General features: G+C 40.9%; 1 protein-coding gene and 1 pseudogene across 1 annotated transcript; both read left to right on the forward strand.

The window, feature by feature from the left end:
- Positions 1-10,893: 10,893 nt before the first annotated feature.
- Positions 10,894-37,905, forward strand: LOC127672119 (methyl-CpG-binding domain protein 3-like 2B). Its single transcript, XM_052167320.1, has 3 exons — positions 10,894-10,969; positions 16,623-16,772; positions 37,151-37,905. Exons 1-3 carry the CDS (start codon positions 10,894-10,896, stop codon positions 37,903-37,905), a joined length of 981 nt encoding a protein of 326 aa, XP_052023280.1.
- A 25,980-nt stretch (positions 37,906-63,885) lies between these two features.
- Positions 63,886-65,889, forward strand: LOC127672120 (methyl-CpG-binding domain protein 3-like 2B; annotated as a pseudogene).
- Positions 65,890-72,089: the final 6,200 nt, after the last annotated feature.

Consider the following 72,089-nt stretch of genomic DNA (forward strand, 5'->3'; position numbering starts at 1 on the left):
TAGCCTTACCTTATGTGAGAAAAAAATGTTTTGTCTCTACTTCAACACAAAAAGCTAGGATTTTAAATCTTTCAGTATATATTATTCACAGAAATTTATTACAAGCCTTTGTTCTTAACAATGGGCTTTAAAATTTTTTAAGCTTACCACAGGAGGACTTAAACCTCTGTTCTCAAGGTGGATGCAAATTAACTAGTGAAAGACAACTAACTTTACAGATAGTAGAGAAGGCTACTGTGATCAGTTGTTTATGTTATGTGTTCACAACAATTCCTTGGTAAAGAGAGCATTAATGTAGAGTCACCCTTTATCATCTCCAAATAAAGGTTTAACATAAAGCTATTGCTATGTTAATAAAATATTATAAGATAAAATCATAAAAGCTTTTTTTTTTTTTTGGTTTTTTGGATTTTGGGTTTATTCAAGACAGGGTTTCTCTGTGTAGACCAGGCCAGCCTCTAACTCAGAGATCCGCCTGCCTCTGCCTCCCAAAGTGCTGGGACTACAGGCATGCACCACCACCGCCCGGCTCATAAAATCATTTTAAAAAGAATGTATTAAGAACCTGATGAAACATTTGTTCCTTATTTAAAATGGCAATCAAATTGGTCATTGCCGAGTGTTGATACTTGGCCTATTGCATGGCAATCCTTGTAGGCAAAATTGATAATTATTATCCAAAAGATAATTGTTAAAATTTGCTTCTATGCATGCCTTTGTATTTTCCTATAGATTTATCCATGCATCCCATAAAGAATGCATCTACTGTACTTATGAACAGCTCTTCTATGGGAGAGAAGCACATGTAATTGGATCACATGTTTATTCTTTTGAGTTTCCCCCTGCTTCAGCACAGATATTTGAATTGGATGCTGTAGCCGCTATTTTTAAAATGGTAAAAATCAAGCTTTTAATTTGTATACTGATAACCTATATATATATATATATATATATATATATATATATATATATATATATATATATATATATATATATATATATATCATGGCTTACAATTGCTTGAAATTGCTCCTTTTTAGATACTGATAATTCATAAATTTTACAATTATTTATGCAAATACAAATCAAGTTTTAAATAAAAGGTACTGTTCTTTTAAATGACTGTCCTCTGGACACTTAAGAGTTCATCCAGGTGCTAGAGAGATAACTCAATAGTCATCAGAAAGAGTGTTGACTGCTCTTTCTAATGTCATGAGTTCAAATTCCAGCACCAACATGGTGGCTCACAACCATCTATAATTGTGGGAAGCCATACTGGACCCTCTCTAACAGCCCAGAGGGCTGGCAGGGCAAAGGTCCTAAAGAAAACAAAGAAGAGCCTCTCCCCATGAACTGCCAGTTGAAGGGAAGTTCTGAGATAACCACAGGATGCTCCAGACTCTGCAAACATCAGATGTCTCCGCCAGAGGGCCCTTATCTCTTCCTGCTGAAACTGCCAAGAATGCCCCTCCCTCCTTTGTTCTTGCCTCGAGGTGAGCTCTTCCTCTGAAAGCTTAAAACCGGTGTACCCCAGAAAATTTAATTAGACCTTGACAATTGAACCCCCCTTTGCCTGGTCTCCTTTCTCTCCCCCACCTTTGACCCTCAGGTAGCACCCCTTCGGAACCCTGAATAACTGGGCGTGATGGACAGGTCATAGTGGCGCCTGAACAGGGACCCAAAGTATGTCAACTACCGGACAACAGAGAAACCCCGGAAAAAGGAAGACCCCGCAGACTGCATCGCTCCTGCGTTGCTGGAGGGGCAGGTAAGTGGCCAAACATTGTCGTCCGATTGTCATAGGGAAACAATTATTAAACGAGGCTAAAGAGGCATGTTTCATAGGAGGAATCAAGCATTAATTCAGGGAGAGAGGACTAAGAGTTAAGAACAAAGGGTTTAATTAAGTTCTTTTGTTTTGTCGATGATAAATGTCATTGGTTAATTTTAAGTGGACCTGATATTCACCCGCTAACTTGAGATAAGGGTGGTAAGGAAATTAATAAGATTCTGAAAACCGGTAAACCGGTGTCTGATACATTCTTTAGTTACTGGGGGCTCATTCAGAGTGCGAACGAGGACCTTAAAGGAGCTACAAGGAACAAATGGTCACTCTAACTTCAAGATTTATTTCAAAGACAAATGCCTAGAAAAAGCCAGAGCCAAAACAAGCCCCTTGATTTTAACATTTTAGAAGAATTAAAGTTCACAGTCACAGCCTATGGGTGGACTGCTCCCTTCACTTTGGCACTTAGAATCTTCTCCTGAGGGCTGGCTGACACCTGAGGAATTTATCCAGCTGGCCCAAGCTGAGCTTTCTCTGAGAGAGAAATTTTTCTTTGGAAGTCAGAGGCTGCTGAGAGAGATCAAAAGCAAAAACCACTCACGGGCAGCATGTAAGATCTGGACTGCAGAGAAATTCCTGGGCTCTCCTCCCCTCCCACCTCTCTCCACAGGTATGTGTGTTCAGTTAGGCATCCCTCTTCCCCCTTGTTAAATCTTAAACAAGAGAAAAAGCAGGTTTCAGAAAAGCAGTTTTCCTATGTGTAGGACACAGTATCAAAAAAAAAAAAATCGTTGGAAAACAGGAGATGGTTTTGTTTTCTCTCTGAAACCTACTGGAGATCTCCTTAGTTCGGGTTAAGATATTTGGATCTCTTTGGGACATCAAGTTCCCTTGCTATCTGTTGTTTGTCTTTGGTGCACCAAAACTTGTTCATATGTGTGTCAATTTGTGTTGTCCATTGTTTTGTTTGGCTGAATGATTGGTTGTTTTTATGTTTTATGTAAAAAAAGTGGTAAAAAGGTGTTATCTTGCTGGCAGTCCTGCCAATTGCAGTTTACACAGAGGAGGCTAATTTGAGGTGCCTCACATTCTAAGGTAGGAGTCAAACACAGCTGGAGAAAAAGCTGCTTCTTTAAGAGCCAGCAGCTGGACAAGTGGAAATGGTTAATTCTCCTAGAAAATTTTCTATCATGATGATGATTGGGTTCAAAATGCTTTATTCCCCTGAAGTTACAGCTAGAAAAAAAAAATATATATATATGGTTTAAATTTATTTATGAGATTTGTATGATCGCTTCATTTTTATTTTGGTCTTAATGGTATAAGGTTTTACATATCTTGACTATAGAGTTATAAATTCATTGGTTATGATTTAAAAGGTATAGGGTTATTAAGAAAAGGTTAGTTTAAAACTGGTGATTCAGTGTCAGAGCCATCTTAACTAGCTACATGTGGCATGATGCAACACAGGAAATGCAGGCCTCTAAGATGCTTCTAAATTGGCATGGTGTTTTGTGTGAATCTTGGCCTGGAGATTGGACTTATAAAAAATAAGATTTAAAATAATGTCTCTTCAATAAGTTACACTGTCATACATTCAAACACAAGATAATGGACAAACTTTGCAATATGAAAATAATGTGTTTGCCATTAATTTTAAGGAGAAAAGATTGTTTAAAACTGGGTTTTGCTTTCAAAAAGTTGTAGTTATACTTTGATATTACAGGTCCCTTTTGTTATTTGACCTCCATACAATGGGGTCTGGTTACAGGCTACTCCTTGCAGGACCAGTGGGTGTAGGTCTGGCCTTAGAGATAACAAACTCAGATCAGGAGATTTACATCTGAGTTAATACAAAGCTCAAAGCTGCTCAAAGCTGCAGAGGCTTGAGAGATGCAGTTTTGTCTTGCAGGCCTCACTTAGAGAGATTCTGGCCAAAAGAACATTTTTAATAGATTCATACAGATGTGGTCCAAAATAAAGTTCAAACTTAGATCTGTAAAAGGTAATAAAGCTATGTAAAAATTATGAAGGCATTAAAATTTGGCCTGCCTACTACATACAAAACTATTATAGATTTTAAAAGATGTTTTTTGCTTTGTGAATATTGATAATTATAAAAGCATTTACTTCTAACTTTAAAGGAGCATAAGCTAACTTTAAAAAACCAATAAAAGATTTTCATTAGAAAGTTATTCCTCAAGAAATGGCTTGCTCTTAACAATGGGCTTTTAAATTTTTTAAGAAAATGATTTTCAAAAGGTGTTAAGGTAAATTTTTTGGCTAAGACACTGCTTTAAGTTTGTCATTTAAGCCTCTGATGTTCTCAAGATAGATGCAAAATAAATACTGAGAGACATAACGTAGAGAAAGCTACCATAAGTATTTGTCAACAGTTTATGATATATGCTCACTTCCATTCCTTCACAAAGAGAACATTAATATAAAATCTCTCCAAATAAGGTTTTGACAACCTCCAATAAAGATCTGATGTAATAATAAAGTGTTACAAAATAAAATCATAAAAATATTTTTAAAAGAAATGTTTTAAGAGCATGATGAAATGTTTCTTCCTTATTTTAAACAGAAATCAAATTATTATTAATTGTTAATCTATTACATGACAAGCCTTTTTGACAAAATTAATAATTGTTATCTAAAAGAGAAATTGTTAAAAATTTGCCTCTATAAATGTTTTTATATTGTTATAGATTTATACATGCATCCTATAAAAATTCATCTACTATGGGAGTAAAGCTCATATAATTCGATCACATGTTTATTCTTTTGAGTGTTCCCTTGCTTCAGCACAGATAATTGAATTGGGTGCTGTAGCTGTTCTTTTTAAAATGTTAAAAATCAAACTTTTATTTATATATTAATAATATACATATATAGCTCATGGCTTACAATTGCTTGAAATTGTTTCTTTTTAATGCTACTAATTCTTAACTTTTACAATTATTTATACAAATACAATTCAAAAAATTAATCAAAAAATATACATACGACTATTGACAGTTTTTCAAGCTTTCTAGTTATAACTGTTTTAACATAAAAAACAAAATATAAAATAAAATTAGTCATTACATATGTTATTTTTAATACTAAAAGTTCTAAATCAGATAAAAACAAATATTATAACTGATTATTATAGTCAGTCATTGAGATGTCTTATTAACAATTTGATATTAGTCATATTACTGAGATTCCTCATAATTTGCAAAGACAAGATAGTATAGAACAAGCCCATAGAACTTTACAAGAATATTTTTATAATAAAAGAAGGGAGAATCACATCTCTATATACCACAAAGAAAAATTTAAAATTTTAATGCTAGGGATCTCTCTGAGTGTAGAGAGGAGGGCATGCTTGTGTTTTTTCTGCAGGATGCCGAAGGAACATGCTAGCTGCCAGAGTATGCTAATGCTGAGACAAAGAATGATGCTGATTATAATCATTGAAAATGGCCACAGCCCTCAACACCTTTGGATGCTTCTTACTAATGCTGATACCACAGATAACTATGGACTCAACATCCCTCTTTGCATGGCAATTTTATTTAGCTGAAGATTAAACAAATTATAAACAGATCAAAGGGGAGATATTGGCTACTGCTGATTACCCCCCTTCAGGGTGTCAAAAGGCCATATATTTAAATTTTACAGATTTCAAGTGTAGACCAGATAGAATGTGGCCTGCCATTTATTTTCTTTAAGACATCCACAGGCATTGCCTCCCTTGTTACCTCGCAACAGAATCGACAACAATATTATTTACTTAGTGCTGCCATTGATAAGGACCTGGCCGAACTCAGAGATGGTTTAGCCAATTTAAAAGATTCTGTTGCCTCCTTATCAGAAGTAGTATTACAAAATAGGAAAGGACTTGATCTGCTCTTCCTACAATAGGGAGGACTTTGCGCAGCCTTAAGGGAAGAATGCTGTGTTTATGTGGACAAGACAGGACTGGTAGATGACAGTCTGAGGAGAGGAAAAGAGAGTATAGAGAAACACAAAAGAGAATGAGAACAGCAGGAGTCTTGGTATAAAAATTGGTTCTCCACGACCCCATGGCTTTCCACCCTACTACCTTCTATTCTAGGACCCCTCATAGGGTTATTACTGTTAATCTCCTTTGGTCCCTGGGCTTTTCAATGATTAACCCGCTTCATCTAATCACAAATAGATTCCACCCTACCCAAGAATTATGTCTCAGTACAGTATCATCCACTGGACACCGGAAATGATGGACCCCGAGAGACAAGACAGCTCAGCAGAAACAACCGCAGTGCCCGCCAAGCAGAGGCTCAATTTCAATAAGCTCCTTTAATGAGGCTCTGTTTGGCTTCCACTTATTCATCCCTGGGCTTATCTGGAGGGGGAGCTGACCCAAGGTAGCCATCTTAAGGAAGGGCAACATCCTCTATCCCCTGACCAACCTAAGACACGGGACTTTGAGGATGACAAGGTAACTCTACGACGGGTAAGGCTGGGGATAGGGAGGTCGATCCTAAGACAGAGACGGCTACACAGTCTGGCCCCCTTGGCCAGTATTTCTGCCCAGACCTTACCACTTCTAATATAAGGAAAGGGAGGAAATGTGGGAAGCCATAATGGACCCTCACTAACAGCCCGGAGGGCTGGCAGGGCAAAGGTCCTGAGTAAAACAAAGAAGAGCCTCTCCCCATGAACTGCCAGTTGAAGGGAAGTTCTGAGATAACCACTGGATGCTCCAGACTGCAAACATCAGATGTCTCCACCAGACGGCCCTTATCTCTTCCTGCTGAAACTGCCAAGAATGCCCCTCCCTCCTTTGTTCTTGCCTCGAAGTGAGCTCTTCCTCTGAAAGCTTAAAACCTGTGTACCCTGGAAAATTAAACAAGACCTCGACAATTGAACCCCCCTTTGACTGGTCTCCTTTCTCTCTCTCCCCCCTTTGACCCTCAGGTACCACCCCTTCAGAACCCTGAATAACTGGACCTACTGGACGGGTCATATAATGAGATCTGACACCCTCTTCTGCTGTGTCTGAAGACAGCCACATTATACTTATATGTAATAAATTAATAAATCTTTTAAAAGGAGCTCATCCTAGTATGCCTGGACAAGACCCCTTAAGGCAAGGCCACAAGATATTTCTATCCAAGACAGACTATAGGCCTTACATAGGAACAATTGGCCATATAATCATATTCTTTACATCATCAAAATAGTAATGGCTTGAGAATAATTTTATTTTTTTTAGAAAATGTGCACATCAAATTGTAAAGACTTGCTCTAGGGGTCCTCGATTTCTACCTGTACCACATAATGGTGTTAATTCTAGAGGATTATTTGTTAATAAATTAGTACAAATAAATGGTAACTCATATTTCTGATTTTAGAATGTTAAAATATGTGCATGTGACTAATGATACATTTTCAGGCTTTCTAGTTGCATCTGCTCTAACAGGAAAAGCAACTAAAAATGCTACGTTTATTTTCTATGCTTGCACAGATATTGCCTACATTATTGTCTATCCTTGGTGTTCCAGCTTAGATTAAAACAGATAGTGGAAACCAGGCAGTGGTGGCGCACGCCTTTAATCCCAGCACTTGGTAAGGGAACCACGGGAAAGTACTACAAACCAGAAAGCAGGCTTCATCTACTAAACTTCCCACATCTGGAAGCTGTTTTTCTGTGCATCTGAAGGATCCCCAGGAAGCTTGAGTGTTCTAAGGCGAGGCTTTTGGGAGATAATTAAACCCTGAAGGGTAGGGTCTAGTCAGAAGTGGCAGCATGCCCGGGAAGGATATGTTCTGCTCCTAATCCTGTGTCTCCACTCCTTCCTCCCACCCATCCTCCCCTTCCCTCCTCTCCTCTTCCTTCTCCTCCCCCCACCCTCATGGCATTATGAAGCATCTTTGCTGCACCATGACCATAATGTTCTGCCTCACTGCAGATCAACAGAGCTGACTGACCAGGCAATGGGATTGAAGCCACACTCCAAATCAAATCTTCTCTCCCCTACACTGTTTTTCTCAAGTATTTTGTCACAGAAACTGGAAACTAGTACACTGACCCAGTCTATGATTATTTGTTACAGTACCCCAGTAAAATTAAAGAAATGGGAAAATATTTGAACAAAAGTCTCACTGCGCACATGCAAGTCAAAGCCAAGGCTTGGTACTGCTACCCTTCTATTGCTACATCTATATAGGAAAGAGAAAGTAATAAAATCAGAGTGTCTGAGACCCTAAAACCCCTCTACTGATGATGGACACACAAAATGCCACTGGGATTTGAGCATGCAATTTAATAGTTTCTTATCATTTTAATGAAGTACCTTCGAGTGATATAATACCAACTTATAGGTGTTTACCCAAATAAAACAAAAGCCTGTGTTCACACAAAAGCAATCACAAAAAAAAAAATGTGTGCAACAGCTTCTATCATCTTGCCCAAAACTGGAAAGAACCCCCAATAGCCCTCAACTAGAAAGAGCTAAGCAAATGAGGTCATTTTAATGAACTCTTGTACTTTAAAATGGGTCGATCAATTGAGTAATAACAAGGTTTGATTCCTGAAGGAGCTCTCAGCTGTTCTTACATCTGGAACACAACCTCCACATCTGGAAGGATGTCCTAAGAATGCTGACAACCATAGAAAGGACAAAAGGCTGAGCAGTGGTGGCACACACCTTTAATCTGAGAACTGGGGAGGCAGAGGCAGGCAGATTTCTGAGTTCAAGGCCATTCTGGTCTACAGAGTGAGTTCCAGGACAGCTATACAGGAAAATCCTGTCTCAAACATACCAAAAAAAAAAGAAAGAAAGAAAGAAAGAAAGAAAGAAAGAAAGAAAGAAAGAAAGAAAGAAAGAAAGAAAAAAGAGGGGAGGGGAGGGGAGGCGAGGAGAGGAGAGGAGAGGAGAGGAGAGGGGAGGGGAGAGGAGAGGAGAGGAGAGGAAAGGAAAGGAAAGAAAAAGAAAGAAAAGGAAAGAAAGTTCAGGAATGTGCTTTGTAGACCAGTATCATGAGGAAGGAAGGAAAGAAAGAAGGAGAGAGAGAGAGAGAGAGAGAGAGAGAGAGAGAGAGAGAGAGAGAGGAGAAGAAAGAAAGAAAGAAAGAAAGAAAGAAAGAAAGAAAGAAAGAAAGAAAGAAAGAAAGAAAGAAAGAAAGAAAGAAAGATCCAAAAAGAGATTTGGTTTGTTGAAAAAAAGTTGACCACAGGTGGCCAGAAGGAATCTCTGAGATTCTGTCTAATGCAGTTTCAGAAAAAATGATGTGCATAGGGTGGTGGTTTAAAGAAGTAAATTTTAGTCCCTTGTTGTACTTGCAGTGTCCTGTGAGCATTGATATGAAGTGAATGGCCTGACAAGATGGTGAAGTTCATAGCTATGAGGTATCAGGAAGAGAAGCAACAAGCCAGGAATGCTGCTATGAAGCCCATGCCCGTGCTGGGAGACAAGGATCAGATTTATCTTCGCTGAGTATTCCCCTGTTAATGCCAACTCTGAAATGGGTCTCACCACTACTCTTCCGAACTTGCTCCAGAAAGATTTTCTCATAGTCTTTTTGGGGGGTGGATAGGGGGTGGGTTCAAGACAGTGTTTCTCTGTATAGCCTTGGCTGAACTGAAACTCATTCTGTAGATCAAGCTGGTCTTGAACTCAGAGATCCATCTGCCCCTGCCTCCCAAGTGCTGGGATTACAGGCGGTCAACACCATGACCTGGATTGTTTTGTTTTGATTTGTATTGTTTGAGAAAGTGTCTCGGTCGGGCGGTGGTGGTACACACCTGTAATCCCAGCACTCTGGGAGGCAGAGGCAAGCAGATCTCTGAGTTCGAGGCCAGCCTGGTCTACAGAGGGAGTTCCAGGACAGCCAAGGCTATACAGAGAAACCCTGTCTCAAAAAAAAACAAAAACAAAAACAAAAAAAACAAAAACAAAAAAAAAAACAAATCTAGAAAAACCCTGTCTCAAAAAAAAAAAAAAAACAGAGGAGGGGGAGCGGGAGAGGGAAAGGAAGAGAGGGAGAGGGAGAGACGGAGAGAGGGAGAGAGGGAGAGAGGGAGAGAGAAAAAATGTCTCAATACATAGCTAGGGATGTTCAGGAATGTGCTATGTAGACCAGTCTGATCTCTCATAACCTTAATGGTAGAGAAATTTAAGTCTTGTTGTTACAAACCTTTTGGAGCTGGGACAGAAGAGGGTTAAGATGTAGCTGCTAGAGTTTCCCGGCATCATGGCAGATGCAGAAGGGGTTTGATTTTAGTAAGGCTTACAAGATTAGGTGTTAGTTGTTGCACCCAGAAATTGAGTTACCATTGTTTCTGAATTAAGTTTGTGTTGTTCTCCTTCATGGCTGCTCATCTCGGGATAAGAGAGAAAGGTCAGAAGGGATAAGTTACCATGAGGAAAGATAGCCACCTTCCTGACTCCCCAAACCAGAGTCTGCTTATTATACATCAAGTAAACCAGTAGGATGGGGCCAGAGAGAGTATAAGTAACAAACCAACAGATCACCTGTACAAACCAGCGCTATTGGGCAACATCTAAACCATGACAGCTTTCCCATACCAAAATGCATCTTAACTGCACTAACAGCCAAGAGACAAAACCCAGCACAAGTACAGACTCCAAACTCTGCTGCAGCAGTGATGAGCCCTGAAGTGCCTGCCAGCTTTCTTCCTTTCCACTGGAGAGCAAATCACAAAAGAGTTGGAAGCTTTGTTGTCTACTGTCAAAAGACAGAGTGAATGTGAAAGCTCTTAGGCTTTGCTGGGTTAGTCATATTCAGTGAACTTTAAACATCATACTAAATTTGTTTTATGTGAATTCATATCCAGACCAGGAATCTATGTATTGTAATTATGGTGTTAAGCAAGACATATGCCTGCTCAGCTGACACTTAGCAAGGTCTTATGAGACAAATCCATCCCTCTTTCTCATTCCCTCAGTTATTTTGATAGACACCATGACTATTTTGTGTTATTTTGCTATCCAATGTGTCAGAGAAATATTTGTCCAAGAACTATTTAAGATAGCTTTTCTTGGTTGTAATCATTTTATTAGTTCAAAATAAAAATACTGACTTATAAAAAAAATCTTGTTCTTCCAAACATGTACGATTCCATGAATTCACTTATCATTCATTTCCAAGCAAAGAGAGCCTTACTTTCTCTCGACAATGCCTGCGGTAGGTTCTAATCACTATATTCCCAACGTCTCCCCTTGGGTTTCCTGAAATCCTCCTGATGTTTTTCACGTGTGTACCTACTACTTTGAAGTCAAGGGATTGAGTCTCTGTGTGTGTGGCCTTTCCTTCAGTCTCTGCTCTATACTTTGTCTCCACGTTTGTTCCAGTGAGTATTTTGTTCCCCTTTCTGGGAGGGTCCAAAGTGCCCACACTTTGGTCTTCCTTCTTCTTGAGCTTCGTATGGTATCTTCCAATTGTATCTTAGGTATTCGGGAGTTTGGGACTAATATCCACTTATCACGGAGTGCATATCATGTGTGATTGGGTTGTGATGGTGCACAACGGTAGGATTTGCTGAAGTCCGCAGAGGCACGAGGATCATGAGTTTGAGGCCAGCCTGGGACTATCGATGCTGGTTAGCTGGATCTAAGAAATTAGCAGTGATTAAGAAGAGACCAGCATCATTGAGGCGAAATCTTCTGGGAAGTGTTTTCTGAGAGCACAGAGGCTGTGTTCCAGAGATAGCCAAGGTTGTACCTTTTGCGGTGGCTGAACTTAGTAATGTGTAAGAGTCACTTAGGTGGTACTGGCTTTGAAGGCATGAAGGAGTCATGAAGAGCACCTGAGGTTCGGCACTGTGAGAGGCCATGGAAGGCTGTTGGTGAAGATACAGCTTCACTTGCAGTTGAAAGCCCAGGACGGTCATGCAGAGAAGTTGAGGCTTGACACCATGAAGAGAGCCTGTGAGAAGCTATTGGTGAAGCCTAGTTACAGCAGAAGATAGCAGTGTTTTGGAGATGCCAGTGCCATAAGATGACCACCAAGAGCAGCAGCAGAAGTGGAGTACAGGCAGCTGGAGCCTAGAAGACAAGGTGTGTGCTACAAAGGGCAGAGCTGGAGAAGTGACCCAAGCCCTTGGAGGAGCCCAGAAGATCGTGAGTGGATCCCAGACATTGGACAGTTGGAGTGACTTTGCTTTTGATTGTGACTGTGCCCTGATATTTTTCCCTCTTGAAGTAAGAAGTATTTTAGTGGAACCCACAATTAAGAGACTTTGAATTTCTAAAAGGCTTTGAATTTAAAAAAAAATTATTGGATATTTTAAAGGGATTGAACTTTTAATATGTAAAGACTGTGGGACTTTTAACATTATTTAGATCTTGAGGATTGTATTATTCAGGGTTTCTATTCCTGTACAAACATCATGACCAAGAAGCAAGTTGTGAAGGAAAGGGGTTTATTGAGCTTACACTTCCACACTGCTGTTCATCACTAAAGAAAGTCAGGACTGGAACTCAAGCAGGTCAGGAAGCAGGAGATGATGCAGAGGCCACAGAGGGATGTTTCTTACTGGCTTGCTTCCTCTGGCTTACTCAGCCTGCTCTCTTATAGACCCCAAGAACCCCAGCCCAGGGATGGCAGCACCCACAAGGGGGCCTCCCGCCTTGATCACTAATCGAGAAAATGTCCCACAGCTGGATCTCATGAAGGCACTTGCCCAACTGAAGCTCCTTTTTCTGTAGTAACTCCAGCCTGTGTCAAGTTGACACACAAAGTCAGCCAGTACACTGATGAATAAGAAAGTAAGGGTTAAGGCTTAATAGTGATGTGTTTGTCTGTCAAGTAGACAAGGGGCCAATTGTACTGGCTGGTTTTGTGTGTCAACTTGACACAGGCTGGAATTATTACAGAAAAAGGAGCCACAACAAACATTGCATTGAACTGGAAGCCTAGACTTTCCCCTGATTATTTTGGGCTTCTAAAACCTTAAACCAACAGGCTAGAGAGGAATAACAATGTTAGGATCCAGATTACCATGAGAAATTTGACTGTCTCTCCACAATGGAGGTGAGCAGGATTATGTCTGGAGTACAGGAGATCCCTTAGGGCATCTCTTAGTACTACCAAGTCCTGGGATTAAAGTCCATGGGAAACTACAACACCCTGATCCAAGCAGGATGGCAAAGGGCACAGACCCTTCAAGAATGAAGGTATGGGTCAATTCTCCAGGAAAAGAGCCAAGACCTACTAAGTTGTTTGCCTAAAGTGAAGGAAATACAGAAAGGGTAGTAAAGGAAGGTAGTTATAAATTCCAGCTAAGGACATGTAACTAGTTGCAGAAATGAGGATTATAAAGTAATATGAATGCTTCTGTGTTACTTTGTTAAGAATACATTTGTCGGGGCTGGAGAGATGGCTCAGCGGTTAAGAGCACTGACTGCTCTGCCAGAGGTTCTGAGTTCAATTCCCAGCAACCACATGGTGGCTCACAACCATCTATAATGGGGTCCGATGCACTCTTCTATGTGTGTCTCAAGATAGCTGCAGTGTGTAAAAATGGGTTTTGCTTTCCAAAGTTGTAGTTATGCTCTAATATTGCAAGAGAAAGTTAAAAATTACAGTTAACAACTGCCAGTGTACCATTGACTGCAGTTTGCAGTCTGATTGAAGGTTCACAATTCTTTTTTCTTTTTTTTTTTTTTTTTTTTTTTTTTTTGATTTGGTTTTTTCAAGACAGGTTTTCTCTGTATAGCCCTGGCTGTCCTGGAACTCACTCTAGACCAGGCTGGCCTCAAACTCAGAAATCCGCCAGTGTGTCTGCCTCCTAGAGTGCTGGGATTAGAGGCGTGTGCCACCACCGCCCGGCTGAAGGTTCACAATTCTTAACTCACCCATATTTTGTTATTAAGGTAATTTCAAGAGTGATAAAAGTTAAAAACAGCTGTGGCCAGTATAGGCCTGTTGCTACTTTTTCACAAGTTTACTGGATACAGTGGTAGAAGCAAAATTTAACACCCCCCCAAGATTAAAAAGGAGATATCAGTGGGAATTTGTTTGATATCAAACAGGCTCCTTTAGAAATGTTTCAAATATTTGTAGATAAGACTACTAAAAACAGCTAGTAAAATTTTTCCAGGAACCCTCAAATTACACGTTCCTTTTGTTATTTGACCCTCATACAATGGGGTCTGGTAGTAGGCTGCTGCCCTGCAGGACAAACAGGTGTTGGGCCTGGCCTTGGACAATAGGCTCAGATTAGAAAATATTTACATTCGAGTCAATGCAAAGCTCAGAGCTGCCTCCTTGGAAGCTTGTGAGGTACTGCTTTTGACTTGCAAACCCTACCTAGAGAGTTTCAGGCCAAAACAACATTCTTGACAGATCTATCCAGGTGTGGTTCAAAACATAGTTCAAACTTAAGATCTATGAAAAGTTAATAAGGCTATGTAGAACTTATGAAGGCATTGAAATCTGGCCTGCCTACATGTGACCTCCTTTTGGGGAGACCCCCACTCCATTCTCAGGATAGCGTACACCCAAGGAAACAAGAGAGACCGACTTGATGCAAGCGCATGGGGTAGTTTATTATCAGAGCTCTGGGCCGACACGTATCTCACACAGGAGACAGAGGAGTCGACCCTGAGGCTCAAAGGTTAGGGGTTTATATAGGAGAAGTCAGGGGGGTTGGTTAGGGAGGTTGTCAGGGGGGGTTGGCACAGTTACACATGATTTGCTGATTCAAACATTGGCGGGGGATTCTGGCAGGGAAGGTGGGGGTTTTTTGTTTGTTTGTTTCTTTGTTTGTTTGTTTTTTCACATACGTGCATATCCGGCCATCAGCAATGTAGGAGGGTAGTTTATTTTTTTTAGCAGGAAGGTCACTTTGACATTAGTAAACTGCATCCAAGGGACAGGAGACAGGAGACTCCAGTCCAGATGGTATATGACCTATAGGAGATTGCCCAGGATGCCCCTTATCTTTTATGGCTGGTCTGTTTGTGGAATGACTCAACCACAACCTTGCTTCAAGGCTCTAAGTCTGCTTACTGCCTCAACTATAGATTCTGAAGAGTCCCAACTCCCTTCACCTACTCCATACAAAATTATTATGGATTTAAGAGGTTGTTTTTTTCTTTGCATCCTGATAATTGTAAAAAGCATTTGCTTCTAATGAGCTAATTTTAAAGAACCAATAGAGCAATTTCATTAGAAAGTTTTTCCTCAAAGAATGGCTGATAGCCTTACCTTATGTGAGAAAAAATGTTTTGTCTCTACTTCAACACAAAAAGCTAGGATTTTAAATCTTTCAGTATATATTATTCACAGAAATTTATTACAAGCCTTTGTTCTTAACAATGGGCTTTAAAATTTTTTAAGCTTACCACAGGAGGACTTAAACCTCTGTTCTCAAGGTGGATGCAAATTAACTAGTGAAAGACAAATAACTTTACAGATAGTAGAGAAGGCTACTGTGATCAGTTGTTTATGTTATGTGTTCACAACAATTCCTTGGTAAAGAGAGCATTAATGTAGAGTCACCCTTTATCATCTCCAAATAAAGTTTCAACATAAAGCTATTGATATGTTAATAAAATATTATAAGATAAAATCATAAAAGCTTTTTTTTTTTTTTTTGGTTTTTTGGATTTTGGGTTTTTTCAAGACAGGGTTTCTCTGTGTAGCCCGGGCTGCCCTGGAACTCACTCTGTAGACCAGGCTGGCCTCAAACTCAGAAGTCTGCCTGCCTCTGCCTCCCAAAGTGCTGGGATTACAGGCATGCACCATCACCCGCCCCGCTCATAAAAACATTTTAAAAAGAATGTATTAAGAACCTGATGAAACATTTGTTCCTTATTTAAAATGGCAATAAAATTAGTCATTGCAGAGTGTTGATATTTGGCCTATTGCATGGCAATCCTTGTAGCCAAAATTGATAACTATTATCCAAAAGATAATTGTTAAAATTTACTTCTATGCATGCCTTTATATTTTCCTATAGATTTATGCATGCATCCCATAAAGAATGCATCTACTGTACTTATAAACAGCTCTTCTATGGGAGAGAAGCACCTGTAATTGGATCACATCTTTATTCTTTTGAGTTTCCCCCTGCTTCAGCACAGATATTTCAATTGGATGCTGTAGCCGCTATTTTTAAAATGGTAAAAATCAAGCTTTTAATTTGTATACTGATAGCCTATATATATATATATATATATATATATATATATATATATATATATATATATATATATATATATATATATCATGGCTTACAATTGCTTGAAATTGCTCCTTTTTAGATACTGATAATTCATAAATTTTACAATTATTTATGCAAATACAAATCAAGTTTTAAATAAAAGGTACTGTTCTTTTAAATGACTGTCCTCTGGAAACTTAAGAGTTCATGCAGGTGCTAGAGAGATAACTCAATAGTCATCAGAAAGAGTGTTGACTGCTCTTTCTAAGGTCATGAGTTCAAATTCCAGCACCAACACGGTAGCTCACAAACATCTATAATTGTGTGAAGCCATACCGGACCCTCTCTAACAGCCCAGAGGGCTGGCAGGGCAAAGGTCCTAAATAAAACAAAGAAGAGCGTCTCCCCATGAACTGCCAGTTGAAGGGAAGTTCTGAGATAACCATGGGATGCTCCAGACTCTGCAAACATCAGATGTCTCCACCAGACGGCCCTTATCTCTTCCTGCTGAAACTGCCAAGAATGCCCCTCTCTCCTTTGTTCTTGCCTCGAGGTGAGCTCGTCCTCTGAAAGCTTAAAACCTGTGTACCCCTGAAAATTAAATGAGACCTCGACAATTAAACCCCCCTTTGCCTGGTCTCCTTTCTCTCCCCCACCTTTGACCCTCAGGTAGCACCAGTTGGGAACCCTCAATAACTGGACCTGCTGGACGGGTCATAGTGGCGCCTGAACAGGGACCCAAAGAATGTCAACTACCGGAAACCCTGGAAAAAGGAGGACCCCGCAGACTGCATCGCTCGTGTGTTGCTGGAGGGGCAGGTAAGTGGCCAAACATTGTCTTCCGATTGTCATAGGGAAACAATTATTAAACGAGGCTAAAGAGGCTTGTTTCGTAGGAGGAATCAAGCATTAATTCAGGGAGAGAGGACTAAGAGTTAAGAAAAAAGGATTTAATCAAGTTCTTTTATTTTGTCGATGATAAATGTCATTGGTTAATTTTAAGTGGACCTGATATTCACCCACTAACTTGAGATAAGGGTGGTAAGGAAATTAATAAGATTCTGAAAACCGGTAAACCAGTGTCTGATACATTCTTTAGTTAGTGGGGGCTCATTCAGAGTGCGAACGAGGACCCTGACTACAACAGCTTTTGTTGGTCGCTGAATATTGCCTCCACCCTTTGTCTCCGGCAGCTTCAATGACCTCGCTTTACCCTAAAAAAGAATTCTCCAAAACCTTCCTCAGCTGTTCCCTCGGCTTCTCTTTATTCTCCTCTCCGAAAGGGACCATCCACTGCTGATATGCCATTAAGTTAAGAGACCCCCAGGGAGAAAGCCAACATGGAGTAGAAAAGCTGCAGAGAGCAAGTAGCCCTCTGAAAGGAGCTACGAGGAACAAATGGTCACTCTAACTTCAAGATTTATTTCAAAGACAAATGCCTAGAAAAAGCCAGAGCCAAAACAAGCCCCTTGATTTTAACATTTTAGAAGAATTAAAGTCCGCAGTCACAGCCTATGGGTGGACTGCTCCCTTCACTTTGGCACTTAGAATCTTCTGCTGAGGGGTGGCTGACACCTGAGGAATTTATCCAGCTGGCCCAAGCTGAGCTTTCTCTGAGAGAGAAATTTTTCTTTGGAAGTCAGAGGCTGCTGAGAGAGAACAAAAGCAAAAACCGCTCACGGGCAGCATGTAAGACCTGGACTGCAGAGAAATTCCTGGGCTCTCCTCCCCTCCCACCTCTCTCCACAGCTGTGTGTGTTCACTTAGGCATCCCTCTTCCCCCTTGTTAAATCTTAAACAAGAGAAAAAGCAGGTTTCAGAAAAGCAGTTTTCCTATGTGTAGGACACAGTATCAAAAAAAAAAAAATGGTTGGAAGCTATTTCAAAACTCTCCTGGTGAGTACAGGAAAACGGCAGATGGTTTTGTTTTCTCTCTGAAACCTACTGGAGATCTCCTTAGTTCGGGTTAAGATATTTGGATCTGTTTGTGACATCAAGTTCCCTTGTTGTCTGTCGTTTGTCTTTGGTGCACCAAAACTTGTTCATGTGTGTCAATTTGTGTTGTCCATTGTTTTGTTTGGCTGAATGATTGGTTGTTTTTATGTTTTATGTAAAAAAAAAAAGTGGTAAAAAGGTGTTATCTTGCTGGCAGTCCTGCCAATTGCAGTTTACACAGAGGAGGCTAATTTGAGGTGCCTCACATTTTAAGGTAGGAGTCAAACACAGCTGGAGAAAAAGCTGCTTCTTTAAGAGCCAGCAGCCAGACAAGTGGAAATGGTTAATTCTCCTAGAAAAATTTCTATCATGATGATGATTGGGTTCAAAGTGCTTTATTCCCCTGAAGTTACAGCTAGAAAAAAAAAAAATATATATATATATATATATATATATATATATATATATATATATATATATATATATATATTTGGTTTAAATTTATTTATGAGATTTGTATGATCGCTTCATTTTTATTTTTAATTGGTCTTAATGGTATAAGGTTTTACATATCTTGACTATAGAGTTATAAATTAATTGGTTATGATTAAAAAGGTATAGGGTTATTAAGAAAAGGTTAGTTTAAAACTGGTGATTCAGTGTCAGAGCCATCTTAACTAGCTACATGTGGCATGATGCAACACAGGAAATACAGGCCTCTAAGATGCTTCTAAATTGGCATGGTGTTTTGTGTGAATCTTGGCCTGGAGATTGGACTTATAAAAAATAAGATTTAAAATAATGTCTCTTCAATAAGTTACACTGTCATACATTCAAACACAAGATAATGGACAAACTTTGCAATATGAAAATAATGTGTTTGCCATTAATTTTAAGGAGAAAAGATTGTTTAAAACTGGGTTTTGCTTTCAAAAAGTTGTAGTTATACTTTGATATTACAGGTCCCTTTTGTAATTTGACCTCCATACAATGGGGTCTGGTTACAGGCTACTCCTTGCAGGACCGGTGGGTGTAGGTCTGGCCTTAGAGATAACAAACTCAGATCAGGAGGTTTACATTTGAGTTATACAAAGCTCAGAGCTGCCTCAAAGCTGCTCAAAGCTGCAGAGGCTTGAGAGATGCAGTTTTGTCTTGCAGGCCTCACTTAGAGAGATTCTGGCCAAAAGAACATTTTTAATAGATTCATACAGATGTGGTCCAAAATAAAGTTCAAACTTAGATCTGTAAAAGGTAATAAAGCTATGTAAAAATTATGAAGGCATTAAAATTTGGCCTGCCTACTACATACAAAACTATTATAGATTTTAAAAGATGTTTTTTGCTTTGTGGATATTGATAATTATAAAAGCATTTACTTCTAACTTTAAAGGAGCATAAGCTAACTTTAAAAAACCAATAAAAGATTTTCATTAGAAAGTTATTCCTCAAGAAATGGCTTGCTCTTAACAATGGGCTTTTAAATTTTTTAAGAAAATGATTTTCAAAAGGTGTTAAGGTAAATTTTTTGGCTAAGACACTGCTTTAAGTTTGCCATTTAAGCCTCTGATGTTCTCAAGATAGATGCAAATTAAATACTGAGAGACATAACTTAGAGAAAGCTACCGTAAGTATTTGTCAACAGTTTATGATATATGCTCACTTCCATTCCTTCACAAAGAGAACATTAATATAAAATCTCTCCAAATAAGGTTTTGACATCCTCCAATAAAGATCTGATGTAATAATAAAGTGTTACAAAATAAAATCATAAAAATATTTTTAAAAGAAATGTTTTAAGAGCATGATGAAATGTTTGTTCCTTATTTTAAACAGCAATCAAATTATTATTAATTGTTAATCTATTACATGACAAGCCTTTTTGACAAAATTAATAATTATTATCTAAAAGATAAATTGTTAAAAGTTTGCCTCTATAAATGTTTTTATATTGTTATAGATTTTACATGCATCCTATAAAAATGCATCTACTATGGGAGTAAAGCTCATATAATTAGATCACATGTTTATTCTTTTGAGTGTCCCCTTGCTTCAGCACAGATAATTGAATTGGGTGCTGTAGCTGTTCTTTTCAAAATGTTAAAAATCAAACTTTTGATTTATATATTAATAATATACATATATAGCTCATGGCTTAAAATTCCTTAAAATTGTTTCTTTTTAATGCTACTAATTCTTAACTTTTACAATTATTTATACAAATACAATTCAAAAAATTAATCAAAAAATATACATACGACTATTGACAGCTTTTCAAGCTTTCTAGTTATAACTGTTTTAACATAAGAAACAAAATATAAAATAAAATTAGTCATTACATATGTTATTTTTTAATACTAAATGTTCTAAATCAGATTAAAACAAATATTATAACTGATTATTATAGTCAGTCATTGAGATGTCTTATTAACAATTTAATATTAGTCATATTACTGAGATTCCTCATAATTTGCAAAGACAAGATATTATAGAACAAGCCCATAGAACTTTACAAGAATATTTTTATAATAAAAGAGGGGAGAATCACATCTCTATATACCCTCAAAAAAAAAATTAAAATTTTAATGCTAGGGATCACTCTGAGTGTAGAGAGGAGGGCATGCTTGTGTTTTTTCTGCAGGATGCCAAAGGAACATGCTAGCTGCCAGAGTATGCTAATGCTGAGACAAAGAGTGATGCTGATTATAATCATTGAAAATGGCCACAGCCCTCAACACCTTTGGATGCTTCTTACTAATGCTGATACCACAGATAACTATGGACTCAACATCCCTCTTTGCATGGCAATTTTATTTAGCTGAAGATTAAACAAATTATAAACAGATCAAAGGGGAGATATTGGCTACTGCTGATTACCCCCCTTCAGGGTGTCAAAAGGCCATATATTTAAATTTTACAGATTTCAAGTGTAGAGCAGATAGAATGTGGCCTGCCATTTATTTTCTTTAAGACATCCACAGGCATTGCCTCCCTTGTTACCTCGCAACAGAATCGACAACAATATTATTTACTTAGTGCTGCCATTGATAAGGACCTGGCCGAACTCAGAGATGGTTTAGCCAATTTAAAAGATTCTGTTGCCTCCTTATCAGAAGTAGTATTACAAAATAGGAAAGGACTTGATCTGCTCTTCCTACAATAGGGAGGACTTTGCGCAGCCTTAAGGGAAGAATGCTGTGTTTATGTGGACAAGACAGGACTGGTAGATGACAGTCTGAGGAGAGTAAAAGAGAGTTTAGAGAAACACAAAAGAGAACGAGAACAGCAGGAGTCTTGGTATAAAAATTGGTTCTCCTCGTCCCCATGGCTTTCCACCCTACTACCTTCTATTCTAGGACCCTTCATAGGGTTATTACTGTTAATCTCCTTTGGTCCCTGGGCTTTTCAATGATTAACCTGCTTCATTAAATCACAAATAGATTCCACCCTACCCAAGAATTATGTCTCAGTACAGTATCATCCACTGGACACCGGAAATGATGGACCCCGAGAGACAAGACAGCTCAGCAGAAACAACCGCAGTACCCACCACGGAGAGGCTCAATTTCAATAAGCACCTTTAATGAGGCTCTGTTTGGCTTCCACTTATTCATCCCTGGGCTCTTCTGGAGGGGGAGCTAACCCAAGGTAGCCATCTTAAGGAAGGGCAACTTCCTCTATTCCCTGACCAACCTAAGACACGGGGCTTTGAGGATGACAAGGTAACCCTATGACGGGTAAGGCTGGGGATAGGGAGGTCGATCCTAAGACAGAGACGGCTACACAGTCTGGCCCCCTTGCCCAGTATTTCTGCCCAGACCTTACCACTTCTAATATAAGGAAAGGGAGGAAATGTGGGAAGCCATAATGGACCCTCACTAACAGCCCAGAGGGCTGGCAGGGCAAAGGTCCTGAGTAAAACAAAGAAGAGCCCCCCCCCCCCCTGAACTGCCAGGTGAAGGGAAGTTCTGAGATAACCACAGGATGCTCCAGACTCTGCAAACATCAGATGTCTTCACCAGATGGCCCTTATCTCTTCCTGCTGAAACTGCCAAGAATACCCCTCCCTCCTTTGTTCTTTCCTCGAGGTAAGCTCTTCCTCTGAAAGCTTAAAACCTGTGTACCCTGGAAAATTAAACGAGACCTCGACAATTGAACCCCCCTTTGACTGGTCTCCTTTCTCTCTCCCCCTTTTGACCCTCAGGTAGCACCCCTTCGGAACCCTGAATAACTGGACCTACTGGACGGGTCATGTAATGAGATCTGACACCCTCTTCTGGTGTGTCTGAAGACAGCCACAGTATACTTATATGTAATAAATTAATAAATCTTTTAAAAGGAGCTCATCCTAGATTGCCTGGACAAGACCCCTTAAGGCAAGGCCACAAGATATTTCTATCCAAGACAGACTATAGGCCTTACATAGAAACAATTGGCCATATAATCATATTCTTTACATCATCAAAATAGTAATGGCTTGAGAATAATTTTATTTTTTTTAGAAAATGTGCACATCAAATTGTAAAGACTTGCTTTAGGCGTCCTCGATTTCTACCTGTACCACATAATGGTGTTAATTCTAGAGGATTATTTGTTAATAAATTAGTACAAATAAATGGTAACTCATATTTCTGATTTTAGAAAGTTAAAATATGTGCATGTGACTAATGATACATTTTCAGGCTTTCTGGTTGCATGTGCTCTAACAGGAAAAGCAACTAAAAATGCTACGTTTATTTTCTATGCTTGCACAGATATTGCCTACATTATTGTCTATCCTTGGTGTTCCAGCTTAGATTAAAACAGATAGTGGAAACCAGGCAGTGGGGGCGCATGCCTTTAATCCCAGCACTTGGTAAGGGAACCACGGGAAAGTACTACAAACCAGAAAGCAGGTTTCATCTACTAAACTTCCCACATCTGGAAGCTGTTTTTCTGTGCATCTGAAGGATCCCCAGGAAGCTGGAGTGTTCTAAGGCGAGGCTTTTGGGAGATAACTAAACCCTGAAGGCTCTGACTTCATGAATGGTTAAATCCATTGATGGGATTGATGGGGGCGGCGGCGGCGGCGGCAGTGCAGCAGTGGCTGGTCCTGCTGAAGGGCCATCAGCAGTGGAACCAAGGTGACACAGGGTCCAGTTAGGCCCTGCGCCCACGACCACTAACCTTCGCTGACCAGCCGGGTGGCAAGCAGCTGCGGTTTAAGGCGCCTTTCACTGCACGGAAGCCACTTCAGAACTCGGCTTCCCACCAGTCAGGAGAGGCTCATCTCCATCTTGGTATCGGACTCCAGAGATCGGACAGACTGAGGTACACAAACATAATCCAAGGCCAGGACCTCGGGGGTCTGAGCCCAACGGGCGTTGGCCTGCACCCAGGCCTGGTCTGTTCGGGGGGCCATCGGGGTGCCAACCCAGCCAGGAGGTTTTTTGCCCGGGCCTGCGCGCGCCGCCATTTTGCCTTCAGGAGGACAGAGAGCTCTGGCGGGCAGACTCGTAACAGGCATAGCCTGAGGCTAACAAAGCGGGGGTCTAGGCCCCAAAAGGCACAGGACTGACCCCAAGAACTGGGCGGCTTGCTGGGCCATCTGTGAGTCAACCCGCCAAGGAGGTTGTTAGCACAGCAGACTCTCCCTGCGCTTTCAGTGAGCACGGGCGCGCACGCCCGCCATCCGGGTCACCTGGCGGACCCAATTAACAGTCATAGCCCTAGGGGAACTTTGCTGGGACCTTGGCCTCCCAGGCTTTTGCCTGGACTCAGGGCCTGGGCGGCCATGCTAACCTTGTGTGTGCCAGCCCGGTTGGGGGAACGGCTGCCCAGCGGAGTGAGCAGAACACAGGGGAGGTCACAGCAGCATACACCGTTGGCGCTGCCTGGGGGTGCACACGGGCTCCATCTGGTCCACAGACACAATCTGGGGCAAGGCCTCAGGCGGAAGCCCTCAGCTCAACTCTCTCCGCTTCCGGATCCAGATCAGCCTGGGTGGCCGCACCACGTCTCCAGGTCCGTCAAGAGGCTAGCAGGGCTTCCGGGCGGCTAGCTGGGAGAAGTCAGTGTGCTCCAGTGAATCCAGCGGGCCCCGGCGTCTGATCAGCCTGGGCAGTAGCACCCTGTCTACAGGCAGTGCAGGGGGTAAGCTGTGCACCAGAGGCCAACCGGGAAGGGGCAGCTTGCACAGGTGAGTCCAGCACTGACAAGACAAACTTAACACCAGTGAGAACTAGATGGCAAAAGGTAAACGCAGGAACGTCACTAACAGAAATCAAGGCAATATGGCAACATCTGAACCCAATTCTCCTCTACCAGCACGTCCTGGATACCCCATCACACCAGTAAAACAAGATTTGGATTTAAAATCACTGGTCATGATGCTGGTACAGGAACACATGAAGGACATACTTAAAGAAATTCAGGAGAAAATGGATCAAAAGTTAGAAGCCCTTGCAAGGGAAACACAAAAATCATTGAAAGAAATCCAGGAGAATACAAAAGCCAACAAGGAGGAAACGCAAAAAACAGTTAAAGAAATACAGGAGAACTTTGGTCAACAGGCTGTGGTCATGAAAGAGGAAGCACAAAAATCTCTTAAAGAATTACAGGAAAGCACAAACAAGCAAGTGAAGGAGCTAAGCAAAACCATCCAGGATCTAAAATCAGAAGTAGAAACAACTAAGAAAACTCAAATGGAGACAACTTTGGAGATAGAAAGCCTTGGGAAGAAATCAGGGGACAGAGATGCAAATATCAACAACAGAATACAAGAGATAGAAGAAAGAATCTCAGATGCTGAAGATTCCATAGAAACCATGGACTCAAAAGTTAAAGAAAACGCAAAATGCAAAAAGCTTGTAACCCAAAATATCCAGGAAATCCAGGACACAATGAGAAGACCAAACCTAAGGATTATAGGCATAGATGAGAGTGAAGATTTACAACTTAAAGGGCCAGCAAATATCTTCAATAAAATTATGGAAGAAAACTTCCCTAACCTAAACAGAGAGATGCCCATGAATATACAAGAAGCCTACAGAACTCCAAACAGACTGGACCAGAACAGAAATACTTCCCGTCACATAATAATCAAAACACCAAATGTTCTAAACAAACAAAGAATATTAAAGGCAGTAAGAGAAAAAGGCCAAGTAACATATAAAGGAAGACCTATCAGAATCACAGCAGACTTTTCACCTGAGACTATGAAGGCTAGAAGGTCCTGGGCAGATCTCATGCAGACTCTAAGAGAACACAAATGCCAACCAAAACTACTATATCCAGCAAAACTCTCAATCACCATAGATGGAGAAACTAAGATATTTCATGACAAAACCAAGTTTACCCAATATCTATCCACAAACCCAGCCCTAAAAAGGATAATAGGAGGACAACACCAATACAAGGAGGGAAACTTCACCCTGGAAAAAGCAAGATAGTAACCTTTCATCAAACCCAAAAGAAGTTAAGCAATCAAATTTAAAAAATAACGTCAAAAATGATAGGAAGTAACAATCACTATTCCTTAATATCTCTTAACATCAATGGACTTAATGACCCAATAAAAAGACACAGACTAACTGACTGGATACGTAAACAGGACCCTACATTTTGCTGCTTACAGGAAACACACCTCAGGGTCAAAGACAAACACTACCTTAGAGTAAAAGGCTGGAAGACAATTTTACAAGCAAATGGTCTCAGGAAACAAGCTGGAGTAGCCATTTGAATATCAGATAAAATTGACTTTCAACCCAAAGTCATCAAAAGAGACTCTGAGGGACACTTCTTGCTGGTCAAAGGAAAAATACAACAAGAAGAACTCTCAATCCTGAACATCTATGCTCCAAATGCAAGGGCACCCTCTTTCGTAAAAGAAACTTTATTAAAACTCAAAGCACACATTGCACCTAACACAATAATTGTGGGTGACTTCAACACTGCACTTTCCTCAATGGACCGATCAGGAAAACAGAAACTAAACAGGGACACAATGAAACTAATTGAAGCTTTGGACCAATTAGAGTTAACAGAGATATATATAGAACATTCTATCCTAAAACAAAAGAATATACCTTTTTCTCAGCACCTCATGGTACCTTCTCCAAAATCGACCATATAATTCGTCACAAGACAGACCTCAACAAATATAAGAAGATCGAACTAATCCCATGCCTCCTATCTGATCACTATGGAGTAAAAGTGGTCTTCAATAGCAACAGACACAACAGAAAACCCACATACACGTGGAAACTGAACAATACTCTACTCAATGATACCTTGGTCAAGGAAGAAATAAAGAAAGAAATTAAAGACTTTTTAGAACACAATGAAAATGAAAACACAACATACCCAAATCTAGGGGACACAATGAAAGCAGTGCTAAGAGGAAAACTCATAGCCCTGAGTGCCTCCAAAAAGAAAATGGAGAGAGCATACATTACCAGCTTAATGACACACCTGAAAGCCCTAGAACAAAAAGAAGCTATTTCACCCAGGAGGAGTAGAAGGCAGGAAATCATCAAACTCAGGGCCGAAATCAATCAAGTAGAAACAAAGAGAACCATACAAAAAATGAACAAAACCAGGAGCTGGTTCTTTGAGAAAATCAACAAGATAGATAAACCCTTAGCCAGACTGACCAAAGGGCACAGAGAAAGTATCCAAATTAACAAACTTAGAAATGAAAAGGGAGATATAACAATGGAAACTGAGGAAATCCAAAAAATCATCAGATCCTACTACAAGAGCCTGTACTCAACACAACTGGAGAATCTGGAGGAAATGGACAATTTCCTTGACAGATACCAAATACCAAAATTAAATCAGGACCAACTAGACCATCTAAACAGTCCCATAATGCCTAAAGAAATAGAAGGAGTCATAGAAAGTCTTCCAACCAAAAAAAGCACAGGACCAGATGGTTTCAGTGCAGAATTCTACCAGACCTTCAAAGAAGAGTTAACACCAATACTCTTCAAACTATTCCACAAAATAGAAACAGAAGGAGCACTACCCAATTCCTTCTAGAAAGCCACAATTGCGCTGATACCAAAGCCACACAAAGATCCAACAAAGAAAGAGAACTTCAGACCAATTTCCCTTATGAACATCGATGCAAAAATACTCAATAAAATTCTTGCCAACTGAATCCAAGAACACATCAAAACGATCATCCACCATGATCAAGTAGGCTTTATCCCGGGAATGCAGGGTTGGTTCAATATACAGAAATCCATCAATACAATCCACTACATAAACAAACTCAAAGAACAAAACCACATGGTCATTTCATTGGATGCTGAAAAAGCATTTGACAAAATTCAGCATCCTTTTATGCTTAAAGTCTTGGAGAGAACAGGAATTCAAGGCCCATACCTAAACATAGTAAAAGCAATATACAGCAAACCGGTAGCCAGCATCAAACTAAATGGAGAGAAACTTGAAGCAATCCCACTGAAATCAGGGACCAGACAAGGCTGCCCACTTTCTTCTTATCGTTTCAATATTGTACTTGAGGTACTAGCTCAGGCAATTCGACAACATAAGGAGGTCAAAGGGATACAAATCGGAAAGGAAGAAGTCAAACTATCATTATTTGCAGACGACATGATAGTCTACCTAAGTGACCCAAAAAACTCCACTAGAGAGCTCCTACAGCTGATAAACAACTTCAGCAAAGTGGCAGGTTATAAAATCAACTCAAGCAAATCAGTGGCCTTCCTATACTCAAAGGATAAGCAGGCTGAGAAAGAAATTAGGGAAATGACCCCCTTCACAATAGCCACAAACAGTATAAAGTATCTTGGGGTGACTCTTACCAAACATGTGAAAGATCTGTATGACAAGAACTTCAAGACTCTGAAAAAGGAAATGGAAGAAGACCTCAAAAAATGGGAAAACCTCCCAGGCTCATGGATCGGTAGAAACAATATAGATAAAATGGCCATTTTGCCAAAAGCAATATACAGATTCAATGCAATACCCATCAAAATCCCAACTCAATTCTTCACAGAGTTAGAAAGAGCAATTATCAAATTCATCTGGAACAACAAAAATCCCAGGATAGCTAAAACTATTCTCAGCAACAAAAGAAAATCTGGGGGAATCAGTATCCCTGACCTCAAGCAATACTACAGAGCAATAGTGTTAAAAACTGCATGGTATTGGTACAGTGACAGGCAGGAGGATCAATGGAACAGGATTGAAGATCCAGAAATGAACCCACACACCTATGGCCACTTGATCCTCGACGAAGAGGCTGAAAACATCCAATGGAAAAAAGATAGCCTTTTCAACAAATGGTGCTGGTTCAACTGGAGGTCAGCATGCAGAAGAATGCGAATTGATCCATCCTTGTCTCCTTGTACTAAGCTCAAATCCAAATGGATCAAGGACCTCCACATAAAGCCAGACACTCTGAAGCTAATAGAAAAGAAACTGGGGAAGACCCTTGAGGACATCGGTACAGGGAGAAAGTTTCTGAACAGAACACTAATAGCGTATGCTCTAAGAGCAAGAATTGACAAATGGGACCGCATAAAATTACAAAGTTTCTGTAAGGCAAAGGATACCATCAAGAGTACAAATCGGCAACCAACAAATTGGGAAAAGATCTTCACCAATCCTACATCAGATAGAGGGCTAATATCCAATATATATAAAGAACTCAAGAAGTTAGACTCCAGAAAACTGAACAACCCTATTAAAAAATGGGGTACAGAGTTAAACAAAGAATTCTCACCCGAAGAACTTCAGATGGCGGAGAAGCATCTTTAAAAATGCTCAACTTCATTAGTCATTAGGGAAATGCAAATCAAAACAACACTGAGATTTCATCTTACACCAGTCAGAATGGCCAAGATTAAAAATTCAGGAGACAGCAGGTGTTGGAGAGGGTGTGGAGAAAGAGGAACACTCCTCCACTGCTGGTGGGGTTGCAAATTGGTACAACCACTCTGGAAAGCAGTCTGGCGGTTCCTCAGAAAACTGGGCACCTCACTTCCAGAAGATCCTGCTATACCACTCCTGGGCATATACCCAGAGGACTCCCCACCATGTAATAAGGATACATGCTCTACTATGTTCATAGCAGCCCTATTTATAACTGCCAGATGCTGGAAAGAACCCAGGTATCCCTCAACAGAAGAGTGGATGCAAAAAATGTGGTATATCTACACAATGGAGTACTATTCAGCCATTAGAAACAATGAATTCATGACATTCTTAGGCAAATGGATGGAGCTAGAGAACATCATACTAAGTGAGGTAACCCAGACTCAAAAGGTGAATCATGGTATGCACTCACTAATAAGTGGTTATTAACCTAGAAAACTGGAATACCCAAAACATAATCCACACATCAAATGAGGTACAAGAAGAAAGGAGGAGTGGCCCCTGGTTCGGGAAAGACTCAGTGAAACAGTAATCGGCAAAACCAGAACGGGGAAGTGGGAAGGGGTGGGTGGGAGGACAGGGAGAGAAGGGGGCTTACGGGACTTTCGGGGAGTGGGGGGGGCTAGAAAAGGGGAAATCATTTGAAATGTAAATAAATTATATCGAATTAAAAAAATCCATTGATGGATTCCAGACTTAAAAACCCATTAGAAGAGGCAGAAACTTTGGGAGGTAGGGTCCAGTCAGAAGTGGCAGCATGTCCGGGAAGGATATGTTCTGCTCCTAATCCTGTATCCCCACTCCTTCCTCCCACCCATCCCCCCTTCCCTCCTCTCCTCTCCCTTCTCCTCCCCCACCCTCATGGCACTATGAAGCATCTTTGCTGCACCATGACCATAATGTTCTGCCCCACTGCAGATCAACAGAGCTGACTGACCAGGCAATGGGATTGAAGCCACACTCCAAATCAAATCTTCTCTCCCCTACACGGTTTTTCTCAGTATTTTGTCACAGAAACTGGAAACTAGTACACTGACCCAGTCTATGATTATTTGTTACAGTACCCCAGTAAAATTAAAGAAATGGGAAAATATTTGAACAAAAGTCTCACTGCGCACATGCAAGTCAAAGCCAAGGCTTGGTACTGCTTCCCTTCTATTGCTACATCTATATAGGAAAGAGAAAGTAATAAAATCAAAGTGTCTGAGACCCTAAAAACCCCTCTACTGATGATGGACACACAAAATGCCACTGGGATTTGAGCATGCAATTTAATAGTTTCTTATCATTTTAATGAAGTACCTTCAAGTGATATAAGACCAACTTATAGGTGGTATTATTTACCCAAATAAAACAAAAGCCTGTGTTCACACAAAAGCAAGCACAAAAAAAAAATGTGTGCAACAGCTTCTATCATCTCGCCCAAAACTGGAAAGAACCCCCAATAGCCCTCAACTAGAAAGAGCTAAGCAAATGAGGTCATTTTAATGTACTCTTGTACTTTAAAATGGGTCGATCAATTGAGTAATAGCAAGGTTTGATTCCTGAAGGAGCTCTCAGATGTTCTTACATCTGGAACACAACCTCCACATCTGGAAGGATGTCCTAAGAATGCTGACAACCATAGAAAGGACCAAAACGCTGAGCAGTGGTGGCACACACCTTTAATCCGAGAACTGGGGAGGCAGAGGCTGGCGGATTTGTGAGTTCAAGGCCATTCTGGTTTACATTGTGAGTTCCAGGACAGCTATACAGGAAAACCCTGTCTCAAACATACCAAAAAAAGAAAGAAAGAAAGAAAGAAAGAAAGAAAGAAAGAAAGAAAGAAAGAAAGAAAGAAAGAAAGAAAGAAACAAAGAAAGAAAGAAAGAAAAGAAAACAAAAGAAAAGAAAAGAAAGAAAGTTCAGGAATGTGCTATGTAGACTAGTATAATGAGGAAGGAAGGAAAGAAAGAAAGAAAGAAAGAAAGAAAGAAAGAAAGAAAGAAAGAAAGAAAGAAAGAAAGAAAGAAAGAAAGAAAGGAAGGAAGGAAGGAAGGAAGGAAGGAAGGAAGGAAGAAAGAAAGAAAGAAAGAAAGAAAGAAAGAAAGAAAGAAAGAAAGAAAGAAAGAAAGAAAGAAAGAAAGAAAGAAAGAAAGAAAGAAAGATCCAAAAAGAGATTTGGTTTGTTGAAAAGAAGTTGACCACAGGTGGCCAGAAGGAATCTCTGAGATTCTGTCTAATGCAGTTTCAGAAAAGATGATGTCCATGGGGTGTTGGTTTAAGGAAGTCAATTTTAGTCCCTTGTTGTACTTGCAGTGTCCCGTGAGCATTGATATGAAGTGAATGGCCTGACAAGATGGTGAAGTTCATAGCTATGAGGTATCAGGAAGAGAAGCAACAAGCCAGGAATACTGCTATGAAGCCCATGCCCGTGCTGGGAGACAAGGATCAGATTTATCTTCACTGAGTATTCCCCCGTTAATGTCAACTCGGAAATGGGTCTCACCACTACTCTTCCGAACTTGCTCCAGAAAGATTTTCTCATAGTCTTTTTGGGGGGTAGATAGGGGGTGGGGTTCAAGACAGTGTTTCTCTGTATAGCCCTGGCTGTCCTGAAACTCATTCTGTAGATAAAGCTGGTCTTGAACTCAGAGATCCATCTGCCTCTGCCTCCCAAGTGCTGGGATTACAGGCGGTCACCACCATGACCCAGCTTGTTTTGTTTTGATTTGTATTGTTTGAGAAAGTGTCTCGGCTTGGTGGTGGTGGCACACACCTGTAATCCCAGCACTCTGGGAGGCAGAGGCAAGCAGATCTCTGAGTTCGAGGCCAGCCTGGTCTACAGAGGGAGTTCCAGGACAGCCAAGGCTATACAGAGAAACCCTGTCTCAAAAAAAAAAAAAAAAAAAAAAACAGAGAGGGGGGAGTGGGAGAGGGAGAGAGGGAGAGAGAAAGTGTCTCAATACATAGCTAGGGATGTTCAGGAATGTTGCTATGTAGACCAGTCTGACCTCTCATAATCTTTTTTTTTTAATATTTTTATTTTCTATATTCTTTGTTTACATTCCAAATGATTTCCCCTTTCCCGGATCCCCCCCTCCCCATATGTCCCATAAACTTTCTTCTCTCCATTCATTCTCCAATGATTTAGATTTCTTTCTTTTTTTTTTTTTTTGGATCATATTTGTGTTTCTTTTTTTTTTCCCGATATATTTTTTATTTACATTTCAAATGATTTCCCCTTTTCTAGCCCCCTACTCCGCGAAAGTCCCGCAAACCCCGTTCTCTCCCCCCGTCCTCCCATCCACCCCTTCCCACTTCCCCGTTCTGGTTTTGCCAAATACTGCTTCACTGAGTCTTTCCAGAACAGGGGGCCACTCTTCCTTTCTTCTTATACCTCATTTGATGTGTGGATTATGTTTTGGGTATTCCAGTTTTCTAGGTTAATAACCACTTATTACTGAGTGCATACCATGATTCACCTTTTGAGACTGGGTTACCTCACTTAGTATGATGTTCTCTAGCTCCATCCATTTGCCTAAGAATTTCATGAATTCATTGTTTCTTTTTTTTTATTCGATATAATTTATTTACATTTCAAATGATTTCCCTTTTCTAGCCCCCCCCACTCCCCGAAAGTCCCGTAAGCCCCCTTCTCTTCCCCTGTCCTCCCACCCACCCCTTCCCACTTCCCCGTTCTGGTTTTGCCGAACACTGTTTCACTGAGTCTTTCCAGAACCAGGGGCCACTCCTCCTTTCTTCTTGTACCTCATTTGATGTGTGGATTATGTTTTGGGTATTCCAGTTTTCTAGGTTAATATCCACTTATTAGTGAGTGCATACCATGATTCACCTTTTGAGTCTGGGTTACCTCACTTAGTATGATGTTCTCTAGCTCCATCCATTTGCCTAAGAATGTCATGAATTCATTGTTTCTAATGGCTGAATAGTACTCCATTGTGTAGATATACCACATTTTTTGCATCCACTCTTCTGTTGAGGGATACCTGGCTTCTTTCCAGCATCTGGCAATTATAAATAGGGCTGCTATGAACATAGTGAAGCATGTATCCTTATTACATGGTGGGGAATCCTCTGGGTATATGCCCAGGAGTGGTATAGCAGGATCTTCTGATAATCTTATTGGTAGAGAAATTTAAATCTTGTTCTTCCAAACCTTTTGGAGATGGGACAGCAGAGGGTTAAGATATAGCTGCTAGAGTTTCCCGGTATCATGGCAGATGCGCAAGGGATCTGATTTTAGTAAGGCTTACAAGATTAGGTTTTAGTTGTTGCACCCAGAAATTGAGTTACCATTGTTTCTGAATTAAGTTTGTGTTGTTTTCCTTCATGGCTGCTCATCTCGGAATAAGAGAGAAAGGTCAGAAGGGATAAGTTACCATGAAGAAAGATAGCCATCACCCTGACTCCCCAAACCAGAGTCTGCATATTATACATCAAGTAAACCAGTAGGATGAGGCCAGAGAGAGTGCAAGTAACAAACCAACAGATCACCTGTACAAGCCAGTGCTATTGGGCAACATCTAAACCATGACAGCTTTCCCATACCAAAATGCATCTTAACTGCACTGACAGCCAAAAGACAAAACCCAGCACAAGTACAGACTCCAAACTCTGCTGCAGCAGTGATGAGCCCTGAAGTGCCTGCCAGCTTTCTTCCTTTCCACTGGAGAGCAAATCACAAAAGAGTTGGAAGCTTTGTTGTCTACTGTCAAAAGACAGAGTGAATGTGAAAGCTCTTAGGCTTTGCTGGGTTAGTCATATTGAGTGAACTTTAAACATCATACTAAATTTGTTTTATGTGAATTCATATCCAGACCAGGAATCTATATACTGTAATTATGGTGTTAAACAAGACATATGCCTGCTCAGCTGCCACTTAGGGAGGTCTTATGAGACAAATCCATCCCTCTTTCTCATTCCCTCAGTTATTTTGATAGACACCATGACTATTTTGTGTTATATTGCTATCCAATGTGTCAGAGAAATATTTGTCCAAGAACTATTTAAGAGAGCTTTTCTTGGTTGTAATCATTTTATTAGTTCACAAATAAAAATACTGACTTATAAAAAAAATCTTGTTCTTCCAAACATGTACGATTCCATGAATTCACTTATCATTCATTTCCAAGCAAAGAGAGCCTTACTTTCTCTCGACAATGCCTGCGGTAGGTTCTAATCACTATATTCCCAACGTCTCCCCTTGGGTTTCCTGAAATCCTCCTGATGTTTTTCACGTGTGTACCTACTACTTTGAAGTCAAGGGATTGAGTCTCTGTGTGTGTGGCCTTTCCTTCAGTCTCTGCTCTATACTTTGTCTCCACGTTTGTTCCAGTGAGTATTTTGTTCCCCTTTCTGGGAGGGTCCAAAGTGCCCACACTTTGGTCTTCCTTCTTCTTGAGCTTCGTATGGTATCTTCCAATTGTATCTTAGGTATTCGGGAGTTTGGGACTAATATCCACTTATCAGGGAGTGCATATCATGTGTGATTGGGTTGTGATGATGCACAACAGTAGGATTTGCTGAAGTCCTCAGAGGCACGAGGATCATGAGTTTGAGGCCAGCCTGGGACTATCGATGCTGGTTAGCTGGAGCTAAGAAATTAGCAGTGATTAAGAAGAGACCAGCATCATTGAGGAGAAATCTTCTGGGAAGTGTTTTCTGAGAGCACAGAGGCTGTGTCCAGAGATAGCCAAGGTTGTACCTTGTGCTGTGGCTGAACTTGGTAATGTGTAAGAGTCACCTAGGTGGTACTGGCTTTGAAGGCATGAAGGAGTCATGAAGAGCACCTGAGGTTCGGCACTGTGAGAGGCCATGGAAGGCTATTGGTGAAGATACAGCTTCACTTGCAGTTGAAAGCCCAGGACTGAAGGGGTCATGCAGAGAAGTTGAGGCTTGACACCATGAAGAGAGCCTGTGAGAAGCTATTGGTGAAGCCTAGTTACAGCAGAAGATAGCAGTGTTTTGGAGATGCCAGTGCCATAAGATGACCACCAAGAACAGCAGCAGCAGTGAAGTACAGGCAGCTGGAGCCTAGAAGACAAGGTGTGTGCTACAAAGGGCAGAGCTGGAGAAGTGACCCAAGCCCTTGGAGGAGCCCTGAAGATCGTGAATGGATCCCAGAAATTGGACAGTTGGAGTGACTTTGCTTTTGATTTTGACTGTGCCCTGATATTTTTCCCTCTTGAAGTAAGAAGTATTTTAGTGGAACCCACAATTAAGAGACTTTGAATTTCTAAAGGGCTTTGAATTAAAAAAAAAAAGTATTGGATATTTTAAGGGATTGAACTTTTAACATGTAAAGACTGTGGGACTTTTAACGTTATTTATATCTTGAGGATTGTATTATTCAGGGTTTCTATTCCTGTACAAACATCATGACCAAGAAACAAGTTGTGAAGGAAAGGGGTTTATTGAGCTTACACTTCCACACTGCTGTTCATCACTAAAGGAAGTCAGGACTGGAACTCAAGCAGGTCAGGAAGCAGGAGCTGATGAGAGGCCATAGAGGGATGTTTCTTACTGGCTTGCTTCCTCTGGCTTACTCAGCCTGCTCTCTTATAGACCCCAAGAACACCAGCCCAGGGATGGCACCACCCACAAGGGGGCCTCCCGCCTTGATCACTAATCGAGAAAATGTCCCACAGCTGGATCTCATGAAGGCACTTGCCCAACGGAAGCTCCTTTTTCTGTAGTAACTCCAGCCTGTGTCAAGTTGACACACAAAGTCAGCCAGTACACTGATGAATAAGAAAGTAAGGGTTGAGGCTTAATAGTGATGTGTTTGTCAAGTAGACAAGGGGCCAATTGTACTGGCTGGTTTTGTGTGTCAACTTGACACAGGCTGGAATTATTACAGAAAAAGGAGCCACAACAAACATTGCATTGAACTGGAAGCCTAGACTTTCCCCTGATTATTTTGGGCTTCTAAAACCTTAAACCAACAGGCTAGAGAGGAATAACAATGTTAGGATCCAGATTACCATGAGAAATTTGACTGTCTCTCCACAATGGAGGTGAGCAGGATTATGTCTGGAGTACAGGAGATCCCTTAGGGCATCTCTTAGTACTACCAAGTCCTGGGATTAAAGTCCATGGGAAACTACAACACCCTGATCCAAGCAGGATGGCAAAGGGCACAGACCCTTCAAGAATGAAGGTATGGGTCAATTCTCCAGGAAAAGAGCCAAGACCTACTAAGTTGTTTGCCTAAAGTGAAGGAAATACAGAAAGGGTAGTAAAGGAAGGTAGTTATAAATTCCAGCTAAGGACATGTAACTAGTTGCAGAAATGAGGATTATAAAGTAATATGAATGCTTCTGTGTTACTTTGTTAAGAATACATTTGTCGGGGCTGGAGAGATGGCTCAGCGGTTAAGAGCACTGACTGCTCTGCCAGAGGTTCTGAGTTCAATTCCCAGCAACCACATGGTGGCTCACAACCATCTATAATGGGGTCCGATGCACTCTTCTATGTGTGTCTCAAGATAGCTGCAGTGTACTTACCTATAAATAAAAATAAATAAATAAATCTTTAAAAAAAATAAAGAATACATTTGTCTTTCTTCCAATTCCTTTAACATCAATTGGTATTTAAGTCGAGACACTAAAAGAATGTTTCCAAGGGACATTGCCCCATTGTAAATTTACAAATGTGTTTGAAATTGTACCAGGAATAGTTATAACATGTTAGGAGTATTCATGACCTTGTTATTGTTTCATATGGACATGAGATATTATTTGTGTCAAGATGACAAGGGGTAGATTGTAATGGCTATTCCTGGTTGTCAACTTTATGATATCTGGAATGAACTACAATCCAGAATTGGAAGGCTCACATATGGTCCTAATCTGGTACCTAATCTGATGGGCTGGGAAATAACAAGTTTCTGACCTGGATCTTGGCATGGAGATCTTGAGGCATAGTGGCTATGAATCTCAGAAGATTAAGACAGAGAGATCTCTAAGTTCAAGGTCATCTGGGACAAAGCAAGTCCCAGATCCAGGCCTGGTGACACACACCTTTAATCTGTGGCACGCACCTTTAATCTGGGCCACACCTTCTGCTGGAGGCCCATATAAGGACATTGGAAGAAAGAAAATTCACTCTCACTTCTTCCTCTGCTTGCCTTGCGGGACTGAGCAACTGCTAGATCCTTGGACTTCCATTCATAGCTGCTACTGACCATTGTTGGGAGTTGGACTACAGACTTGCTACCTGCCCTGGATATATAAAGACTGTAGCCTGTTCTTCCTGTGATCCGGGTTGTGTCAGAATTCCTCACAGTCCGCCTGTCTCCGTGATCCTGTGATTCTACAATCCTGTGACCCTGAGATCTGGGGAGGATTAGGTGAGAAAGACATTGCCGGTTCCAGCAACTCAAGACTTGTCTGCATCTCTGCGGTCCTTTAGGACAAACTCTACAGTCTTGGAGAGGCCTTCAGGAAACTCAGTTTCAAGCCAGCCCGTGATAGGAAGACACACAAGAAGTATGATACCCAACAAATTACAAAAGAGAAGACAGATCCAGGTTGCCCCAAAGAAGACAAAGTCCAAACACAAAGATAGTCTTACGTCCATACTTTCTCGGAGGATGACTAGTTGCATCTTTCAACAACCTGTGACCATAATAACTTCACACCCTGAGAATAAAACCAGGTACAGGAGAGAGGAAGCTCAGCTGAAGAAACCCACACAGCTCTGTGCATTGAAGAGATTGCAGAACTATCAAGTTGGAGACAGTAAAGGAGGCCTATCATGTCCAATGAAGTTTAACATCCCCATAGAAAGAATTGCACTGGGAATGCAGGATGAAGCCAACAACCACAGTGGTATTGAGGATCTGCTCACTCCTGGAGAAGCCACCTCTGTCCAACCCCCATGCTTGGAAAAGACTGAGCAAGTGGCTCTTCAGTTGTCACCTTCTTTCTCCAGTCAAGGGGTAACAATGCCACTGCCCCTTCATCTGTCACCATCTTACTGCATTCAAGTAACTAAGGCAGACATCCTGAGACAGACCTGGAAGGTAAAGAAAGCCAGGCAGAGACTGGCAGAAGCCTTGAAGGCAGACAGGCTTGCCAGGCAGGCAGAGAACATGAGGGAGCAAAGAAGAGTGGAAAACACGCGTTGAGGTCTCAGTAAGTTTTTGAAGGAACTTTTGGTTTTGGTTTTGGTTTTGAGTTCCGTTGTAGTTTCGGTTTCGGTGTCGGTTTTGGTTTTGGTTTTGGTTTCAGTTTTGGTTTTGGTTTTGAGTTCCGTTTTGGTTTCAGATTCGGTTTTGGTTTTGGTTTTTCAACAAAAGGGTTTCCAGGTGTAACCCTGGTTGTCCTGGAACCCTGTCCCAGCCTCCAGAGTAATGACTTAAAAGGCATCACCCAGTATTACTTGTACATCTTTAAATGACAAATTTAATATACCCAACTCACTCATTTTTAAGCTTTTGGAAAAGCAAAAAATATAAGCAGTAGTGGGTTTTTTTTGTTTTTTGTTTTGGTTTTTTTTTCTTGGGGGGCGGGGTTCGAGACAGGGTTTCTCTGTGTAGCCCTAGCTGTCCTGGAACTCACTCTGTAGACCAGGCTGCCCTTGAACTCAGAAATCCGCCTGCCTCTGCCTCCCAGAGTACTGGGATTGCAGGCGTGTGCCACCACCGCCTGGCTAGCTGTAGTGTTTTAAATAATGGTGTTTCCAGTGTGAATAGAAATGTCCTGTAAGAGAATTCATGTGAAAACATCCTTTTGTGATGTCAATTGTGATCTACTGTAGGACTCTGGGATAGGTTCAACAGCAATTCATGGAGCAAAGGAAATGCCTGAATTTATAGAATTTAGATGAGAAGGCTCTATGTATTTAGCAGCTACTTTTGTGAAGCTACTAGTGTGAGATCAATGTCAGAAACAAAAGGCCGTAAGACCTGTCAGAAACAAAAAGCTGGCCCACCTCAACCCAGCTGAACCAAAATGGTGACTAACTTCCAGATAGGGATTTTCTACCCCAGACATGACTGCCTGGGGGTGAGGCCAGATAAGGAAATGACTTAACAGAAAACAATTCCAGGAAAACTGGCAAGATGGGCAGGACAGGGCCAAAGAACCAAGGCAGTCACCCCATATGAGTTAACCAATGATTTTAAATGTCATTCAAAATACCCAATTGAGGTGGCCCAACTCAATCGACTGCCTAAACTTCCCGCCAAAATGTATATAAAAAGTGTGTGTTTTGTAGCTCAGGGTCTCCTCTTGCCTACGTGCTGAGAGACCCCAATGTGTGTTGGAACAATAAACCTCTTGCAGTTTGCAGCAATCCCGGTCTCTTTTTGACCGTGGGTCTTCCAACGGACTTACATTAGATAGTTACAAAGCTTAACATAGGCTAACCAGGTCTTGTGGCCTATGGGGCCTTGGATTTAAATGTCTCTTGCTCTCTACCATGGGATTGCTACTTGCCAGGTATTTAGGTTTAAGACTAGACCTCTGCTTGCCTCAGGCCTGGGAAGGGAGAGAAGTTTCAGCAAGGATGCTGAGGAACATGGCAGCATCCAGGCAGGCCTGGTGCAGGAGAAGCTGAAGGGTCTACATCTTCATCTGAAGGCAGCTACCAGAATACTGGCTTCAGGGCAGCTAGGGTGAGGGTCTTAAAGCCCACACCCACAATGGCACATCTAGTCCAACAGGGTCACACCCTGTAAGAGTGCCACTCCCTGGGCCAAGCATAAACAAACCACAATAGTGTTTTAAGAGAGGTGCCAGCAGAAGCTGATGGACGGCATTAGGGATCGAAGGAGAGAAAAAGAAGCAGTGATATAAGAGGAAGATAGAAACGGGGAAATGCCAGATAAATATGATCATATTTCATTGTATTCATTTGTGAAATTCTCTAAAATAATATTTTTTAAAAAATATTTAGTGGAAGAGGGAGAAAAAAGAGGAGTATCAGGGCTGGAGAGATGGCTCAGCTGTTAAAAACACTGACTGCTCTCCCAAAAGTCCTGAGTTCAAATCCCAGAAAACACATGGTGTCTCACAACCATCTGTCATGAGATCTGACACCCTCTTCTGGGGCATGTTTAGACAGCTACCATGTAATTACATATAATAATAAATAAATCTTTTTAAAGAAGAAGAAGGGGAAGGAGAACGAGAAGGAGGAGAAGGAGAAGAGGAGACTATGAGAAGGCAAATATGGTCAAAGCACTTGAAGGGAAATATGGGATAACCCTTTTGTACAGTGAAGGTTAAAGGCTAATTGAAGTGTCTGTGCTGCCTATCTTTATGCCAGTGGGACATACTGTGAAGGAGAGAGCCTCAGCTGAAGAAACACCTCCATAAGTTACAGAAAGGGCTGAAGGAGCTGAAGGCGTTTGCAACCCCATAGGAAGAACAACAATATCAACCAACCAGACACCCCCGCCCCCCCAGAGCTCCCAAGGACTAAACCATCAATCAAGGAGTGCACGTGGCTCCAGCTGCATATGCAGCAGTGGATGCACTTGTCAGGCATCAAAGGGAATTTCAGACTTCCCACCCAGGGTGGAGCTCTAGCCCATTGTTCTTCAAGGACCTGCAGTTTCCTGAGAGGCACCCCGATTCTGCTGAGGAGTTTCCAGCCTTTGGGGGAAGGGTTTTCCCTTGCCTATATATTTGGAGCCATTAAACTTTGAGCCTTGATCAGAAAACTTGTCTTGGCTTGTTATTTTTCTGCCCACCTGTCTTTTTATTTCAGCCCCAAAAAAGAAAAAGAAAAGAGAAAAAAATGGTAAAACTTTTAGTATCTGCTGGTGGTCCATCTCTTAATCCAGTCTCAGTTTACACAGAGGAGGCTCATTTAAGCTGCCCCACCTTCAGCTCAGAGTCAAGCACAGCTGGAGAAATAGCTGCTTTTAAAAGGGCCAACAGCTTCTCAAATTCTAGGGCAAGTAGGATGATGGTCATTTCTCCTAGAAAAATCTCTTCAAAGGTGATTGTTGTGTCCATAGTACTTTTTCTCTTGAAATTACAGCTAAAAAAAGAAAAAAACAATGTTTGGTTTAAAATTATAAGATTTGTGTAATTGCTTCATTTTTGTTTCTGATTGGTCTTAAAGGTATAAGTATGTTCGCATGTCTTGACTATAGAGTATTGGCTTATAAGTTATTGGGCATGATTAAAAATTATTACATTGGTAACAAAAAGTTAATTTAAAACTGGTAACTCAGGATTGGAATCATCTGAAACAACACGTGGCATGACCCAACCCAGGAAAAACAGGCCTCTGAAGATCCTTCTAAACTGGCAAAATATTTTATGTAATTTATATCCTAGAAATTAGGCTTTTGTTTTTGTTTTGTTTTTTGGATTTGGTTTTTTTGAGACAGAGTTTCTCTGTGTAGCCCTGGATGTCCTGGAACTCACACTGTAGACCAGGCTGGCCTCGAACTCAGAAATAAGCCTGCCTCTGCCTCTGCCTCCCAGAGTGCTGGGATTATAGGGGTGCACCACCACCGCCCAGTGAAATTAGACTTTTAAGGGATAAGATTTAAAACAATGTCTCTTTAATAAGTTGCACTGTCATGCATTCAAACATAAGAAGCAGCAGACAAACTTTGTAGTGTGAAGGTAATGCATTTGCCACTGATTTTAAAGAAAATAGATTGTTTAAAAATGGGTTTTGCTTTCCAAAGTTGTAGTTATGCTCTAATATTGCAAGAGAAAGTTAAAAATTACAGTTAACAACTGCCAGTGTACCATTGACTGCAGTTTGCAGTCTGATTGAAGGTTCACAATTCTTTTTTCTTTTTCTTTTTTTTTTTTTTTTTTTGATTTGGTTTTTTCAAGACAGGGTTTCTCTGTATAGCCCTGGCTGTCCTGGAACTCACTCTAGACCAGGCTGGCCTCAAACTCAGAAATCCGCCAGTGTGTCTGCCTCCTAGAGTGCTGGGATTAGAGGCGTGTGCCACCACCGCCCGGCTGAAGGTTCACAATTCTTAACTCACGCATATTTTGTTATTAAGGTAATTTCAAGAGTGATAAAAGTTAAAAACAGCTGTGGCCAGTATAGGCCTGTTGCTACTTTTTCACAAGTTTACTGGATACAGTGGTAGAAGCAAAATTTAACACCCCCCCCAAGATTAAAAAGGAGATATCAGTGGGAATTTGTTTGATATCAAACAGGCTCCTTTTGAACTGTTTCAAATATTTGTAGATAAGACTACTAAAAACAGCTAGTAAAATTTTTCCAGGAACCCTCAAATTACATGTTCCTTTTGTTATTTGACCCTCATAAAATGGGGTCTGGTTGTAGGCTGCTGCCCTGCAGGACAAACAGGTGTTGGGCCTGGCCTTGGACAATAGGCTCAGATTAGAAAATATTTACATTCGAGTCAATGCAAAGCTCAGAGCTGCCTCCTTGGAAGCTTGTGAGGTACTGCTTTTGACTTGCAAACCCTACCTAGAGAGTTTCAGGCCAAAACAACATTCTTGACAGATCTATCCAGGTGTGGTTCAAAACATAGTTCAAACTTAAGATCTATGAAAAGTTAATAAGGCTATGTAGAACTTATGAAGGCATTGAAATCTGGCCTGCCTACATATGACCTCCTTTTGGGGAGACCCCCACTCCATTCTCAGGATAGCGTACACCCAAGGAAACAAGAGAGACCGACTTGATGCAAGCGCATGGGGTAGTTTATTATCAGAGCTCTGGGCCGACACGTATCTCACACAGGAGACAGAGGAGTCGACCCTGAGGCTCAAAGGTTAGGGGTTTATATAGGAGAAGTCAGGGGAGTTGGTTAGGGAGGTTGTCAGGGGGGGTTGGCACAGTTACACATGATTTGCTGATTCAAACATTGGCGGGGGATTCTGGCAGGCAAGGTGGGGGTTTTTTGTTTGTTTGTTTCTTTGTTTGTTTGTTTTTTCACATACGTGCATATCCGGCCATCAGCAATGTAGGAGGGTAGTTTATTTATTAAGCAGGAAGGTCACTTTGACATTAGTAAACTGCATCCAAGGGACAGGAGACAGGAGACTCCAGTCCAGATGGTATATGACCTATAGGAGATTGCCCAGGATGCCCCTTATCTTTTATGGCTGGTCTGTTTGTGGAATGACTCAACCACAACCTTGCTTCAAGGCTCTAAGTCTGCTTACTGCCTCAACTATAGATTCTGAAGAGTCCCAACTCCCTTCACCTACTCCATACAAAATTATTATGGATTTAAGAGGTTGTTTTTTTCTTTGCATCCTGATAATTGTAAAAAGCATTTGCTTCTAATGAGCTAATTTTAAAGAACCAATAGAGCAATTTCATTAGAAAGTTTTTCCTCAAAGAATGGCTGATAGCCTTACCTTATGTGAGAAAAAATGTTTTGTCTCTACTTCAACACAAAAAGCTAGGATTTTAAATCTTTCAGTATATATTATTCACAGAAATTTATTACAAGCCTTTGTTCTTAACAATGGGCTTTAAAAATTTTTAAGCTTACCACAGGAGGACTTAAACCTCTGTTCTCAAGGTGGATGCAAATTAACAAGTGAAAGACAAATAACTTTACAGATAGTAGAGAAGGCTACTGTGATCAGTTGTTTATGTTATGTGTTCACAACAATTCCTTGGTAAAGAGAGCATTAATGTAGAGTCACCCTTTATCATCTCCAAATAAATTTTCAACATAAAGCTATTGATATGTTAATAAAATATTATAAGATAAAATCATAAAAGCTTTTTTTTTTTTTTTGGTTTTTTGGATTTTGGGTTTTTTCAAGACAGGGTTTCTCTGTGTAGCCCGGGCTGCCCTGGAACTCACTCTGTAGACCAGGCTGGCCTCAAACTCAGAAGTCTGCCTGCCTCTGCCTCCCAAAGTGCTGGGATTACAGGCATGCACCATCACCGCCCCGCTCATAAAAACATTTTAAAAAGAATGTATTAAGAACCTGATGAAACATTAGTTCCTTATTTAAAATTGCAATAAAATTAGTCATTGCAGAGTGTTGATATTTGGCCTATTGCATGGCAATCCTTGTAGCCAAAATTGATAACTATTATCCAAAAGATAATTGTTAAAATTTACTTCTATGCATGCCTTTATATTTTCCTATAGATTTATGCATGCATCCCATAAAGAATGCATCTACTGTACTTATGAACAGCTCTTCTATGGGAGAGAAGCACATGTAATTGGATCACATCTTTATTCTTTTGAGTTTCCCCCTGCTTCAGCACAGATATTTCAATTGGATGCTGTAGCCGCTATTTTTAAAATGGTAAAAATCAAGCTTTTAATTTGTATACTGATAGCCTATATATATATATATATATATATATATATCATGGCTTACAATTGCTTGAAATTGCTCCTTTTTAGATACTGATAATTCATAAATTTTACAATTATTTATGCAAATACAAATCAAGTTTTAAATAAAAGGTACTGTTCTTTTAAATGACTTTCCTCTGGAAACTTAAGAGTTCATGCAGGTGCTAGAGAGATAACTCAATAGTCATCAGAAATAGTGTTGACTGCTCTTTCTAAGGTCATGAGTTCAAATTCCAGCACCAACACGGTATCTCACAAACATCTATAATTGTGTGAAGCCATACGGGACCCTCTCTAACAGCCCAGAGGGCTGGCAGGGCAAAGGTCCTAAATAAAACAAAGAAGAGCGTCTCCCCATGAACTGCCAGTTGAAGGGAAGTTCTGAGATAACCATGGGATGCTCCAGACTCTGCAAACATCAGATGTCTCCACCAGACGGCCCTTATCTCTTCCTGCTGAAACTGCCAAGAATGCCCCTCTCTCCTTTGTTTTTGCCTTAGGTGAGCTCGTCCTCTGAAAGCTTAAAACCTGTGTACCCCTGATAATTAAATGAGACCTCAACAATTGAACCCCCCTTTGCCTGGTCTCCTTTCTCTCCCCCACCTTTGACCCTCAGGTAGCACCAGTTGGGAACCCTCAATAACTGGACCTGCTGGACGGGTCATAGTGGCGCCTGAACAGGGACCCAAAGAATGTCAACTACCGGAAACCCTGGAAAAAGGAGGACCCCGCAGACTGCATCGCTCGTGTGTTGCTGGAGGGGCAGGTAAGTGGCCAAACATTGTCTTCCGATTGTCATAGGGAAACAATTATTAAACGAGGCTAAAGAGGCTTGTTTCGTAGGAGGAATCAAGCATTAATTCAGGGAGAGAGGACTAAGAGTTAAGAAAAAAGGATTTAATCAAGTTATTTTATTTTGTCGATGATAAATGTCATTGGTTAATTTTAAGTGGACCTGATATTCACCCACTAACTTGAGATAAGGGTGGTAAGGAAATTAATAAGATTCTGAAAACCGGTAAACCAGTGTCTGATACATTCTTTAGTTACTGGGAGCTCATTCAGAGTGCGAACGAGGACCCTGACTACAACAGCTTTTGTTGGTCGCTGAATATTGCCTCCACCCTTTGTCTCGGGCAGCTTCAATGACCTCGCTTTCCCCTAAAAAAGAATTCTCCAAAACCTTCCTCAGCTGTTCCCTCGGCTTCTCTTTATTCTCCTCTCCGAAAGGGACCATCCCCTGCTGATATGCCATTAAGTTAAGAGACCCCCAGGGAGAAAGCCAACATGAAGGAGAAAAGCTGCAGAGAGCAAGTAGCCCTCTGAAAGGAGCTACGAGGAACAAATGGTCACTCTAACTTCAAGATTTATTTCAAAGACAAATGCCTAGAAAAAGCCAGAGCCAAAACAAGCCCCTTGGTTTTAACATTTTAGAAGAATTAAAGTCCGCAGTCACAGCCTATGGGTGGACTGCTCCCTTCACTTTGGCACTTAGAATCTTCTGCTGAGGGGTGGCTGACACCTGAGGAATTTATCCAGCTGGCCCAAGCTGAGCTTTCTCTGAGGGAGAAATTTTTCTTTGGAAGTCAGAGGCTGCTGAGAGAGAACAAAAGCAAAAACCGCTCACGGGCAGCATGTAAGACCTGGACTGCAGAGAAATTCCTAGGCTCTCCTCCTCTCCCACCTCTCTCCACAGGTGTGTGTGTTCACTTAGGCATCCCTCTTCCCCCTTGTTAAATCTTAAACAAGAGAAAAAGCAGGTTTCAGAAACGCAGTTTTCCTATGTGTAGGACACAGTATCAAAAAAAAAAACATGGTTGGAAGCTATTTCAAAACTCTCCTGGTGAGTACAGGAAAATGGCAGATGGTTTTGTTTTCTCTCTGAAACCTACTGGAGATCTCCTTAGTTCGGGTTAAGATATTTGGATCTCTTTGTGACATCAAGTTCCCTTGCTGTCTGTCGTTTGTCTTTGGTGCACCAAAACTTGTTCATGTGTGTCAATTTGTGTTGTCCATTGTTTTGTTTGGCTGAATGATTGGTTGTTTTTATGTTTTATGTAAAAAAAAAAAGTGGTAAAAAGGTGTTATCTTGCTGGCAGTCCTGCCAATTGCAGTTTACACAGAGGAGGCTAATTTGAGGTGCCTCACATTTTAAGGTAGGAGTCAAACACAGCTGGAGAAAAAGCTGCTTCTTTAAGAGCCAACAGCCGGACAAGTGGAAATGGTTAATTCTCCTAGAAAAATTTCTATCATGATGATGATTGGGTTCAAAGTGCTTTATTCCCCTGAAGTTACAGCTAGAAAAAAAAATATATATATATATATATTTGGTTTAAATTTATTTATGAGATTTGTATGATCGCTTCATTTTTATTTTTAATTGGTCTTAATGGTATAAGGTTTTACATATCTTGACTATAGAGTTATAAATTAATTGGTTATGATTTAAAAGTTATAGGGTTATTAAGAAAAGATTAGTTTAAAACTGGTGATTCAGTGTCAGAGCCATCATTACTAGCTACATGTGGCATGATGCAACACAGGAAATACAGGCCTCTAAGATGCTTCTAAATTGGCATGGTGTTTTGTGTGAATCTTGGCCTGGAGATTGGACTTATAAAAAATAAGATTTAAAATAATGTCTCTTCAATAAGTTACACTGTCATACATTCAAACACAAGATAATGGACAAACTTTGCAATATGAAAATAATGTGTTTGCCATTAATTTTAAGGAGAAAAGATTGTTTAAAACTGGGTTTTGCTTTCAAAAAGTTGTAGTTATACTTTGATATTACAGGTCCCTTTTGTAATTTGACCTCCATACAATGGGGTCTGGTTACAGGCTACTCCTTGCAGGACCGGTGGGTGTAGGTCTGGCCTTAGAGATAACAAACTCAGATCAGGAGGTTTACATTTGAGTTATACAAAGCTCAGAGCTGCCTCAAAGCTGCTCAAAGCTGCAGAGGCTTGAGAGATGCAGTTTTGTCTTGCAGGCCTCACTTAGAGAGATTCTGGCCAAAAGAACATTTTTAATAGATTCATACAGATGTGGTCCAAAATAAAGTTCAAACTTAGATCTGTAAAAGGTAATAAAGCTATGTAAAAATTATGAAGGCATTAAAATTTGGCCTGCCTACTACATACAAAACTATTATAGATTTTAAAAGATGTTTTTTGCTTTGTGGATATTGATAATTATAAAAGCATTTACTTCTAACTTTAAAGGAGCATAAGCTAACTTTAAAAAACCAATAAAAGATTTTCATTAGAAAGTTATTCCTCAAGAAATGGCTTGCTCTTAACAATGGGCTTTTAAATTTTTTAAGAAAATGATTTTCAAAAGGTGTTAAGGTAAATTTTTTGGCTAAGACACTGCTTTAAGTTTGCCATTTAAGCCTCTGATGTTCTCAAGATAGATGCAAATTAAATACTGAGAGACATAACTTAGAGAAAGCTACCGTAAGTATTTGTCAACAGTTTATGATATATGCTCACTTCCATTCCTTCACAAAGAGAACATTAATATAAAATCTCTCCAAATAAGGTTTTGACATCCTCCAATAAAGATCTGATGTAATAATAAAGTGTTACAAAATAAAATCATAAAAATATTTTTAAACGAAATGTTTTAAGAGCATGATGAAATGTTTGTTCCTTATTTTAAACAGCAATCAAATTATTATTAATTGTTAATCTATTACATGACAAGCCTTTTTGACAAAATTAATAATTATTATCTAAAAGATAAATTGTTAAAAGTTTGCCTCTATAAATGTTTTTATATTGTTATAGATTTTACATGCATCCTATAAAAATGCATCTACTATGGGAGTAAAGCTCATATAATTAGGTCACATGTTTATTCTTTTGAGTGTCCCCTTGCTTCAGCACAGATAATTGAATTGGGTGCTGTAGCTGTTCTTTTCAAAATGTTAAAAATCAAACTTTTGATTTATATATTAATAATATACATATATAGCTCATGGCTTAAAATTCCTCAAAATTGTTTCTTTTTAATGCTACTAATTCTTAACTTTTACAATTATTTATACAAATACAATTCAAAAAATTAATCATAAAATATACATACGACTATTGACAGCTTTTCAAGCTTTCTAGTTATAACTGTTTTAACATAAGAAACAAAATATAAAATAAAATTAGTCATTACATATGTTATTTTTTAATACTAAATGTTCTAAATCAGATTAAAACAAATATTATAACTGATTATTATAGTCAGTCATTGAGATGTCTTATTAACAATTTAATATTAGTCATATTACTGAGATTCCTCATAATTTGCAAAGACAAGATATTATAGAACAAGCCCATAGAACTTTACAAGAATATTTTTATAATAAAAGAGGGGAGAATCACATCTCTATATACCTCAAAAAAAAATTAAAATTTTAATGCTAGGGATCACTCTGAGTGTAGAGAGGAGGGCATGCTTGTGTTTTTTCTGCAGGATGCCAAAGGAACATGCTAGCTGCCAGAGTATGCTAATGCTGAGACAAAGAGTGATGCTGATTATAATCATTGAAAATGGACACAGCTCTCAACACCTTTGGATGCTTCTTACTAATGCTGATACCACAGATAACTATGGACTCAACATCCCTCTTTGCATGGCAATTTTATTTAGCTGAAGATTAAACAACTTATAAACAGATCAAAGGGGAGATATTGGCTACTGCTGATTACCCCCCTTCAGGGTGTCAAAAGGCCATATATTTAAATTTTACAGATTTCAAGTGTAGAGCAGATAGAATGTGGCCTGCCATTTATTTTCTTTAAGACATCCACAGGCATTGCCTCCCTTGTTACCTCGCAACAGAATCGACAACAATATTATTTACTTAGTGCTGCTATTGATAAGGACCTGGCCGAACTCAGAGATGGTTTAGCCAATTTAAAAGATTCTGTTGCCTCCTTATCAGAAGTAGTATTACAAAATAGGAAAGGACTTGATCTGCTCTTCCTACAATAGGGAGGACTTTGCGCAGCCTTAAGGGAAGAATGCTGTGTTTATGTGGACAAGACAGGACTGGTAGATGACAGTCTGAGGAGAGTAAAAGAGAGTTTAGAGAAACACAAAATAGAACGAGAACAGCAGGAGTCTTGGTATAAAAATTGGTTCTCCACGTCCCCATGGCTTTCCACCCTACTACCTTCTATTCTAGGACCCTTCATAGGGTTATTACTGTTAATCTCCTTTGGTCCCTGGGCTTTTCAATGATTAACCCGCTTCATTAAATCACAAATAGATTCCACCCTACCCAAGAATTATGTCTCAGTACAGTATCATCCACTGGACACCGGAAATGATGGACCCCGAGAGACAAGACAGCTCAGCAGAAACAACCGCAGTACCCACCACAGAGAGGCTCAATTTCAATAAGCACCTTTAATGAGGCTCTGTTTGGCTTCCACTTATTCATCCCTGGGCTTATCTGGAGGGGGAGCTAACCCAAGGTAGCCATCTTAAGGAAGGGCAACTTCCTCTATTCCCTGACCAACCTAAGACACGGGGCTTTGAGGATGACAAGGTAACCCTATGACGGCTAAGGCTGGGGATAGGGAGATCGATCCTAAGACAGAGACGGCTACACAGTCTGGCCCCCTTGCCCAGTATTTCTGCCCAGACCTTACCACTTCTAATATAAGGAAAGGGAGGAAATGTGGGAAGCCATAATGGACCCTCACTAACAGCCCAGAGGGCTGGCAGGGCAAAGGTCCTGAGTAAAACAAAGAAGAGCCCACCACCCCCCCCCCCCGAACTGCCAGGTGAAGGGAAGTTCTGAGATAACCACAGGATGCTCCAGACTCTGCAAACATCAGATGTCTCCACCAGATGGCCCTTATCTCTTCCTGCTGAAACTGCCAAGAATACCCCTCCCTCCTTTGTTCTTGCCTTGAGGTAAGCTCTTCCTCTGAAAGCTTAAAACCTGTGTACCCTGGAAAATTAAACGAGACCTCGACAATTGAACCCCCCTTTGACTGGTCTCCTTTCTCTCTCCCCCTTTTGACCCTCAGGTAGCACCCCTTCGGAACCCTGAATAACTGGACCTACTGGACGGGTCATGTAATGAGATCTGACACCCTCTTCTGGTGTGTCTGAAGACAGCCACAGTATACTTATATGTAATAAATTAATAAATCTTTTAAAAGGAGCTCATCCTAGATTGCCTGGACAAGACCCCTTAAGGCAAGGCCACAAGATATTTCTATCCAAGACAGACTATAGGCCTTACATAGGAACAATTGGCCATATAATCATATTCTTTACATCATCAAAATAGTAATGGCTTGAGAATAATTTTTTTTTTTTAGAAAATGTGCACATCAAATTGTAAAGACTTGCTCTAGGGGTCCTCGATTTCTACCTGTACCACATAATGGTGTTAATTCTAGAGGATTATTTGTTAATAAATTAGTAAAAATAAATGGTAACTCATATTTCTGATTTTAGAAAGTTAAAATATGTGCATGTGACTAATGATACATTTTCAGGCTTTCTGGTTGCATCTGCTCTAACAGGAAAAGCAACTAAAAATGCTACGTTTATTTTCTATGCTTGCACAGATATTGCCTACATTATTGTCTATCCTTGGTGTTCCAGCTTACATTAAAACAGATAGTGGAAACCAGGCAGTGGTGGCGCATGCCTTTAATCCCAGCACTTGGTAAGGGAACCACGGGAAAGTACTACAAACCAGAAAGCAGGTTTCATCTACTAAACTTCCCACATCTGGAAGCTGTTTTTCTGTGCATCTGAAGGATCCCCAGGAAGCTGGAGTGTTCTAAGGCGAGGCTTTTGGGAGATAACTAAACCCTGAAGGCTCTGACTTCATGAATGGTTAAATCCATTGATGGGATTGATGGGGGCAGCGGCGGCGGCAGTGCAGCAGTGGCTGGTCCTGCTGAAGGGCCATCAGCAGTGGAACCAAGGTGACACAGGGTCCAGTTAGGCCCTGTGCCCACGACCACTAACCTTCGCTGACCAGCCGGGTGGCAAGCAGCTGCGGTTTACGGCGCCTTTCACTGCCCGGAAGCCACTTCAGAACTCGGCTTCCCACCAGTCAGGAGAGGCTCATCTCCATCTTGGTATCGGACTCTAGAGATCGGACAGACTGAGGTACACAAACATAATCCAAGGCCAGGACCACGGGGGTCTGAGCCCAACGGGCGTTGGCCTGCACCCAGGCCTGGTCTGTTCGGGGGGCCATCGGGGTGCCAACCCAGCCAGGAGGTTTTTTGCCCGGGCCTGCGCGCGCCGCCATTTTGCCTTCAGGAGGACATAGAGCTCTGGCGGGCAGACTCGTAACAGGCATAGCCTGAGGCTAACAAAGCGGGGGTCTAGGCCCCAAAAGGCACAGGACTGACCCCAAGAACTGGGCGGCTTGCTGGGCCATCTGTGAGTCAACCCGCCAAGGAGGTTGTTAGCACAGCAGACTCTCCCTGCGCTTTCAGGGAGCACGGGCGCGCACGCCCGCCATCCGGGTCACCTGGCGGACCCAATTAACAGTCATAGCCCTAGGGGAACTTTGCTGGGACCTTGGCCTCCCAGGCTTTTGCCTGGACTCAGGGCCTGGGCGGCCATGCTAACCTTGTGTGCGCCAGCCCGGTTGGGGGATCGGCTGCCCAGCGGAGTGAGCAGAACACAGGGGAGGTCACAGCAGCATACACCGTTGGCGCTGCCTGGGGGTGCACACGGGCTCCATCTGGTCCACAGACACAATCTGGGGCAAGGCCTCAGGCGGAAGCCCTCAGCTCAACTCTCTCCGCTTCCGGATCCAGATCAGCCTGGGTGGCCGCACCACGTCTCCAGGTCCGTCAAGAGGCTAGCAGGGCTTCCGGGCGGCTAGCTGGGAGAAGTCAGTGTGCTCCAGTGAATCCAGCGGGCCCCGGCGTCTGATCAGCCTGGGCAGTAGCACCCTGTCTACAGGCAGTGCAGGGGGTAAGCTGTGCACCAGAGGCCAACCGGGAAGGGGCAGCTTGCACAGGTGAGTCCAGCACTGACAAGACAAACTTAACACCAGTGAGAACTAGATGGCAAAAGGCAAACGCAGGAACGTCACTAACAGAAATCAAGGCAATATGGCAACATCTGAACCCAATTCTCCTCTACCAGCACGTCCTGGATACCCCATCACACCAGTAAAACAAGATTTGGATTTAAAATCACTGGTCATGATGCTGGTACAGGAACACATGAAGGACATACTTAAAGAAATTCAGGAGAAAATGGATCAAAAGTTAGAAGCCCTTGCAAGGGAAACACAAAAATCATTGAAAGAAATCCAGGAGAATACAAAAGCCAACAAGGAGGAAACGTAAAAAACAGTTAAAGAAATACAGGAGAACTTTGGTCAACAGGCTGTGGTCATGAAAGAGGAAGCACAAAAATCTCTTAAAGAATTACAGGAAAGCACAAACAAGCAAGTGAAGGAGCTAAGCAAAACCATCCAGGATCTAAAATCAGAAGTAGAAACAACTAAGAAAACTCAAATGGAGACAACTTTGGAGATAGAAAGCCTTGGGAAGAAATCAGGGGACAGAGATGCAAATATCAACAACAGAATACAAGAGATAGAAGAAAGAATCTCAGATGCTGAAGATTCCATAGAAACCATGGACTCAACAGTTAAAGAAAATGCAAAATGCAAAAAGCTTGTAACCCAAAATATCCAGGAAATCCAGGACACAATGAGAAGACCAAACCTAAGGATTATAGGCATAGATGAGAGTGAAGATTTACAACTTAAAGGGCCAGCAAATATCTTCAATAAAATTATGGAAGAAAACTTCCCTAACCTAAACAGAGAGATGCCCATGAATATACAAGAAGCCTACAGAACTCCAAACAGACTGGACCAGAACAGAAATACTTCCCGTCACATAATAATCAAAACACCAAATGTTCTAAACAAACAAAGAATATTAAAGGCAGTAAGAGAAAAAGGCCAAGTAACATATAAAGGAAGACCTATCAGAATCACAGCAGACTTTTCACCTGAGACTATGAAGGCTAGAAGGTCCTGGGCAGATCTCATGCAGACTCTAAGAGAACACAAATGCCAACCAAAACTACTATATCCAGCAAAACTCTCAATCACCATAGATGGAGAAACTAAGATATTTCATGACAAAACCAAGTTTACCCAATATCTATCCACAAACCCAGCCCTAAAAAGGATAATAGGAGGACAACACCAATACAAGGAGGGAAACTTCACCCTGGAAAAAGCAAGATAGTAACCTTTCATCAAACCCAAAAGAAGTTAAGCAATCAAATTTAAAAAATAACGTCAAAAATGATAGGAAGTAACAATCACTATTCCTTAATATCGCTTAACATCAATGGACTTAATGACCCAATAAAAAGACACAGACTAACTGACTGGATACGTAAATAGGACCCTACATTTTGCTGCTTACAGGAAACACACCTCAGGGTCAAAGACAAACACTACCTTAGAGTAAAAGGCTGGAAGACAATTTTACAAGCAAATGGTCTCAGGAAACAAGCTGGAGTAGCCATTTGAATATCAGATAAAATTGACTTTCAACCCAAAGTCATCAAAAGAGACTCTGAGGGACACTTCTTGCTGGTCAAAGGAAAAATACAACAAGAAGAACTCTCAATCCTGAACATCTATGCTCCAAATGCAAGGGCACCCTCTTTCGTAAAAGAAAATTTATTAAAGCTCAAAGCACACATTGCCCCTAACACAATAATTGTGGGTGACTTCAACACTGCACTTTCCTCAATGGACCGATTAGGAAAACAGAAACTGAACAGGGACACGATGAAACTAATTGAAGCTTTGGACCAATTAGAGTTAACAGATATATATAGAACATTCTATCCTAAAACAAAAGAATATACCTTTTTCTCAGCACCTCATGGTACCTTCTCCAAAATCGACCATATAATTCGTCACAAGACAGACCTCAACAAATATAAGAAGATCAAACTAATCCCATGCCTCCTATCTGATCACTATGGAGTAAAAGTGGTCTTCAATAGCAACAGACACAACAGAAAACCCACATACACGTGGAAGCTGAAAAATACTCTACTCAATGATACCTTGGTCAAGGAAGAAATAAAGAAAGAAATTAAAGACTTTTTAGAACACAATGAAAATGAAAACACAACATACCCAAATCTAGGGGACACAATGAAAGCAGTGCTAAGAGGAAAACTCATAGCCCTGAGTGCCTCCAAAAAGAAAATGGAGAGAGCATACATTACCAGCTTAATGACACACCTGAAAGCCCTAGAACAAAAAGAAGCTGTTTCACCCCGGAGGAGTAGAAGGCAGGAAAAAATCAAACTCAGGGCCGAAATCAATCAAGTAGAAACAAAGAGAACCATACAAAAAATGAACAAAACCAGGAGCTGGTTCTTTGAGAAAATCAACAAGATAGATAAACCCTTAGCCAGACTGACCAAAGGATACTACTTACAGAGAAAGTATCCAAATTAACAAACTTAGAAATGAAAAGGGAGATATAACAATGGAAACTGAGGAAATCCAAAAAATCATCAGATCCTACTACAAGAGCCAGTACTCAACACAACTGGAGAATCTGGAGGAAATGGACAATTTCCTTGACAGATACCAAATACCAAAATTAAATCAGGACCAACTAGACCATCTAAACAGTCCCATAATGCCTAAAGAAATAGAAGGAGTCATAGAAAGACTTCCAACCAAAAAAAGCACAGGACCAGATGGTTTCAGTGCAGAATTCTACCAGACCTTCAAAGAAGAGTTAACACCAATACTCTTCAAACTATTCCACAAAATAGAAACAGAAGGAACACTACCCAATTCCTTCTACGAAGCCACAATTACGCTGATACCAAAGCCACACAAAGATCCAACAAAGAAAGAGAACTTCAGACCAATTTCCCTTATGAACATCGAGGCAAAAATACTCAATAAAATTCTTGCAACCGAATCCAAGAACACATCAAAACGATCATCCACCATGATCAAGTAGGCTTTATCCCGGGAATGCAGGGTTGGTTCAATATACAGAAATCCATCAATACAATCCACTACATAAACAAACTCAAAGAACAAAACCACATGGTCATTTCATTGGATGCTGAACAAGCATTTGACAAAATTCAGCATCCTTTTATGCTTAAAGTCTTGGAGAGAACAGGAATTCAAGGCCCATACCTAAACATAGTAAAAGCAATATACAGCAAACCGGTAGCCAGCATCAAACTAAATGGAGAGAAACTTGAAGCAATCCCACTGAAATCAGGGACCAGACAAGGCTACCCACTTTCTCCTTATCTTTTCAATATTGTACTTGAGGTACTAGCTCGGGCAATTCGACAACATAAGGAGGTCAAAGGGATACAAATCGGAAAGGAAGAAGTCAAACTATCATTATTTGCAGACGACATGATAGTCTACCTAAGTGACCCAAAAAACTCCACTAGAGAGCTCCGACAGCTGATAAACAACTTCAGCAAAGTGGTAGGTTATAAAATCAACTCAAGCAAATCAGTGACCTTCCTATACTCAAAGGATAAGCAGGCTGAGAAAGAAATTAGGGGAATGACCCCCTTCACAATAGCCACAAACAGTATAAAGTATCTTGGGGTGACTCTTACCAAACATGTGAAAGATCTGTATGACAAGAACTTCAAGACTCTGAAGAATGAAATGGAAGAAGACCTCAAAAAATGGGAAAACCTCCCATGCTCATGGATCGGTAGAATCAATATAGTTAAAATGGCCATTTTGCCAAAAGCAATATACAGATTCAATGCAATACCCATCAAAATCCCAACTCAATTCTTCACAGAGTTAGAAAGAGCAATTATCAAATTCATCTGGAACAACAAAAATCCCAGGATAGTTAAAACTATTCTCAGCAACAAAAGAAAATCTGGGGGAATCAGTATCCCTGACCTCAAGCAATACTACAGAGCAATAGTGTTAAAAACTGCATGGTATTGGTACAGTGACAGGCAGGAGGATCAATGGAACAGGATTGAAGATCCAGAAATGAACCCACACACCTATGGCCACTTGATCCTCGACAAAGAGGCTGAAAACATCCAATGGAAAAAAGATAGCCTTTTCAACAAATGGTGCTGGTTCAACTGGAGGTCAGCATGCAGAAGAATGCAAATTGATCCATCTTTGTCTGCTTGTACTAAGCTCAAATCCAAATGGATCAAGGACCTCCACATAAAGCCAGACACTCTGAAGCTAATAGAAAAGAAACTGGGGAAGACCCTTGAGGACATCGGTACAGGGAGAAAGTTTCTGAACAGAACACTAATAGCGTATGCTCTAAGAGCAAGTATTGACAAATGGGACCTCATAAAATTACAAAGTTTCTGTAAGGCAAAGGATACCATCAAGAGTACAAATCGGCAACCAACAAATTGGGAAAAGATCTTCACCAATCCTACATCAGATAGAGGGCTAATATCCAATATATATAAAGAACTCAAGAAGTTAGACTCCAGAAAACCGAACAACCCTATTAAAAAAATGGGGTACAGAGTTAAACAAAGAATTCTCACCCGAAGAACTTCGGATGGCGGAGAAGCATATTTAAAAATGCTCAACTCCATTAGTCATTAGGGAAATGCAAATCAAAACAACACTGAGATTTCATCTTACACCAGTCAGAATGGCCAAGATTAAAAATTCAGGAGACAGCAGGTGTTGGAGAGGTTGTGGAGAAAGAAGAACACTCCTCCACTGCTGGTGGGGTTGCAAATTGGTACAACCATTCTGGAAAGCAGTCTGGCGGTTCCTCTGAAAACTGGGCACCTCACTTCCAGAAGATCCTGCTATACCACTCCTGGGCATATACCCAGAAGACTCTCCACCATGTAATAAGGATACATGCTCTACTATGTTCATAGCAGCCCTATTTATAATTGCCAGATGCTGGAAAGAACCCAGGTATCCCTCAACAGAAGAGTGGATGCAAAAAATGTGGTATATCTACACAATGGAGTACTATTCAGCCATTAGAAACAATGAATTCATGACATTCTTAGGCAAATGGATGGAGCTAGAGAACATCATACTAAGTGAGGTAACCCAGACTCAAAAGGTGAATCATGGTATGCACTCACTAATAAGTGGTTATTAACCTAGAAAACTGGAATACCCAAAACATAATCCACACATCAAATGAGGTACAAGAAGAAAGGAGGAGTGGCCCCTGGTTCGGGAAAGACTCAGTGAAACAGTAATCGGCAAAACCAGAACGGGGAAGTGGGAAGGGGTGGGTGGGAGGACAGGGGAAGAGAAGGGGGCTTACGGGACTTTCGGGGAGTGGGGGGGCTAGAAAAGGGGAAATCATTTGAAATGAAAATAAATTATATCGAATAAAAAAAATCCATTGATGGATTCCAGACTTAAAAAGCCATTAGAAGAGGCAGAAACTTTGGGAGGTAGGGTCCAGTCAGAAGTGGCAGCATGTCCGGGAAGGATATATTCTGCTCCTAATCCTGTATCTCCACTCCTTCCTCCCACCGATCCCCCCTTCCCTCCTCTCCTCTTCCTTCTCCTCCCCCCACCCTCATGGCACTATGAAGCATCTTTGCTGCACCATGACCATAATGTTCTGCCCCACTGCAGATCAACAGAGCTGACTGACCAGGCAATGGGATTAAAGCCACACTCCAAATCAAATCTTCTCTCCCCTACACTGTTTTTCTCAGTATTTTGTCACAGAAACTGGAAACTAGTACACTGACCCAGTCTATGATTATTTGTTACAGTACCCCAGTAAAATTAAAGAAATGGGAAAATATTTGAACAAAAGTCTCACTGCGCACATGGAAGTCAAAGCCAAGGCTTGGTACTGCTACCCTTCTATTGCTACATCTATATAGGAAAGAGAAAGTAATAAAATCAAAGTGTCTGAGACCCTAAAAACCCCTCTACTGATGATGGACACACAAAATGCCACTGGGATTTGAGCATGCAATTTAATAGTTTCTTATCATTTTAATGAAGTACCTTCGAGTGATATAATACCAACTTATAGGTGTTTACCCAAATAAAACAAAAGCCTGTGTTCACACAAAAGCAATCACAAAAAAAAAAAAAATGTGTGCAACAGCTTCTATCATCTCGCACAAAACTGGAAAGAACCCCCAATAGCCCTCAACTAGAAAGAGCTAAGCAAATGAGGTCATTTTAATGTACTCTTGTACTTTAAAATGGGTCGATCAATTGAGTAATAACAAGGTTTGATTCCTGAAGGAGCTCTCAGCTGTTCTTACATCTGGAACACAACCTCCACATCTGGAAGGATGTCCTAAGAATGCTGACAACCATAGAAAGGACCAAAAGGCTGAGCAGTGGTGGCACACACCTTTAATCCGAGAACTGGGGAGGCAGAGGCAGGCGGATTTCTGAGTTCAAGGCCATTCGGGTTTACAGAGTGAGTTCCAGGACAGCTATACAGGAAAACCCTGTCTCAAACATACCAAAAAAAGAAAGAAAGAAAGAAAGAAAGAAAGAAAGAAAGAAAGAAAGAAAGAAAGAAAGAAAGAAAGAAAGAAAGAAAGAAAGAAAGAAAAGAAAAGAAAAGAAAAGAAAAGAAAAGAAAAGAAAAGAAAAGAAAAGAAAAGAAAAGAAAAGAAAAAAAAAGAAAAGAAAAGAAAAGAAAGTTCAGGAATGTGCTATGTAGTCCAGTATCATGAGGAAGGAAGGAAGGAAAGAAAGAAAGAAAGAAAGAAAGAAAGAAAGAAAGAAAGAAAGAAAGAAAGAAAGAAAGAAAGAAAGAAAGAAAGAAAGATCCTAAAAGAGATTTGGTTTGTTGAAAAGAAGTTGACCACAGGTGGCCAGAAGGAATCTCTGAGATTCTGTCTAATGCAGTGTCAGAAAAGATGATGTGCATGGGGTGTTGGTTTAAGGAAGTCAATTTTAGTCCCTTGTTGTAATTGCAGTGTCCCATGAGCATTGATATGAAGTGAATGGCCTGACAAGATGGTGAAGTTCATAGCTATGAGGTATCAGGAACAGAAGCAACAAGCCAGGAATACTGCTATGAAGCCCATGCCCATGCTGGGAGACAAGGATCAGATTTATCTTCAATGAGTATTCCCCCGTTAATGCCAACTCGGAAATGGGTTTCACCACTACTCTTCCAAACTTGCTCCAGAAAGAATTTCTCATACTCTTTTTGGGGGGGTAGATAAGGGGTGGGGTTCAAGACAGTGTTTCTCTGTATAGCCCTGGCTGTCCTGAAACTCATTCTGTAGATCAAGCTCGTCTTGAACTCAGAGATCCATCTGCCTCTGCCTCCCAAGTGCTGGGATTACAGGCGGTCAACACCATGACACAGCTTGTTTTGTTTTGATTTGTATTGTTTGAGAAAGTGTCTCGGCTGGGTGGTGGTGGAACACACCTGTAATCCCAGCACTCTGGGAGGCAGAGGCAAGCAGATCTCTGAGTTCGAGGCCAGCCTGGTCTACAGAGGGAGTTCCAGGACAGCCAAGGCTATACAGAGAAACCCTGTCTCAAAAAAAAAAAAAAAAAAAAAAAAAAACAAAAAAAACAAAAAAAAAAAAAACAGACCTAGGGGGAGCGGGAAAGGGAGAGAGAGAAAGTGTCTCAATACATAGCTAGGGATGTTCAGGAATGTGTTATGTAGACCAGTCTGACCTCTCATAATCTTTTTTTTTTAATATTTTTATTTTCTATATTCTTTGTTTACATTCCAAATGATTTCCCCTTTCCCGGATCCCCCCCTCCCCATATGTCCCATAAACGTTCTTCTCTCCATCCATTCTCCAATGATTTAGATTTCTTTTTTTTTTTTTTTTTGATTCATATTTGTGTTTCTTTTTTTTTCCGATATATTTTTTATTTACATTTCAAAAGATTTCCCCTTTTCTAGCCCCCTACTCCCCGAAAGTCCCGCAAACCCCTTTCTCTCCCCGGTCCTCCCATCCACCCCTTCCCACTTCCCCGTTCTGGTTTTGCCAAATACTGCTTCACTGAGTCTTTCCAGAACAGGGGGCCACTCTTCCTTTCTTCTTATACCTCATTTGATGTGTGGATTATGTTTTGGGTATTCCAGTTTTCTAGGTTAATAACCACTTATTAGTGAGTGCATACCATGATTCACCTTTTGAGACTGGGTTACCTCACTTAGTATGATGTTCTCTAGCTCCATCCATTTGCCTAAGAATTTCATGAATTCATTGTTTCTTTTTTTTTATTCGATATAATTTATTTACATTTCAAATGATTTCCCTTTTCTAGCCCCTCCCCACTCCCCGAAAGTCTCGTAAGCCCCCTTCTCTTCCCCTGTCCTTCCACCCACCCCTTCCCACTTCCCCGTTCTGGTTTTGCCGAATACTGTTTCACTGAGTCTTTCCAGAACCAGGGGCAACTCCTCCTTTCTTCTTGTACCTCATTTGATGTGTGGATTATGTTTTGGGTATTCCAGTTTTCTAGGTTAATATCCACTTATTAGTGAGTGCATACCATGATTCACCTTTTGAGTCTGGGTTACCTCACTTAGTATGATGTTCTCTAGCTCCATCCATTTGCCTAAGAATTTCATGAATTCATTGTTTCTAATGGCTGAATAGCACTCCATTGTGTAGATATACCACATTTTTTGCATCCACTCTTCTGTTGAGGGATACCTGGCTTCTTTCCAGCATCTGGCAATTATAAATAGGGCTGCTATGAACATAGTGGAGCATGTATCCTTATTACATGGTGGGGAATCCTCTGGGTATATGCCCAGGAGTGGTATAGCAGGATCTTCTGATAATCTTAATGGTAGAGAAATTTAAATCTTGTTCTTCCAAACCTTTTGGAGATGGGACAGCAGAGGGTTAAGATATAGCTGCTAGAGTTTCCCGGTATCATGGCAGATGCGCAAGGGATCTGATTTTAGTAAGGCTTACAAGATTAGGTTTTAGTTGTTGCACCCAGAAATTGAGTTACAATTGTTTCTGAATTAAGTTTGTGTTGTTTTCCTTCATGGCTGCTCATCTCGGAATAAGAGAGAAAGGTCAGAAGGGATAAGTTACCATGAGGAAAGATAGCCATTTTCCTGACTCCCCAAACCAGAGTCTGCATATTATACATCACGTAAACCAGTAGGATGGGGCCAGAGAGAGTGTAAGTAACAAACCAACAGATCACCTGTACAAGCCAGCGCTATTGGGCAACATCTAAACCATGACAGCTTTCCCATACGAAAATGCATCTTAACTGCACTGACAGCCAAAAGACAAAACCCAGCACAAGTACAGACTCCAAACTCTGCTGCAGCAGTGATGAGCCCTGAAGTGCCTGCCAGCTTTCTTCCTTTCCACTGGAGAGCAAATCACAAAAGAGTTGGAAGCTTTGTTGTCTACTGTCAAAAGACAGAGTGAATGTGAAAGCTCTTAGGCTTTGCTGGGTTAGTCATATTGAGTGAACTTTAAACATCATACTAAATTTGTTTTATGTGAATTCATATCCAGACCAGGAATCTATATACTGTAATTATGGTGTTAAGCAAGACATATGCCTGCTCAGCTGCCACTTAGGGAGGTCTTATGAGACAAATCCATCCCTCTTTCTCATTCCCTCAGTTATTTTGATAGACACCATGACTATTTTGTGTTATTTTGCTATCCAATGTGTCAGAGAAATATTTGTCCAAGAACTATTTAAGATAGCTTTTCTTGGTTGTAATCATTTTATTAGTTCACAAATAAAAATACTGACTTATAAAAAAAATCTTGTTCTTCCAAACATGTACGATTCCATGAATTCCCTTATCATTCATTTCCAAGCAAAGAGAGCCTTACTTTCTCTCGACAATGCCTGCGGTAGGTTCTAATCACTATATTCCCAACGTCTCCCCTTGGGTTTCCTGAAATCCTCCTGATGTTTTTCACGTGTGTACCTACTACTTTGAAGTCAAGGGATTGAGTCTCTGTGTGTGTGGCCTTTCCTTCAGTCTCTGCTCTATACTTTGTCTCCACGTTTGTTCCCGTGAGTATTTTGTTCCCCTTTCTGGGAGGGTCCAAAGTGCCCACACTTTGGTCTTCCTTCTTCTTGAGCTTCGTATGGTATCTTCCAATTGTATCTTAGGTATTCGGGAGTTTGGGACTAATATCCACTTATCAGGGAGTGCATATCATGTGTGATTGGGTTGTGATGGTGCACAACAGTAGGATTTGCTGAAGTCCTCAGAGGCAGGAGGATCATGAGTTTGAGGCCAGCCTGGGACTATCGATGCTGGTTAGCTGGAGCTAAGAAATTAGCAGTGATTAAGAAGAGACCAGCATCATTGAGGAGAAATCTTCTGGGAAGTGTTTTCTGAGAGCACAGAGGCTGTGTCCAGAGATAGCCAAGGTTGTACCTTGTGCTGTGGCTGAAATTGGTAATGTGTAAGAGTCACCTAGGTGGTACTGGCTTTGAAGGCATGAAGGAGTCATGAAGAGCACCTGAGGTTCGGCACTGTGAGAGGCCATGGAAGGCTATTGGTGAAGATACAGCTTCACTTGCAGTTGAAAGCCCAGGACTGAAGGGGTCATGCAGAGAAGTTGAGGCTTGACACCATGAAGAGAGCCTGTGAGAAGCTATTGGTGAAGCCTAGTTACAGCAGAAGATAGCAGTGTTTTGGAGATGCCAGTGCCATAAGATGACCACCAAGAACAGCAGCACCAGTGGAGTACAGGCAGCTGGAGCCTAGAAGACAAGGTGTGTGCTACAAAGGGCAGAGCTGGAGAAGTGACCCAAGCCGTTGGAGGATCCCAGAAGATCGTGAGTGGATCCCAGACATTGGACAGTTGGAGTGACTTTGCTTTTGATTTTGACTGTGCCCTGATATTTTTCCCTCTTGAAGTAAGAAGTATTTTAGTGGAACCCATAGTTAAGAGACTTTGAATTTCTAAAAGGCTTTGAATTAAAAAAAGCAAAGTATTGGATATTTTAAAGGGATTGAACTTTTAATATGTAAAGACTGTGGGACTTTTAACGTTATTTATATCTTGAGGATTGTATTATTCAGGGTTTCTATTCCTGTACAAACATCATGACCAAGAAACAAGTTGTGAAGGAAAGGGGTTTATTGAGCTTACACTTCCACACTGCTGTTCATCACTAAAGGAAGTCAGGACTGGAACTCAAGCAGGTCAGGAAGCAGGAGCTGATGCAGAGGCCATAGAGGGATGTTTCTTACTGGCTTGCTTCCTCTGGCTTACTCAGCCTGCTCTCTTATAGACCCCAAGAACACCAGCCCAGGGATGGCAGCACCCACAAGGGGGCCTCCCGCCTTGATCACTAATCGAGAAAATGTCCCACAGCTGGATCTCATGAAGGCACTTGCCCAACTGAAGCTCCTTTTTCTGTAGTAACTCCAGCCTGTGTCAAGTTGACACACAAAGTCAGCCAGTACACTGATGAATAAGAAAGTAAGGGTTGAGGCTTAATAGTGATGTGTTTGTCTGTCAAGTAGACAAGGGGCCAATTGTACTGGCTGGTTTTGTGTGTCAACTTGACACAGGCTGGAATTATTACAGAAAAAGGAGCCACAATAAACATTGCATTGAACTGGAAGCCTAGACTTTCCCCTGATTATTTTGGGCTTCTAAAACCTTAAACCAACGGGCTAGAGAGGAATAACAATGTTAGGATCCAGATTACCATGGGAAATTTGACTGTCTCTCCACAATGGAGGTGAGCAGGATTATGTCTGGAGTACGGGAGATCCCTTAGGGCATCTCTTAGTACTACCAAGTCCTGTGATTAAAGTCCATGGGAAACTACAACACCCTGTTCCAAGCAGGATGGCAAAGGGCACAAGACCCTTCAAGAATGAAGGTATGGGTCAATTCTCCAGGAAAAGAGCCAAGACCTACTAAGTTGTTTGCCTAAAGTGAAGGAAATACAGAAAGGGTAGTAAAGGAAGGTAGTTATAAATTCCAGCTAAGGACATGTAACTAGTTGCAGAAATGAGGATTATAAAGTAATATGAATGCTTCTGTGTTACTTTGTTAAGAATACATTTGTCGGGGCTGGAGAGATGGCTCAGCGGTTAAGAGCACTGACTGCTCTGCCAGAGGTTCTGAGTTCAATTCCCAGCAACCACATGGTGGCTCACAACCATCTATAATGGGGTCCGATGCACTCTTCTATGTGTGTCTCAAGATAGCTGCAGTGTACTTACCTATAAATAAAAATAAATAAATAAATCTTTTTAAAAAAATAAGAATACATTTGTCTTTCTTCCAATTCCTTTAACATCAATTGGTATTTAAGTCGAGACACTAAAAGAATGTTTCCAAGGGACATTGCCCCATTGTAAATTTACAAATGTGTTTGCAATTGTACCAGGAATAGTTAAAACATGTTAGGAGTCTTCATGACCTTGTTATTGTTTCATATGGACATGAGATATTATTTGTGTCAAGATGACAAGGGGTAGATTGTAATGGCTATTCCTGGTTGTCAACTTGATGATATCTGGAATGAACTACAATCCAGAATTGGAAGGCACACATATGGTCCTAATCTGGTACCTAATCTGAAGGGCTGGGAAATAACAAGTTTCTGACCTGGATCTTGGCATGGATATCTTGAGGCATAGTGGCTATGAATCTCAGAAGATTAAGACAGAGAGATCTCTAAGTTCAAGGTCATCTGGGACAAAGCAAGTCCCAGATCCAGGCCTGGTGACACACACCTTTAATCTGTGGCATGCAACTTTAATCTGGGCCACACCTTCTGATGGAGACTTATATAAGGACATTGGAAGAAAGAAAATTCACTCTCACTTCTTCCTCTGCTTGCCTTGCGGGACTGAGCAACTGCTAGATCCTTGGACTTCCATTCATAGCTGCTACTGACCATTGTTGGGAGTTGGACTACAGACTTGCTACCTGCCCTGGATATATAAAGACTGTAGCCTGTTCTTCCTGTGATCCGGGTTGTGTCAGAATTCCTCAGAGTCCACCTGTCTCTGTGATCCTGTGATTCTACAATCCTGTGACCCTGAGATCTGGGGAGGATTAGGTGAGAAAGACATTGCCGGTTCCAGCAACTCAAGACTTGTCTGCATCTCTGCGGTCCTTTAGGACAAACTCTACAGTCTTGGAGAGGCCTTCAGGAAACTCAGTTTCAAGCCAGCCCGTGATAGGAAGACACACAAGAAGTATGATACCCAACAAATTACAAAAGAGAAGACAGATCCAGGTTGCCCCAAAGAAGACAAAGTCCAAACACAAAGATAGTCTTACGTCCATACTTTCTCGGAGGATGACTAGTTGCATCTTTCAACAACCTGTGACCATAATAACTTCACACCCTGAGAATAAAACCAGGTACAGGAGAGAGGAAGCTCAGCTGAAGAAACCCACACAGCTCTGTGCATTGAAGAGATTGCAGAACTATCAAGTTGGAGACAGTAAAGAGGCCTATCATGTCCAATGAAGTTTACCATCCCCATAGAAAGAATTGCACTGGGAATGCAGGATGAAGCCAACAACCACAGTGGTATTGAGGATCTGCTCACTCCTGGAGAAGCCACCTCTGTCCAACCCCCATGCTTGGAAAAGACTGAGCAAGTGGCTCTTCAGTTGTCACCTTCTTTCTCCAGTCAAGGGGTATCAATGCCACTGCCCCTTCATCTGTCACCATCTTACTGCATTCAAGTAACTAAGGCAGACATCCTGAGACAGACCTGGAAGGTAAAGAAAGCCAGGCAGAGACTGGCAGAAGCCTTGAAGGCAGACAGGCTTGCCAGGAAGGCAGAGAACATGAGGGAGCAAAGAAGAGTGGAAAACACGCGTTGAGGCCTCAAGTAAGTTTTTGAAGGAACTTTTGGTTTTGGTTTTGGTTTTGAGTTCCGTTGTAGTTTCGGTTTCGGTGTCGGTTTTGGTTTTGGTTTCAGTTTTGTTTTTGGTTTTGAGTTCCCTTTTGGTTTCAGATTTAGTTTTGGTTTTGGTTTTTCAACAAAAGGGTTTCCAGGTGTAACCCTGGTTGTCCTGGAACCCTGTCCCAGCCTCCAGAGTGATGACTTAAAAGGCATCACCCAGTATTACTTGTACATCTTTAAGTGACAAATTTAATATACCCAACTCACTCATTTTTAAGCTTTTGGAAAAGCAAAATATATAAGCAGTAGTGGGTTTTTTTTTGTTTTTTGTTTTGGTTTTTTTTTCCTTGGGTGGCGGGGTTCAAGACAGGGTTTCTCTGTGTAGCTCTTGCTGTCCTGGAACTCACTCTGTAGACCAGGCTGCCCTTGAACTCAGAAATCCGCCTGCCTCTGCCTCCCAGAGTACTGGGATTGCAGGCGTGTGCCACCACCGCCTGGCTAGCAGTAGTGTTTCAAATAATGGTGTTTCCAGTGTGAATAGAAATGTCCTGTAAGAGAATTCATGTGAAAACATCCTTTTGTGATGTCAATTGTGATCTACTGTAGGACTCTGGGATAGGTTCAACAGCAATTCATGGAGCAAAGGAAATGCCTGAATTTATAGAATTTAGATAAGAAGGTTCTATGTATTTAGCAGCTACTTTTGTGAAGCTACTAGTGTGAGATCCATGTCAGAAACAAAAGGCCGTAAGACCTATGTCAGAAACAAAAAGCCCGCCCACCTCAACCCAGCTGAACCAAAATGGTGACTAACTTCCAGATAGGGATTTTCTACCCCAGACATGACTGCCTGGGGTGAGGCCAGATAAGGAAATGACTTAACAGAAAACAATTCCAGGAAAACTGGCAAGATGGGCAGGACAGGGCCAAATAACCAAGGCAGTCACCCCATATGAGTTAACCAATGATTTTAAATGTCATTCAAAATACCCAATTGAGGTGGCCTAACTCAATCGACTGCCTAAACTTCCCGCCAAAATGTATATAAAACGTGTGTGTTTTGTAGTTCAGGGTTTCCTCTTGCCTATGTGCTGAGAGACCCCAATGTGTGTTGGAACAATAAACCTCTTGCAGTTTGCAGCAATCCCAGTCTCTTTTTGACCGTGGGTCTTCCAACGGACTTACATTAGATAGTTACAAAGCTTAACATAGGCTAACCAGGTCTTGTGGCCTTTGGGGCCTTGGATTTAAATGTCTGTTGCTCTCTACCATGGGATTGCTACTTGCCAGGTATTTAGGTTTAAGACTAGACCTCTGGTTGCCTCAGGCCTGGGAAGGGAGAGAAGTTTCAGCAAGGATGCTGAGGAACATGGCAGCATCCAGGCAGGCCTGGTGCAGGAGGAGCTGAAGGGTCTACATCTTCATCTGAAGGCAGCTACCAGAATACTGGCTTCAGGGCAGCTAGGGTGAGGGTCTTAAAGCCCACACCCACAATGGCACATCTAGTCCAACAGGGTCACACCCTGTAAGAGTGCCACTCCCTGGGCCAAGCATACACAAACCACAATAGTGTTTTAAGAGAGGTGCCAGCAGAAGCTGATGGACGGCATTAGGGATCGAAGGAGAGAAAAAGAAGCAGTGATATAAGAGGAAGATAGAAACGGGGAAATGCCAGATAAATATGATCATATTTCATTGTATTCATGTGTGAAATTCTCTAAAATAATATTTTTTTAAAAATATTTAGTGGAAGAGGGAGAAAAAAGAGGAGTATCAGGGCTGGAGAGATGGCTCATCTGTTAAAAACACTGACGGCTCTCCCAAAAGTCCTGAGTTCAAATCCCAGAAAACACATGGTGGCTCACAACCATCTGTCATGAGATCTGACACCCTCTTCTGGGGCATGTTTAGACAGCTACCATGTAATTACATATAATAATAAATAAATCTCTTTAAAGAAGAAGAAGAGGAAGGAGAACGAGAAGGAGGAGAAGGAGAAGAGGAGACTATGAGAAGGCAAATATGGTCAAAGCACTTGAAGGGAAATATGGGAGAACCCTTTTGTACAGTGAAGGTTAAAGGCTAATTGAAGTGTCTGTGCTGCCTATCTTTATGCCAGTGGGACATACTGTGAAGGAGGGAGCCTCAGCTGAAGAAACTCCTCCATAAGTTACAGAAAGGGCTGAAGGCGTTTGCAACCCCATAGGAAGAACAACAATATCAACCAACCAGACACCCCCGCCCCCCCAGAGCTCCCAAGGACTAAACCATCAATCAAAGAGTGCACGTGGCTCCAGCTGCATATGCAGCAGTGGATGCACTTGTCAGGCATCAAAGGGAATTTCAGACTTCCCACCCAGGGAGGAGCTCTAGCCCATTGCTCTTCAAGGACCTGCAGTTTCCTGAGAGGCACGCCGATTCTGCTGAGGAGTTTCCAGCCTTTGGGAGAAGGGTTTTCCCCCTGCCTATATATTTGGAGACCCCCCATTAAACTTTGAGCCTTGATCAGAAAACTTGTCTTGGCTTGTTATTTTTCTGCCCGCCTGTCTTTTTATTTCAGCCCCAAAAAAGAAAAAGAAAAGAGAAAAAAATGGTAAAACTTTTAGTATCTGCTGGTGGTCCATCTCTTAATTCAGCCTCAGTTTACACAGAGGAGGCTCATTTAAGCTGCCCCACCTTCAGCTCAGAGTCAAGCACAGCTGGAGAAATAGCTGCTTTTAAAAGGGCCAACAGCTTCTCAAATTCTAGGGCAAGTAAGATGATGGTCATTTCTCCTAGAAAAATCTCTTCAAAGGTGATTGTTGTGTCCATAGTACTTTTTCTCTTGAAATTACAGCTAAAAAAAGAAAAAAACAATGTTTGGTTTAAATTTATAAGATTTGTGTAATTGCTTCATTTTTGTTTCTGATTGGTCTTAAAGGTATAAGTATGTTCGCATGTCTTGACTATAGAGTATTGGCTTATAAGTTATTGGGCATGATTAAAAATTATTACATTGGTAACAAAAAGTTAATTTAAAACTGGTAACTCAGGATTGGAATCATCTGAAACAACACGTGGCATGACCCAACCCAGGAAAAACAGGCCTCTGAAGATCCTTCTAAACTGGCAAAATATTTTATGTAATTCATATCCTAGAAATTAGGCTTTTGTTTTTGTTTTGTTTTTTGGATTTGGTTTTTTTGAGACAGAGTTTCTCTGTGTAGCCCTGGATGTCCTGGAACTCACACTGTAGACCAGGCTGGCCTCGAACTCAGAAATACGCCTGCCTCTGCCTCTGCCTCCCAGAGTGCTGGGATTATAGGCGTGCACCACCACCGCCCAGTGAAATTAGATTTTTAAGGGATAAGATTTAAAACAATGTCTCTTTAATAAGTTGCACTGTCATGCATTCAAACATAAGAAGCGGCAGACAAACTTTGTAGTGTGAAGGTAATGCATTTGCCACTGATTTTAAAGAAAATAGATTGTTTAAAAATGGGTTTTGCTTTCCAAAGTTGTAGTTATGCTCTAATATTGCAAGAGAAAGTTAAAAATTACAGTTAACAACTGCCAGTGTACCATTGACTGCAGTTTGCAGTCTGATTGAAGGTTCACAATTCTTTTTTCTTTTTTTGATTTGGTTTTTTCAAGACAGGGTTTCTCTGTATAGCCCTGGCTGTCCTGGAACTCACTCTAGACCAGGCTGGCCTCAAACTCAGAAATCCGCCAGTGTGTCTGCCTCCTAGAGTGCTGGGATTACAGGCGTGTGCCACCACCGCCCGGCTGAAGGTTCACAATTCTTAACACACCCACATTTTGTTATTAACGTAATTTCAAGAGTGATAAAAGTTAAAAACAGCTGTGGCCAGTATAGGCCTGTTGCTACTTTTTCACAAGTTTACTGGATACAGTGGTAGAAGCAAAATTTAACACCCCCCCCCCAGATTAAAAAGGAGATATTAGTGGGAATTTGTTTGATATCAAACAGGCTCCTTTTGAACTGTTTCAAATATTTGTAGATAAGACTACTAAAAACAGCTAGTAAAATTTTTCCAGGAACCCTCAAATTACACGTTCCTTTTGTTATTTGACCCTCATACAATGGGGTCTGGTTGTAGGCTGCTGCCCTGCAGGACAAACAGGTGTTGGGCCTGGCCTTGGACAATAGGCTCAGATTAGAAAATATTTACATTCGAGTCAATGCAAAGCTCAGAGCTGCCTCCTTGGAAGCTTGTGAGGTACTGCTTTTGACTTGCAAACCCTACCTAGAGAGTTTCAGGCCAAAACAACATTCTTGACAGATCTATCCAGGTGTGGTTCAAAACATAGTTCAAGCTTAAGATCTATGAAAAGTTAATAAGGCTATGTAGAACTTATGAAGGCATTGAAATCTGGCCTGCCTACATATGACCTCCTTTTGGGGAGACCCCCACTCCATTCTCAGGATAGCGTACACCCAAGGAAACAAGAGAGACCGACTTGATGCAAACGCATGGGGTAGTTTATTATCAGAGCTCTGGGCCGACACGTATCTCACACAGGAGACAGAGGAGTCGACCCTGAGGCTCAAAGGTTAGGGGTTTATATAGGAGAAGTCAGGGGGGTTGGTTAGGGAGGTTGTCAGGGGGGGTTGGCACAGTTACACATGATTTGCTGATTCAAACATTGGCGGGGGATTCTGGCAGGCAAGGTGGGGTTTTTTTGTTTGTTTGTTTCTTTGTTTGTTTTTTCACATACGTGCAGATCCGGCCATCAGCAATGTAGGAGGGTAGTTTATTTTTGTTAGCAGGAAGGTCACTTTGACGTTAGTAAACTGCATCCAAGGTACAGGAGACAGGAGACTCCAGTCCAGATGGTATATGACCTATAGGAGATTGCCCAGGCATGCCCCTTATCTTTTATGGCCCGTCTGTTTGTGGAATGACTCAACCACAACCTAGCTTCAAGCTTGTCCAGCATGCACAGGCTCTAAGTCTGCTTACTGCCTCAACTATAGATTCTGAAGAGTCCCAACTCCCTTCACCTACTCCATACAAAATTATTATGGATTTAAGAGGTTGTTTTTTGCTTTGCATCCTGATAATTGTAAAAAGCATTTGCTTCCAATGAGCTAATTTTAAAGAACCAATAAAGCAATTTCATTAGAAAGTTTTTCCTCAAAGAATGGCTGATAGCCTTACCTTATGTGAGAAAAAATGTTTTGTCTCTACTTCAACACAAAAAGCTAGGATTTTAAATCTTTCAGTATATATTATTCACAGAAATTTATTACAAGCCTTTGTTCTTAACAATGGGCTTTAAAAATTTTTAAGCTTACCACAGGAGGACTTAAACCTCTGTTCTCAAGGTGGATGCAAATTAACTAGTGAAAGACAAATAACTTTACAGATAGTAGAGAAGGCTACTGTGATCAGTTGTTTATGTTATGTGTTCACAACAATTCCTTGGTAAAGAGAGCATTAATGTAGACTCACCCTTTATCATCTCCAAATAAAGTTTTAACATAAAGCTATTGATATGTTAATAAAATATTATAAGATAAAATCATAAAAGCTTTTTTTTTTTTTTTTTGGTTTTTTGGATTTTAGTTTTTTTCAAGACAGGTTTTCTCTGTGTAGCTCGAGTTGCTCTGGAACTCATTCTGTATACCAGGCTGGCCTCAAACTCAGAAGTCTGCCTGCCTCTGCCTCCCAAAGTGCTGGGACTACAGGCATGCGCCACCACTGCCCGGCTCATAAAAACATTTTAAAAAGAATGTATTAAAAACCTGATGAAACATTTGTTCCTTATTTAAAATGGCAATCAAATAGGACATTGCAGAGTGTTGATACTTGGTCTATTGCATGGCAATCCTTGTAGGCAAAATTGATAATTATTATTCAAAAGATAATTGTTAAAATTTGCTTCTATGCATGCCTTTGTATTTTCCTATAGATTTATGCATGCATCCCATAAAGAATGCATCTACTGTACTTATGAACAGCTCTTCTGTGGGAGAGAAGCACATGTAATTGGATCACATGTTTATTCTTTTAAGTTTCCCCCTGCTTCAGCACAGATATTTGAATTGGATGCTGTAGCCGCTATTTTTAAAATGTTAAAAATCAAGCTTTTAATTTGTATACTGATAGACTATATATATATATACATATACATATACATATATATATATATACATATATATACATATATATA

The sequence above is a fragment of the Apodemus sylvaticus genome, chromosome 21, assembly GCF_947179515.1.
Source record: "Apodemus sylvaticus chromosome 21, mApoSyl1.1, whole genome shotgun sequence".
NCBI classification, from domain to species: Eukaryota; Metazoa; Chordata; class Mammalia; order Rodentia; family Muridae; genus Apodemus; species Apodemus sylvaticus.

What these genes read in the sequence shown, in the direction of transcription:
- LOC127672119 (XM_052167320.1), top strand. Translation starts at nt 10,894, where the DNA reads ATGTACGATTCCATGAATTCACTTATCATTCATTTCCAAGCAAAGAGA. An exon ending in TTCTCTCGACAATGCCTGCG is followed by an intron (nt 10,970 to 16,622) that starts GTAGGTTCTAAT and finishes TTTGACCCTCAG; the next exon opens with GTAGCACCAGTTGGGAACCC. An exon ending in GTGTGTTGCTGGAGGGGCAG is followed by an intron (nt 16,773 to 37,150) that starts GTAAGTGGCCAA and finishes TGCCGGTTCCAG; the next exon opens with CAACTCAAGACTTGTCTGCA.